The sequence below is a fragment of the Oenanthe melanoleuca genome, chromosome 1A (assembly GCF_029582105.1).
Source record: "Oenanthe melanoleuca isolate GR-GAL-2019-014 chromosome 1A, OMel1.0, whole genome shotgun sequence".
NCBI classification, from domain to species: Eukaryota; Metazoa; Chordata; class Aves; order Passeriformes; family Muscicapidae; genus Oenanthe; species Oenanthe melanoleuca.
The window spans coordinates 5,697,744-5,758,691 of NC_079334.1; the positions used below are offsets into that span (position 1 = coordinate 5,697,744).

The following is a 60,948-nucleotide window of genomic DNA, read 5'->3' on the forward strand; positions in this document are numbered from 1 at the left end:
AGTGAGTAGGTGCCTTGTGAGATCGTAATCAGATTAAAATTACTTGTGATTCAAATTGAAAGTAAAAGGCACTGATGCACTCAGTGCTTGCAAGTTCAGGGGGGTTAGTATTGTTAAGCAAAACAGAAAGTGTGGGAGAATAAACTCCTATTCTCTGGTTGCACATTCTCATTTCTTCACCTACACATGTGCAGGGCTTCCCCTTTGTTGCTGTCACATGTTCAAATGAAAAATGTCATTATTTTTAAACGAACTTTGTTACAGTAAAACATAGTGCAAGGCCCTGGGAAAACGGTTCTGAGAAGAGCCTTGGTTTTATGGTAAAGCACCTGACAGAGACTTCTATAAAAGGGACAGCTCCTGGGCCCTCAAGGTTTCCTGTGTCTGATAAGTCATTCAGTGCTTCTGTGCTTCAGTTCCCAGCAGTTGGGAGGAGGTGATTCCACAGTGATTGATCTCACACTCACCCTCAGGGGACTGTGCCAATTTTGGAGGCTGGGTTTGAGATTTCAGTTCTGCTGGGTCTCTACTCTCTGTGGGTACCCATGAGCCTCATTCAGCACCAGGGGGGGTTCAGGTGGGCACACAAAGCCTCTGCCCTGTGAGAGCCTCTCACACACATTGCAGTTGTTCCTTTTCCTGCACCTCCCTGGAGCACCAGATTCACCACTCACATGCAGAACAAATTCATGGCAAAACTACCATGGCTCTGGCTGCTGGTGCAGAGCCCCACATACCAAAGGAGATTCCCAATTCTGGAACAAGAGCACATGGGAGGAAAAAGCTCAAGAATTAGGGTACACAGCAGGGTAAAGGGTGTGTCATCAGTCATGTGTATTTTTACGTTAAATCATCACAATAAAATACAGAAACAGTTTAGGGAGGTGACACATGCAAAAAACTTTGGATTTTGGTAGCTTGTGATAGCCAAGCAGGTGGAACATGAGGTCAAAATAAGGGGACTTGACCTTTTAAGTGTTGACCTGGATCCTTCTTTGTAAAGTGCTTTCTAGATAGGCTGTATGTGGTCATTTCACAGCTCCTGCTTTTCAGAGTTTGCAACTCTTCCAGCTGAGCTTCCCAGCACACACTTCTGCTTCTGTCTCATTCAGGCCAGGAGAAAGAATCACAGAAAGGCCTGGGTTGGAAGGGACCTTAAAAGATCCTCTCATTCCAACCCCCTGCCATGGGCAGGGACACCTGCCACTATCCCAGGTTGCTCAGAGTCCCACCCAACCTGGCCTTGGACACTTCCAGGGATGGGGCAGCCCACAGCTTCTCTGGGAAACCTGTGCCAGGGCCACACCAGCCTCACAGGAAACAATTTCTTCCCAATATCCAATCTAACCCTGCTCTCTGTCAGTGTGAAGCCATTGCCCCTTGTCCTGTCACTCCAGGCCCTTGTCAAGAGTCTCTCTCTATCTTTCCTGTAGCTCCCTTCAGGCACTGGAAGGCCACAGTGAGGTCACCCCAAAGCTTCTCCTCTCCAGGCTGCACAATCCCAATTCCCTCAACTTTTCCTCCCAGCAGAGCTGCTCCATCCCTCTGATCCCTTGGTGTCCCCTGGCTCCAGCAGCTCCCTGTCCTTCCTGTGCTGATCTCCAGGAGAAGATGGATGCCATGGATCTGCAGAAGAGTTACATCAGGGCACTGTGCCTGATGGGAGCAAACCCAACAGGAAGGATATGATCTTGCAGGATATGTTTGTCACATTACTTGAAGTTCTTAAGATTACAAGGGGAAAGGCAGCTCTTTCACTCAGACTCCAAGCCTGGGGACTTCCCACTGTCTCAGAAGAATAGTACAGGCACAAAAGGGTTTCAGAGCACTTAGAAAAGTGCCACTGATGAGAGATGCAGTGAGTGAGCACAGAGCTCACTCAGTTCATTTAAATGTAAGGTTTACAGCTTAGGAAATGGGAGGTTTGATCCAAACCTATGGAAAACTCCTGTGGAATTTAAGAGAAAAAAAAATCATTACAGATTTTGAAAGCTTATTGGGAATATATGTTCCCCTGAAAATGTTTTGGGGGTTTTCACTCGTTTCCTTGAAATCTGTCCTCACATACTTCTGTGGATCCTCCTGGATTCATACCTATTACATTTCCCTAGACTTTTCCATGCAGACATGCAAACTGAAACCACAGAAAATATTTTCATGCACCCTCCACCCTCCAGAGCAAACCCACCACATTCTCCCTGACTCCAGCAAGGTGTGACGTGGCAGCCTCCTCAGAGGTGCCAGCCAGCTGCAGCAGGCAGAGAGGCAGCACAACCTGGATAGAGGGAAAGAAAGCCAGCTCTTCAGGAAAAATCTGTGTTCATTGCCTCTTCCCTTTTTTCTTTTGCAGAACAGTGCTAAATTGATAGATCCACAAACCTGAGGAAGTTTATAAACCACTCTTAGCAGACACTGGTGACAATCCTAAATCTGAGGTGTCCTCAAGCTGGCAGATTCAGCTCTGGTGAAAGTAAATACATCTCCTATTGGGACCAGAGGAAACTGCTCCCAGTTACATTAATGTTGAATATGGCCCCTTCAGTGACTTATTTTTAATTGTTGGACATTGTTAAAAAAAAAAAAAAAGAAACTGGAAAAATGTGCATTCTATCAAGTGTTGTGAAACTGTGTGGGTTGGAGAAGGCTCAGTTTTTAATAAAGGAAACATTCATTGCATCCCATTTCAAGGACTTCCATTAGATAGAAAGGAGACAGGAAGCTGAAGTTTTGCTCTTGGTAGCTCTCCCTTTGCTACCAAACAGCACTACTATAAATGAAAAATTAAAGAAATAAAAGGAAAATGTGTAACTTGGAGGCCAGAGGTTTCCTTACCTTTGCCAAGGTCAAAGCCTGGCATCACATTGAGTGTAAGAGTGTTAGGTGCTAAGCTGGTGCTGTGGGGATCCTGACTGTGTTCCATTCACAGGAAAATGTGTCAGACTAGCCTTTTCCAGTTGCTCTCAGGTTAATTTTTGACAGGTTCCACCTATGGAATGCAAAAAAAAAAAAAAAAGTATTTTAGAGGCAGATTTAAACAAACCTGAAAACTCAGCCTATGCTCAGGCATACCCACAGACTTCAGTCCTATTACAATCCTATTACATTTCCAAAGGCATTTCCCACCAGGATGGTAAAGGCCTCTTGAGTTTTAGGTGTCATTCATTCTTTTCAGCTCCCCTCTGCTCTACTTCCTCCTCATTGTTTTCATCTGCTGGTCCATCCTGGCCTGATTTGTCATAATTTCATGTTGACATACTGTAGTAAGACAATTGCAGCTGCTCCCTCTGAAGAATGCAAACAGGGATCTGTCATCTCCTCTCCCCTCCTGCCCTCCCCCTCCCAGGGGGGATGGATTTCACCGGGAATGAGGGACCATGGTCACCAAGAAGTGGCTCAGTCTGTCCTAGCAGAGGGCTGGCAGATGATCCCCTGTCCCTGAAATCTTTTGGATATCCCAGTTTCTGCTTAGGCTAAATGCTCCCCCATCCAAGTGTGTGTGTGTTTATGCAGCGAGCTCCGGGATGCAAACGGCATTCCTCTTATCATAGGGAGAGAGGATGTGAGCTCATTCATAAGGAATCCCAGCTCTGGGGTGCCCCACTCACTTAATCCAAGCATCCCTTGCATGCTCCTTCTTCTGAGAGGGTGGAAGAAAAGCAAAGCACAGTGCTATTGGCTTCTAATAAGTGGGATAATATATTTCAGAGAGGAGCTCAGACAGGAGAGGAAATGAACTTGGCTAGACAGTCACTTTATATATAAAAAAAAAGTGGGGGGGGAATTTGCAAAACTCATTCTATTATTTCATGTAAATATACTTGGCTGGGTTAAGACAGGCTGATATAATCATAAGATGCTGAATAAGACAGATTTAGCAGTGCAGCATCATTTATTAGCCTGCTTGATAAAAAACCAAACAGATTCCAGGTCTGGCAGTCAAAATAAGGAAAAGTCTAAAATGTTGTGAGCCTCTAATGCTGGAAAAAGGCCCTGGGAGTGTTACAGCACCCAGATGGGCTCCCTGGGGCTCCACCTGGGTGGAGGATCTGCATGGCGAGCTTTTCACATCTGGGCTCAACACATCAGCAACATCTGTCAGTGTCTGACAGGAAGATGTGGTGCTACTGTTTGGGCTTGTTGCAAGGACATGAAAAACCTAGGAATGGTTCAGAAAGGAGCTGCCATGATCCTGAAAAACTGATGTGACACCAGAGGTGGCTGTCACCATAGGCAAAAGCAGGAAGGTACCACCTGAGAGGGCTGACAGCCCAGGCTCACACTAGAAGCCTGTGGAATGCAAAGCACACAAATCACATCCCAAGTCTGGAATCAGAATCTAACCCAGGACACACACATTTCAATCAGGATTTTTGTCGGAAAACCATGCCTGAAATCATAGAATCACATAATATCCTGGGTTGGAAAAGACCTCCAAGGATCATCAAGTCCTCCTGGCCCTACACAGACACACCAATAAGCCCACCCTGAGCCTGGGAGCAGTGTCCAAACCCTCCTGGAGCTCTGGCAGCTTTGGGGCTGTGACCATTCCCTGGGGAGCCTGTTCAGTGCCCAACACCCTCTGGGGGAAGAACCTTCCCCTGATCTCCACCCTAACCCTGCCCTGACACAGCTCCATGCCTTTCTCCATGTCCCCATCTTGCTCCTGCACAATGCTGTAACCACTGTCAGCAGGAACAGGATCATCTCTGTATAGTACTGAGTTAAATTGTTAAAAGCAGAGACAGGTACACATTGCAGTGAATTAACTTTGCCAATGCATGGGATTTATCATGACTCCATGAAACTCTTCTGTTTAAATTTCCAGCTCCTGGAGAAATGTAGTGACATAGGCAACTCACTCATGTTCTTTCAGTGAATCATCTGGGCTTGCTGCTGATGAGAAAGCTTAGAAATGTAACAGGAGATGAATGAAAACTGAAAAATGTGAACAGAACTTGAACTACTTCCTAAATCTCATTTTTCAGCCACTCCCGTAAATACTTGCAGCCTGAACTTTTGGCACTGGGAATGTTTCTTATGCTTTAAAGTGTGAGGTGCAGATCACAGTTTGACAAAATTAATGCAAATTTCCTGGCACAAATATGCAAAATTTAAGACTTGCAGTTTTGTAAGTGGTTTATAATTTTCAAAAAATAATTTTAAAAACTTTTTTAGAGTCTCATGATTCTACTGAGCTGTTCCCATATATTTTACTACTGTTTTCAGCCACATGACGCCTGAAAAATTATTATAAAAGAATTTGAAGGGATAACATAAATTGGAAATTAGGATGATTGCAGAATTTTTTAATCTTTATTAATATTTCAGTTCAGCTAGTAATTCTGCACACTATTTTCAAAACCTAATCTTGAATTAATTGAAAGGAGTCTCTTTGTCAGAAGAATTTGGTTTCAGCTGTGAATATTCAGCACACAGAAAACCAAGTCCCCGAGGTATCACATTATGAACAGCTGGAAGCAAGGCACAGAAGTTGACCAGGAACTTGAAAAATTCTGGCCCATAATGAATTGTTTTTGCTATACTCTTTAAAGTGCAGATGGTTTAATATATTGATCCTATATTGCTTTTTATCCACACGTAGCTCTTTCCAATTCAAGCCAGGTTTAACCCTAAAAGAACACCACATACCTGGAGACACCTTTGTAACTTTAGCTCTGAGGCAGAAAGTGCCTGCTGTGGTAGATGCCTTTTCCTGGAGGTATTTCCATCAATATTCATGAAGTAATCAAAGGACAGGAATGGTGAGTGTGACAGACAGCCACAGGAAGGTGGCAATTGTCTCTCCTCACAGCAGGGTTCAGGTGTGGATGGTGACATGATACTGGCAAGATGAGCGTTTCTCTTCTTCATTTAAAAAGTAACTTTTAGTGTGCTCATTTTAATTTAAAAAAATTAAAAAGGCTCACTCAAAGAAACATCCCTTCCAGTTTAGAAGCAAAACTCATAAGCTTTCTAGATACAAATGTTGCACCCAACCTTCTACAGAAATAATTAAGCTCTGTCAAATACATAAAAAAAGAAGAAAATCCACTATTTCCTCATCAAGCACTTGTACAGAAAATTTTATGCCTGTTTCTTTCTATTTCTATTCAGTTGACTTGTAAAAGTCTAAAAGGTTTGCAGCCTCTTTTGTGAAGGAGGAGTAAGAGCAGTGCATCCATTTTACAGATGTGCAGCAAGATTAATCAGATTTACTCAAGGACACACAAGAAGTCTGTGCAACAGCTGGGAAGAAAACCCCAAGTCCTAGTCATATGCTCTAGCCACAGAATTATCCTTACTCTTGGAAAAGCAGAGGGGTGCTTTTGTGGAAAACAATGAGTTGTAAAGCCTGAGGAAAATAAACTCTCCCAGGCTTTTTCTTAAGCAAGGGCTGGAGAAAGATTTTGGTGTGGAGGGGCTGCTTGTAGGGACGTTTAAATGCAGGTTTTGGTCCTATTTGTAGCCTGGTTTGCTTTAGTAAATAAATATGTACATGTGTTTAGGTGGGTTTGGATAAACCTCCACCAGTGAAAGAGTCCTTCACAAAACCAGTGGAGCAGAGAAGAGCCCAGCTCCTCCCCCCCCCATGCCTGTGCCACCCCAATGATGTCAGAAATGCTAAATTCTTTCATCGTTGTTTGAAACAAGACCTCCATTATAAGCCCAATTTTGACTCCCTCTCTAGAGGAAAAATAATCAGCCTGAACTTTCACAGGCGTGATATTAACTCAGGGTAGAATGTCCTTTTAGGAAACTTGAGGCTGACTGAACAAATTGTTCAAGAGATTTGGGGTGAGGGAAGCAAGGTGTGGGGAGTGACAAGAAAATACACAAAACTTAGCTGTTTTACTAATTTCCTAGTTTACTGTTTAGGAAAAACAACCTTTTAGTCAGGAACACCCAGGGGGACTAGGCAAATTTTCTTTCCCTCATGATATCATGAGATGAACACACTGACTAAGCAACCCTGGAGCAGCAACACAGGGTGGAAAGGGACTCTGGAGAACCTGGAACAGCCTGCATGAACTTTGAGACTTTAACACTGGTTTGGCTGAATGATTCAGGTGGTGGAGCACCTCTGGAAATCCGTAGTCCAACCCCTCGTTCACAGCAGGGCTAATTCCAAAGCTAGATGAGATCCCACAAGGCCTTATCCAGTCAAGTTTGGATGAGCATCCCTCATCTTCCCTAGGATCCTGTTTCTGTGCTGCACCACTCACACAGAGAAGAATTTTTCCCAATAAAAAAATCAGAATTTTTCTAGTTGCAACATGTGCCACTTGCCTCTGGTCCCTTCTCCATGCACCTCTGAGGAGAATCCAGTTCTGCCTTTTTTTAATTTCCCCTTCAGCCAGAAGTCTGCACTGACCCACTTGAGTCTTGTCCAGGCAGAGCAAACCCAGTGCCCCTAGCCTCCCTTCAGACAGAAACACAGACTGGTTGAGGTTGGAAGGGACCACAGGGAGTCATCTGGTCCCACAGCTCTGCTCAAGCATGGCCATTCCAGAGCACATGGCACAGGATTGCTGGCCAGCAGCTCTGCTGAGAAGAACCTGGGGGTCCTGGTGGACAGCAGGCTCTGCATGAGCTGCAGTGCCCTGAGGGACAAGAAGGCCAATGGTGTCCTGGGGTGCATTGGGAAGAGCAGTGCCAGCAGCTCAGGGAGTGATCCTGCCCCTCTGCCCAGCCCTGGGAGGCACATCTGGAGAGCTGTGTCCAGTCCTGGGCTCCTCAGGACAGGGAGCTCCTGGAGCGGGGCCAGCAGAGGCTGCAGAGATGATTTAGGGCCTGGAGCATCTCTGCCAGGGAAAGGCTGAGGGAGCTGAGTCCAGGCTGGAGAGGAGCCCCAGCTGAGAGGGGCTCTCACCCCTGGGTGTCCCTGTGTGCAGGAGGGTCAGAGCAGGGCCAGGCTCTGCTCCGGGGGCCCAGCAATGGCACCAGAGCCACGGGCAGGGACTGAGCCCAGGGGGTTCCACCTGCACAGGAGGGACAGCTTCTGTCCTGGGCAGTGACTGAGCCCTGGACAGAGACCAGAGAGGGTGTGGAGTCTCCTCACTGGGGATATTCCAGAACCACCTGGACACAATCCTGTGCCCTGTGCCCTGAGATGGACCTGCTGGAGCAGGGAGTTGGGACCAGATGAGCATCTGTGGTCCTTTCTAACCTGACCCATCCTGTGATCCCTGTTTGCTTTCTGGGCCTCTCTCTCCACAGCCACCAGAGATTCCCAGCTTCAGAGGCAGACACTGGTGTTTTGAGCATGTGAAGTATCTGAATCTTTCAAGAATTTTTTCAGGTGGGCACAGTTTCCAGTCCAACTCCCTCATGGTCCAATGAAGAACTCAGCTTTTCCTCAGCATCTGCACAGAAAGTGCAGTGAACAGCCAGGACAGCGCAGCTGAAGTGGGAATTTGCACAGCTCTGAGAAGTGGCTGCTCCACACCAGAGGAGAGGATTGGGGGTTTGGTGGTGAAGTTTTGTCTGACAACAGCCCAGTGATACCACATTATCTACATGAAACAGCCTGGAGGGAGTTCTGGGGAAAAAAGGTGGCCACATACATAGAATTATAGAATCACAGAATATGCTGAGTTGGAAGGATTGTCAAACCCAACTCCTGGCCCTGCACAGACACCCTGTGCCTGAAAGCACTGTCTAAATGCCCCTGGAGCTCTGGCAGCCATGGGGCTGTGACCATTCCCTGGGGAGGCTGTTCAGTGTCCCACCACCCTCTGGGGGAAGAACCTTTTCCTGATATTCACCCTAACTCTCCTCTGAGCTCTCTCATGTTCTTCAGTTCCTCCTCACAGCGGCAGAGTGAAAGGGAAGGGAGGCATGATCAAGATGTCCATTGATGACAGTCAAGCCTTCATGACAGAATGACATTCTGGGGTCATTCATAGCTGGAATAATGACTGACTTCCGAGAAGCTGCCTGGGTCTTAGAAGACAAAGAATTTAATGTCTTTTTTGGTAGCACTTTTTTCCCTCTGTAATAGGCTCTGACTGTAGGTGAGAAATCAAGCTTTGATGTCTTCTAGAATCCTCTCCTTTTCTTAAATAATTCAAGAAAATGCTCTTACCACGAGTTTTTGCAAGGAAATTGAAACCTAAGTATGTCTGGTATGTGGTAGAGATAATCAGAGGAATATTGAAGCATCATATGACAAATTTTGTCTTCCATGCATCTTTGCCTGACTCTCCAGAATTTTTGCTGTCTAATCTGTCCTTCACCGGACCTCTGCCAAATATCTGGGTGGCTTCATGGTGCCACCTTTGAAAAAAACCCAAACTACAAACTTGTCAGGGGAATTTTTTTCCATTTTTTTTCAAAAATAAGATACCCCCTCACCCTAAAAGGCACAGCAGCCAAGTTCTAAGCCCAGTGGCAAACTGAAGACCTGATATACTGAGGCAGATGATGAGGGAAGTCAGATCTTGCTACTGCTGAAAAGAGGAAATTTCCTGACCACCAGCAAAGCTTGTGTAATTTTCTGCCATCTCCAGAATACTCACTGACACCAGGCTTCTAAAAGCATGTTTTAATTCAGGTAGAAAATCTATTTTGCTTTTACTTTCTGACAGACAGCACTGGTAGTATTTTTGTCCTGAGGTTTATCCAATAACTATCCCTGATAATTAAAGAATCTTGGCTTTCCAAGGAATAAGTCCTCTAAAATCTCTGCTGTTTCATAAGCTTTTTAAAAACTCTTTTTGAAACCTTTTCTTTAATAAACAGAAACCTTGCTGACATGACCTTAAAGATGCAGTAGCCCTTGTACAGAGCAAATCTATACATCAGCTGCACTTCAGCATCCATGAGTAATGAGGCATCTCCACCCCACAATAAGAGTTTGATGCCAGACACCACTGTCATGTATTTTCTCCCTCTCAAATATATGCATCTGTGTGTGAGAAAACCCCACCTTCAAATATGGTATGTCTTTTTAGAGACATTTTCACATGAGAGAGGGAGGCTGAGGTAATCTTATTATCACCAAAACATTGTAAAAACAGCAGAGCATTGGAGAACTTTAATCCTTTTCTAAATTATGGACTGAGAACATTACAATCGTGCTGGGCACAAAGGCAGAGCTGTAACTTGACAGGCTTGTATAATTTACAGCCTCCATAGTAAAAGAGGTGTTTTTATTAAATGACTGCCTGAATTTCTACAGCCACTTCAGACTGATGATACTGGGGAGGCTTGCATTCTGCTGCCATCATTCAAATCCTTCCCTTTCACCACAAGAATATGGCTGGGATTCCAGTTCAAACCCCATATCCAGTTATTTATCTATTACTTCTCGTTAATTCAGAGCTGAGGTTATTTGTGCTGGTACTTTGCTTCAAACACCTTAAATAGCTTTTGTTTCTCATTTTATAAAGCTTTCCTTTATCAAATAAGCATAAAACATTAACTGAACAATAGCCAAAATCCATTTATCACCAGGAAAATGCCTCTTGCATAGAAGACCTGTGTTTTATGGTCATGTATTCAAATTTCTGTTTAAACTAAACTAAAATCTGACAAAGAACTGATGTTTTTTTGTTGACTGCAGAAAAGTACCTAACATTATTTTCCCTACCGTACTGTACAGAAAATAAGGGCATTTGTACAGTGAAATACTTTTATCAGACTCCACAAAGGAATATTTTTGCACTGATAAAATAAGAGAAGGCAAATAGGGAAAGTGACTTCAATCTCAACATTACAGTGCAGACTCTAGAAGGATGTTTACACTGCTGGAATGAAAACAATTCATAACCAAGCTTTTAACTTAAAATAAGTAATATAAATATTTATCAGAGTAGTGTTTTAAGGCCTGTATTACTAAACTATTTCTGTATTATATTGGGAGTGACAGCTATTGTTAAAATCGAAATGCTTTCATAGCAGAAAATTAACTGAAATCCATTTAGCCAGCATGGAATTTTGCATTAGTATCCATTTACTGGGCTTAGAAAACTCAGGTCAGAATTTCAGACAGACAGACCTTATCCTGGGAATGTGTTTTGTCTTAGCTTGACCTCTTCTGTGGATCTCACTGATATTTAGTGGAGTGTCTACATCCTTCCCTCTTTTAAAGAAGGTCCTTGAGGATGAATTCTGGATATCATTCCACAGTACATAAGCAGCTGCTGAGCCTGGGAATTCCACCACTGACTCCAGTGCAAACAGATACACAATTAAATTTCCCTAAATGCTCTTTCTTGGGGGGAGGCACAGCCCTCAAACCCTTGCAATGCCAAGGCTTCATGGTCACCCTTGTATATCCATCCTCACTCTCAGGAAGCAGCACATGACTTTTCTTATCCCTCAACAGTCTTTAAAGTTAGTTTTTTAATCTGCCTGCCAAGCCCTTTATTGAGGCAACATGAGGTGGAGCAGAACAGCTCCAGCCCAAATCCACGAGTGAAAATGCATCTTCAGGCTATCAGTTCACACAGACATGCTCTCCTCCCTTCCCACAGCTACCAACATGACACACCTCCCACACACTGCTGGGGGAACCTGAGCCCTGCCCAGAAAGCAAGTGGTGCTCCATGACTTGCTTGAAGCATCAATTAATTCCCTTCCCAGCTCTCCCAAGACAGCCCCACCTGCCTTGCCTAGAGCTACTGCTGCCATCTGCACATCCATGGCAGCTCCTGACGTGTCAACACCAAGGTCCAAAGAACCATTAAAATTGAAAAAAAATCAGAAACGTCATCAAATCCAAACATTAACCCAGAACCCACCATGCTCACTACTAAACCATATCCCCAAGTGCCACTTCCACACATTTTTGAACACTCCCAGGGACAGTGATCCCACCACTTCCCCTGGCAGCCTGTTCCAGTGTCTAACAACCCTTTCAGTAAAGATTTTTTTTTTTTCTAATATCCAATCTAAACCTCCCCTGGTGCAACCTGGGTCATTTATTCTTGTCCTGTCACTGGTTGCCTGGGAGCAGAGCCTGACCCCCACCTGGCTGCACCCTCATGTCAGGGAGTTGTGGAGAGTGGGAAGGTCCCCTTGACCCTTCTTTTCTCCAGGATGAGCACCACCTCAGCTCCTTCTCATAAGATTTGTGCTCCAGATCCTTCATCAGCTGTTTGCCCAGCTGAGAAACATTTAAGCCACATTAGCCTTAATTCTGCCCTATTTGGCATGCCAACCTTTGTTAGGTTGGTTTTCTTCCTCCATCCCTGCTGTGTCTGCTGCAGGAGTAAATTGTACTCAGAAAAGTTGTTTTGGAATCAGGTGATTGAGGAAGAGACATGTAAGAGAAAAAAAAAAAACCCAAAAAAAAAGGAGGCTTTGCCCAAAAAGGTACAGATCTGAATGAAGAGCACACCTCCAAGGAGTTCCAGATCAACGCTTCTGCATCTACAGCACCAGCAGGAAATCACTGCTGTGAAACCCAAAGTTTACCAGTAAAAGATGGGTGCAGTTATGCCTGTCCCAGTCAGCAAGAGCTATGTGCACTCAGCCCCATCAATAACACAAGGGTGGTGTTGCTTACTTACACCATGGATAATGGCTGGAAGTGGAAGGAAATCCAATTTCAGTTTTAAATCAGCTGTTAAACCATAAAAACTCAGGATGATTACCTTTTTTTAATTGACTATGTATTTCTATATGGATGTAGTCCACCAAAAAAAAAAAAAAAATCCATATGTAGATGCATGTATGAATTTAAACCCAGAAGGGGTTTAATTTCACACAGCATCTGATTTCAAAGATTTTCTGTAAGAGCCTTAAGAGAAGAAAGAAAAAAAAAAACTCAAAAAAAATCCAAACTGCAAAACCAATGTCAAAGGGCATTAAAACTAAGCTTACATAAAATCTCACACCAATTGACCACCTAGATTAACCAAGGAATTTATGTTCCATTTTCATGACATAGCTTCAGAGAAATTTCAAGGTGCTGCTTTCATGTACTTGAACAGGGGGAGCTGGATTTGCCCACAGAAAGCCACATTCCTGATTGCTTTTCCAGGTGGCAACTCAGATATTGTGTCCAGCATTTAACTGTGTTCCAACTTTCAGTAGACTTTTAGGACTCCTTCTACATTTGAGAGCTCTGATGTTTAATAAAAGATGACAATTTTGGTTTATTTACTGTTATTATCATACCTGAGCATTTCACAGTGGTTAATGAAGTGAAAAAAAAAAATTAAATATGAAGAACTGTAAAAAACAGGTTGGAAATTCTTTAAAACACACTTTTCAGACAAAGGACTAAGAGCCTGAGGGAAGTCTGGACTCTGCCTTTCAGAAGTCTGGTTAGGCACCCAGAACTATTAATAACAAAAACATCCACATGGTTTTTGGGAATTGGAGAAATCAACTGATTTTGTTCTCTTGTGTCTCACCTATGAAAACCAAGAATTATAATCTTTGTTAGTCTAATTTCATCTTTTTAGTCCTCTTAATGAAGATTTTTCTATCACTACTAGCAATGAAACTAGTAGTTATTATTAATAATGAGAAGATGGTTCTGTAATCACCATGCCCTCAGTAGGAAGAAGGGGTGGCAAATTAAACCAAGCTAGAAACAAGACTGTTACAAGTGCAAGGAAAGATGGCAAAGCTGCAGTGAATGCTGTGGAGCCATTCCCTGCTCTTTGATATCCCAACAGCTGGGGTTCTATGTGGAGATAAGTAATTTTTGAGTCAACCACAACAAACTCTGCTGCACACCTTAGTTCTTTCTGAGTTAAATGTTTGGTTATTCCAAGTAGACTCAACTGCACAGAATATCCTGAGCTGGAAGAGGCCCATGAGGATCATCAAGTCTAACTCCTGACTTCACACAGGACAGCTTAAAAATTAATCTGTTTGTCAAAGAATGTTGTCCAAGTGCTCCTTGCACACCATCAGGCTTGGTGCCACTTCCCTGGGCAGCTTTCACTGCCAGATCACCTTCTCAGGGACGAACATTTCCCTGACATCCAGCCTGAACCTCCCTGATGTAGCTTTAAGCCATTCCCTTGTACCAGAGAGAAAAGATCAGCACCCCCTCTCCTCTCCTCCTCATGAAGAGGGGAAAGAATCAGGCTCATCTGAATTTGCAGCTGTCCAAAGGCAGTTCAGATCTGTTGTAGAGAGGAAGATGTGCACTGCTCAGTTTACATCTTAATACTGGATTTTACCAATTTTTCTGACTCAGACACTGTTTTTTACCATGTTTCTTGAGTCAGCCTATACAGAAACTGAGCAGGTTTGGGATTGCTGATCACAGTGGGAAAAGCCATGTTTAAAAAAAAAAATTAAGAGAGAAATACTAGCTGGCCTACCCTGCTCTGTAAGGTCTTTGTACTTTTACCATTCTTTCACTTCCCCCATCCCCACTATTAAGGTGGTAGAAGTAGAGGTTGGGATAAAGCATTCATAGAAAACATTTCCCAATCAGATTTGATGTCTTAGGCCAGCACAGACACATTTATGTGACACATTTCATGATCAATATCTCTAACCAGAGGAAGGAAATGCACATGTCCTTCCAAACATTTCTGCTTCAGAAAGGAGCAGAAAGAAAAGGTAAGTTCATCCCACCAGGCCACTCCTGATCCCACTGCACCTAGGAGCTGTAGCCACCCAGTGCTCCAGCCAAGGCAAGCTGTCAAAGGTTGACTTTTTAAAGACACCTGCTGCACACAAAGAGCCATGAAAGCTGCCCTGGGCCATCCAGCACACACCAGGTGCCTGTTATCCCTGGGTGCTTGGAAAGGGCAGCAGGACACATCTCTCCTCACAGCCATGGCGCAGTTTCAGTGCCACTCCATCTGCCCCCACAGGCATTTTCCTGGCTGCAACACACTGCATGGTGCATGGGTGCATGATTTTAATGCTAGCAGTATGCTGCCCTCAGGAGCCAAAGTGCAATAGAAGATTAATCCAGGGTTAAGCAGCAAAGAGGATGTGAACAACAGTCCCAAAAGAGCCAGAAGGCAGGGCAGAGCAGGCCTGGCCTGCACTATGGCTGTGCCCCAACTTACCACGTGCAGGCCGCAATCCGTCCTCCCTCTCCTTTCAGCTGCAAGCTCAAGGCAAACACTGACCAGCCAAACGCTTTGGGGTTTTCCACAGGGCACCAGGGCTGTTCAAGGGTTAACTGGGGGTGTTAAAGGCTGGAATTTCTCAGCTCACATGCAGAAGTGCTCCATGAACCTGTCTCAGGAGAGCCCTCAGGAGCGGCCTGAGGTCCTGCCTCAGGAAAGGCCTCGCCCGCCAAGGCCTGTGTGCCACAAGCTCTGGAGCTCAGCTCACCTCCCAGGAACTGATCTGGGGGACAGGGGACACACATGGCCTCAAGTGCTGCCAGAACTGTGCAGCTGCCACAACTGAATAGCTGCCTGCCGGGTCAGGCCTTGGTGCTGGCTCTATTCCTCACACAGGAGTTCCACCGTAGCCACAAGACGTCTCATCAATACATACAAGTATCCCAAATACGGGTTTTGAGATGGTGCCAGCATCTTTTCAGTGGTGCCCAGCAACAGGATGAGGAGCAATGGACATAAACTAAACACCACCTCAAAAGGAGAAAGAATTTCTGCACACTGAGGGTGGCAGAGCCCTGGAACAGCTGCCCAGGGAGTTTCCCTCTCTGGAGACATTCCAACCCCACCTGGACACGCTCCTCTGTCACCTGCTCCAGGTGTCTGTATAATGTCAGGCAGAATCATAAAGTTTCAGATCAATTGTTGTCTTGCTTTGAAATTCCTGCAGGTGCTGGTTGATCACTGAGAAGGAAAGGTTAAAATATATTTATTGATGGCAAAGAGCAGGGGAAAGTCATTCTGGAAATCCAGTGACTTATCCTTGGAGACTCTGCTTTGCTAATACACCAAACTGGAGATGATGAAGAAACCAGTTTTGACAACAGATCTTCTGCAGCAAAAAAAGCTCTTCCTTGGGCAGAGAGCAAATGTTACTGATAGGTAAGGCTTTATAAAGAGAATGTTTTGTAGCATGGCTCTATTACTTAGGCTATTAGAAGGGAGCTAAGGGAGAGTAACTCAGCTGGAACAGGGGTAGAGGGATGTGAGAGACATGAGAGATGAGCTGTGTGACATGCTACAGGTCCACATCGTGCCCACATCATGGTGTATGGTGCTTGTTGTGCCTTAACTGTGTAAACTGACAACCAGCTAACTGCTTTAAAAGACCAGGTTTTTGGCAATAAGGAGTGTTCCTTTGCACCTGCCTGGGGTCCCTGTGTCACCCATTATCACAACAAGCAAACACAAAGCCTAAGCCCAGTCTATTCCCATTCCCTCCTGGAGAAACAGCCAGGCAGCCTCAGGAAGATGAGCAAACCCAAGATTCTTCAAATGAGTCAGATGGATTTAGCCAGGTAGGATTGGATCATGGAGGGATTGTTTTAGGTCTGTATCTAATGTGATTGTGCTGCATAAACACCTTGATTTAGTAAAAGTGTATAGGAAGTGGAGTAAAAATTATAGAAATACATTTTCTACAGAAACCTAGCACTCCTGAGTTCCTAAGTATATAAGAAGTTATGAAGTATATATCCCTAAAATGAGATTGAGAAGTACAGCTCTACTTATAGTCCCCAGAAAATATCTTGTATCTATTGGTTGAGCAGTGTAATCCCCCCATGAATGGCAATTTTAGGCTACAAGGTATTGATTGTGTATCAGCTTTCACAGAGCAGCCAACAGTGTATCTGTCCAGGTGCAGGTTTTTAGGGGCTGGTAAGCAAAAAATACCAAGGCATGTTTCATTCTGAGCTGGGTCAGTACCCATCAGCCCTTTTCAGCGGTGCAAGATTGCTGCTTCCTGGGGAGTGGAGGAGTTAACAAACTTGTTCATCACCACAGGCCACCCATCCCTGCTCCCCTGCCACCTTGCTTAAAGAGAAAACTCCACTACATGGCTGGGATTCCCAGTCTGAGAGAAATCCCAGCCTCAGGACTCCTTCCCAGGAGGCAAACATGCTCCACAGTTTCATGTGGAGTCTCTGGCAGTCAAAGCATCCAGGGCCATCTCAAAATCACACTCACCTGAAACACAGCACTGCTGGGAACCCTGCTGGAAAGATTCAGAGTTTTGAAAATCTCAGCAAGATTTTTTTTTTTTTTTTTTTTTTTTTTTGGGTTTGTTTTTTTTGGGTTTTTTTTCCCCCTGGAATAAAAGAAATATTTTGTGGTCACTGAATCTCTCTCAAGTATGCAATGCAAGTAGCTCTGTTGGAGTACCCACACACATGGAGAAAACTCATGGTACAAAATGCCAGATGTATGATCACCCAGTATTGTTTTCTCTCCCAGATGGTTTTATATCACACCCTTGACCCTGATTTGAAAAGCAACAAAAATTTAGCTATTAAAAAAATAAATTTATTATTTTCAAACTCTCATTTTACTGCTTGATTGTTTTTCATTGGGCTAGCTCCTTGTTAAAGTTCATTCTCTCCTTTCATGCAATATTTTCTGTTCCTCAGCACTTGCAGCACTGTACATTCACCCTTTTGATTAAAACACATGTATCTCCATTCTGGGCTCACAAGGATGTCCTTCCTTCCTCCCACTGCTGTAGCCTTTTTCCTTAAAAGCCCTTTTAAGTGAGGGATAACTCAGAGCCTTGTCACTCCAACACACCTACTTCCAAAGAATTATGGAATGACTTGAGTTGGAAGGGACTTTAAAGATCATCAAATTCCAACCACCATGGGCAGGGACACCTTCCCTGTCCCAGGTTGCTCAGAGCCCCATCCAGCCTGGCCTTGGACACTTGCAGGGATGGGGCAGCCACAGCTGCTCTGGGCAACCTGTGCCAGGGTCTCACCATCCTCATAAGGAACAATTTTTTCCTAATATCTAATCTAAACCTCTTCTCCATCAGTGTTAAAGTTCCTGTCACTGTTGTTCCTGATGAAGAGGTCTCTTCAGACATCAGAAGATATCTATGAGGTCTCCAGACAACTTTCTCTTCTCCAGGCTGAACTTTCTCCTCCTGTTTCTATAGGGAAAATGCTCCAGTGCCCTTATCAACTTTGTGGCCTCCTCTGGACTGACTCCAGCAGCTCCCTGTCCTTCCTGTGCTGTCCCAGGGCTGGGTGCAGCCCTGCAGGGGGATCTCAGCAGAGCAGGGCAGAGGAGCAGAATCCCCCCTCACCTGCTGCACTGGAGCCTTGGATGAGATATCCAGGGTTTTCCAAGGTATTTTTAGGTGTAAGAGTTTGAACAGCACACTGTCAGCCTATCCAACACTCATGGCTGGGTCATTTCAGACCATCAGTGAGACATCCAAATGTCCAACAAATCTGTGATTTTGTTTGCTTTCCTCTGACTGCTTAAGAATTGGTGCCTACTCTTCTCAAAGTGCCCTTTGGACCAGAGACTAAGGATGACACCATGTGAAAGCACTCCCAGTCACTGCTCCTTTGGCAGGGAACTGTTTTATCTGGTTGTGCATCATGGAACACACCCTTCCCAGCAGCATTCCTTCCTCCCACGACAGCCCAGCATAACACAGGGTGTCGCCCCACATGCCAGAAGTCCAGCTTCTTTCCAAAATAATGGAAGCAATGATGGTGTGGCACAATGGGGGTGGTACATCTTTAGATATCTCCAGGGTAAGTGAATCATGAGGAATAGGCAGTAAGAGGGTAAAATTGGGTTTTGCCAGATAAATTTGATTAATCTGAGGATGGATTACACAATTAGGGAGTGAAGGGGATACAAGAGGCTATAATGTGCTTGGATTTTACTAAAATATTTGATCCTGTTTCCTATGAAACCAACAGCGGAGAAATTAGTCCAAATTGGCTTGAGAAAAAAACAAACCAAAACAACTAACATGTGGGCAGCAAAGAGGCTGGAAGAACAGAAACAAAGGGAAATGACAAAAAACAATTAATCATTTTGGAAAGGCTTTGTTTGTTTCATTCCCGAGGTGTGAAAATGATCAGTGTTAGTTCCAGTGTTATTAAATTGCATTCAAGAATGGATGAATGACCTGTGGATGAATGAAAGTTACAGCTGATAATAAATTGGGAAAAAATACAAGCACAAGTAGAATTGCAAAAAAAAAAAAAAAAAAAAGAAGATACAAAAAGGAAGAGATTTTTGGGAATTTCTGGCAGGATCTGGAAATAAGAAGTGGGAGAGGAATCAACTGGGGATCTGGACTAGAGCAGCAAAACTGAGGAGGACAAGTCTTGAAGGGGTGAGTTAGAAGCAGACATCCCAGGGGTGCAACTCTGAAAGCAGGTGCTTAACTTCAGGCATGTAAATTGTTACTGAGTCACTGAGAATGAAAAACTAAGCCCATTAAAAGCTGTGCTGAACTGAGACCAGATTGCTCAGCACCTTGACTGAGCCCTTCTATTCCCCACATCTCTCCACAACTTTTCCCTACAACTCATCCTTGATGTGCTTTGGACTCATGGATGCTCCAAGGACTCTTAAGGAAACATATCCAGCAGCTGTGTGTGGGTTCCACTCACACAAAAGTATTTTGGAAGCCCAAATTCAGCTCAGCTTCAAGCAGAAAGGAGACAGAAAATTCCACACTTTTCCACAGATGAAAATTATATCAGCAATGTAAAGTTCTTCAGAACAGTCCTGAGCACTTAGTTTCTGCTCAGATTTTCTTTGAAAGATGGGTCACACAAACTTACCATAAAATCTCACTGAAAGAGTTTTTTCAAAGAGAAAAGTGACACTGTTTTATTTAAAAAATGAGACTGGGATTTTTCCTGAGTTTCCCTATACAGGATTTCAGAGACTGAAACCAGCTTACAAAAGAACTCAATGTTTTAAAGATTGCTATTTTCTAATGAAAACTGTCTGATCTGTCCTTCTCTCCTTGTATTCACACTTTTATCTTTGTGATAACAAATACTGATATGATATTACTGATATGATTGTCTGCATGCCTGGTACAAGAAAGTCTCATTTTTTATTCTTACCAGTGATTCCCATGCTACCTTGTGGGACTTTGATGATTCTTGTGGGTCCTTTTTTGCTCAGAATATTCTGATACTCAGTGCATACTGTTCCTACTGCTCTCCAAGAGACTCACAAACAGCCTTTCCCTTTCTACCTAATCAGAAAGTTACCCCCCAGCTCTGCTTGGCAGAGAAAACTCTTTATTCATCACCTTTTTCTGAATATTTCTGCTGGGTCAATTCTTTGGGGGAAAAAATAAACGGAAAACACCACAAAACAACAAACATAACAAAACAAACAAACAAAACCAACAAACCAGAAAGTTGGGAAGTTGTTGACAAAGAACCACTTTTAAGGAGCAACAATGAAGCAAAACTTCCTGTTAGGTCAGCAGGAGCTGACCACCTCAGCAAAGTCCTTGATCTATCCTCTTTCCATGACACAGTTCTCCCATGCCTCATTAGGGGGGTTTTCATGAAGGATTTTCTTATGGGGTGCTGAAAAATCTTCTGAGCTCTGATGGGTTGCTGGAAATAAATGGTGGATGAACCCCTTTGAGCTCAGTACCTTTGCTCAGTGATCTGTGACTTGCAGAGAACTTGCCTTGGGGATGAGGGTGATCCCTTCTAATCCCATGCTAGTTTTTACAACAAAATTTTTGTTTCTATTGTTTACCAAGTACTGTCCCCATTAATAAGTTTTATAGATAGTAATAATTCCTCGGTGCAAAATATTAAGCCACTGTATGAGCAATCCCTCCAAGACACATTGTGTTCTTTCAGTCTTTAGCTAAAAGCCTTTATAGCAGTTGGGCTGTCTCTGATACTGTGTTCCTTCACCTCAGCTCCTGGGTTTGCTCAGATTACTGCCAGATTTCTTAATTCCCCCTTGTGCCAGCTGAGGTGGTGCAGTATCTCTGGGCCAGTACCACGCTGCAGCCTGTCAAAATGTGATGGGAGATGGCCCTGAAGCCTCCCTGACTTAAACTGCAGCTGTCATTTTCCATCAGTCCCCACTGCTGGAGCTTAGCTCCTGCTGGCACAGCACCCTAGGCACAGTTTAAGCCCTGCTTTTCCCTGCAGGTCTCCACTTTTCACACAACTGACACATTTTATTCTCTCCCCCTTCTCCCCCCTGCAAAATGCTTCCTCTTGTTCCTCTGACTTTTCTTCTCTGGCCCTGTTCCTTCTGTGCCTTAAGTCCCATATGCTTCCTTCCCTTCACTCACACCCCATCCATGCTTCCACCACAGTATTAAGCCCCAATTAGCAGGAATAGAAAACAAAAAGCTTCTAAGGAACCCCTTCCTCCATTCTCAGTGTCAGATGAAGCATATTTGTAATAAGGTAGGGTGACACTTCATCCACACTGCCTGGAGAGCTCTGTCCCTGTGGGGCTGGAAACCACAGCCAGGCTCCCACTGTGTGCCTGGCCACACAGGCAGCAGGACAATGAGGGGCAGCAGGTGGGGCTGCAGAGGAGGGCAGGAAGCCCAGGGAAGAAATGAACTGGGACCATCCAACATGCTGAGCAGCAATCCCAGGACACTGGGGACATCGCCACTGCCAAGTCTCTGGAAGGGCCAAGGAGACAAGAACAGCATGGAAAGGTTTGTGGGATGGTGAAGAGGCTGAGCACCTTCCTGTGCAAAGATCAGTACAGGGAAAAGTGCACATTTGTTGGAAAGTGCCAAAAGTGGCTGTATCCCAAACACCACTTACCCCTTCACGTTTCTTTTCCTCAACCCACTCAGTTACAGGTGCTGAACTTGCTGATGGGATGACGATAGGGAATAACTTTTCCAGAGCAGAAGCTGGCACTCTGGGTTTGGTGCAGTTAATACAAGAGCTAACTCAGCCAGACTATTGCATTTTTTATCAGCTGACCACAGGATAAGCCTTCCACAGGTCTGACTCTTCTCCACCATAGTGCCACAGGTCTGTCCCAACAGAGCAGTGAGTCTGGGCAGGCTGACATTTACCCAGGGCAGGCTGTGCTGTCTAAAGCTCTAAAAATCATCTCATGCTTTCACTATGCCCTTCTACCACCTGTAACAGGCTGGAAGCCTTCACATATTTCACCACAGGTGTGTAACACTGGGGCTGCCCTAAGAGAAGTGCAGATGAGCCTGGGTCTCCTTGCTGGCACATGGACAGTGTGTCTGACTGTGCCCAAACACAAATTAATGGCCCAAACTTTCAACCTTGAAGTGCTGCACCTCACACAAGAGACAAGTGAGCAAAGTGGGAAAACAAATGGGCACAGCTGAGCCAGTTCAGCCTAAGGATACACCTAACCCTGTATTTTGTCTCTTTTACTCCTTTCTTTTTGTGTCCCAGTGTCAGGCCTGGGTTTGGTGCTTCCCTGCCTCTCCCCATGTTCACCCCAGAGCCCACCCCTGGCAGTGTCCCAAGCAGCTGTGACACAGGGAGGCTGAGCAGAGCTGGCCATAACCCTTCTATCCTCCCTTGTCCATCTGTCTGTATTTGCCTCCCCCATCCTGAGCCCACACTCCACACACAAATGTCCATGCTGGCAAAGCCCCTTGGCAGAGGGGGCAAAGGGTGGCCAGCTCTGTGCCAAAGCCATTGTCCAACACCCTGGTCTCTCCTTTTCCTCCTCAAAAAACCCTCCTGTACTTTGCTGGGAGTGAGCTGGCCAGAGAAGTCTGTGGTGCCCCTTCCCATTGCACCAGGATCTCTCTGTCATTGTCACTCTGTGCAGGGTGGTGGCAGCCAAATGGGTCAGTCTCTGCTGAGTTGCAAATGGTTTTTTTCATATAAGTGGAACAATTACTTCAAGAATGGAAAAAGAAGCTAAGGACACAGGAAAAACAAACAAATAAAGCTGCTGTCCCCAGGGTCCTCGAGCAGAACCCAAAGGAAACGTGAGAGAGCTGCAGGAATGGGACAAATGTACATTCAGCTTCCCCACACACGCTCCCATTCCCATCCCCTCGGGACACAATGGCAGCCACTGTGCCTGGCTGGGCCCAGCAGCTGAACAGCTGGCAAAGTGCACAGAGTCCAGCCTCAGAGCAGGGCTGAGATGGACATCCATCCAGAGGAGTGTATCTGCTTCCCTTGGAGGCACAGGGAAGCTCTGAGATTTGCACTGCCCCATCTGGAACTCCTGGGAAAGGTCTGATCCTCCCGAAGTTCCAAAAACAGGGACTCGCCTCCACGTCCAAGTCAAATGGCAAACAGAAAGGCAAGCATTAGGCTGGGAGATAGCACTTCCCTTTCTGTCACATGAAAGATGAGTCCATTAGGGAATATCCTCTCTGGAGCCTGCAGGGAAAAGCTTGGAGGCTCACAGATAAAACAGCTTGAGTTATGTCTTCCTTGGCTTTCAGTGAGGACAAGTACAAGGATTTCCATTGTCCGCACCGTTAGCAACATTGCATCGTCCAAAAGACCTTGTTCATTTATCAGCTTCCTTTAAAATCTTTTGTTCACAAGCCTGCTTGTGTGTGAACACAGAAAAAAAAAATCCAGCTCTATCTAGTATCAGCCTGCAGCTGTTCACTGACAGAAGGACTCAAAAGCTACAGATATGAACATGGGAAAATCCACCCAAAGCAGAAGGAAGACACAGTAAGCAACAGCTGCATGACAAGAATATGCTGTTTCTGTAGTGTGAGGGGGGAAAAAAAAAGCTACAGTTACACTAAGCATCAGAAAGTTGTCTGCAAACATTATAATTACTATTCAGCTTGGAAGATAAACCAAATTACCTCTGCTTCTAACTTTCTCTGGGTATCTGATGCTCTTCTGGACATATGCTCTGATTGTCAGCAGGGTTTGGAAATTCCAAGCCAACTTTGAACCATCTTCTAAGTGCTGGAGTCAGCAGATTTCAATTTGTCCCTGACTTTCACAGGAAAAAAGGACAAAATGAAAAAAAAAACCCCAAACCTCTGTCACCCAGACCTGCTGAGTCCTCTCAAAACCCCACATACAACATTTTGATTATTCATAACAGGGTTGTGTGTGGGACATAGCAGATGGTTTTTATGCTGCTTTAAACCAAACAGATCCCAGGAGCAGGAGTTTTCTAAGTGTGTTCTCAGGACATAGCTCCTCCCTTGAGTCCTCCTTCCTGAGACCCCACAGCCAGAAACAGAGATTAATACCGGCTTTCTCAGCTCTCCAGGAGTTCCAATTTACATTTCTGCTTGCATCCTACCCTTGCAGGCTCTCTACTTTATAATTTACCACCTCAGGGATAAATAGCTATTAAAATACATAGCAAAGCGATTGTGTAATGTTTGTAAAAATAATCACGCTTCACTTGAGATGTGCAAGAAAATCTATAGAGTCAAATAATGCAACAGCAGAGCCTATCTGCAATTCTCTGCTTCTGGTTCTTCACTGTTCTTTGTCAGTCCTTTCCAATTTCTCTTAGGAGGACCTTCTTTCACTCCTGGACAGAGTGCTGCCACATCAAATTGAAGCATTTCTTCCATAGCTCCCCTCCACAGGTACTTGACTCATTAGAAAGGATTCTTTTCTGCAGAGGTGTGTTTTCTTCTTGATTATTTACCTCTCCAAGCTTTCTTTGTAAATGGCTTCTTAGCCCTGCTTCTAAGGGAATGCTTGCTCCTCAATTCCCAGAGAATCTGCATAACCTGACCTTCTCCAGGATGGAGCAATTCCTTTGTTATCTGAAGATAACAAAGCCCATTCAGGTGCCAACAATCTCTAATAGTCCATCTATTCATAGACAGAGAAACCAGTTCCCCTCCCTCCTTTCCAGTGCAACATTTGTGAGATAGGGGCACAAAAGAAGGTGGTGCTAGAACACAAGTGTGGAAACCATCTGTGAAAGGACCCTTCCTCTCTGATCAGGGAGGTGTTTCTGTCCAGAACTGTTGGGATACTGGAAAGGCAGATGTGCCATAGAGCTCATGTAAGGTGCTGCTCTACAGCACAGAGCCTCAGATATTTGTAAAACAGAAATGGTGCTTTCCTGACCCGTGGGAAGCTTCTCTTCTGAGGATGGTGATTGGCATCAATGAGCCTTATAAATAAAAATTTGAAACCCAAAAAAGAAACAGTTCATATCTGGGCATGAGAACCCACTCAGGCAAAAGGGCTCTCAGCCAGCAGACAGCACCTCGGGAAGAGCTGATGGACAGGATGAGGAGCTACCAACATCACTCCAGAACCTGCTCCAAGGGTTATTGCAATGTCAGGATGAGGTGAAAGCCCAGCTGAGAGTTTCAGCACACAGAAAAATGAGACAACAGAGTTTAACTTGGGGTACAGATTTGCACCATGTGGGATGAAGAAGGACCAAGAAAGGAGCCAAGGGAGGAGACAGTGGATGAGATCTGGAGGTTTCAGTGAAAGAGAGCAGTGTGGGACATATGTTAGTGATTTTTTTAGTTACTGAGGCAGTTTAGTTCCATTCACCAATAAAAGCCACACTACAGATCCTGCATGCTACACCCTGAGCTATGTGTGTGGAGTAATGCCAGTGGCCAGCAAGCACCCACCACTGCTTCCTTCAGCTTTTCAGATACCCAGGAGACTTCAAGAGGATGGACAAGAATTACAGCCAGGAAAACTCTGACCAGGCACAAGGATTCTTAACAAAGAAACAGAAGTTAAGTTCTTAACCTTTCTAAACAAAGGTTTTTTTACGAGATTCTTCCACCTGATGCTGCTGCAGCACTGAGGCATTACCCAAAGAGACTGTGGGATTTCCATCCTTGGGTATTTTTGGCTGCACAAGGCCCTGAGGAACCCAGTGCTGGCCCTGCTGTGAGCAGTGGACTGGGCTAGATGACTTCCAATCTAACCCTTTATAAGAGCAATGTTTCCCTCAGAGCTGTGTATATTTACATGCAGTAAAACATCTGGAAGGCAGCACAAGGTCGTGCATAGGAAGTTGTGTCTGCCTGTTCACCCCAGCTCCAGATTCAGGGAAAACAGCAGTGGAGCAAAGCACTCTTTAGCTGAGGGTAAAAAGCCAAATGCTGCTGGGATGAGGTAGCAGAGCTGCAGAGAGGGGAGGACATTTCCTCAGACACCCCTGGGGAGATGCAGCCCTTGAGAAATCGCTCACCACTGCCCAGCTGCTGCTGAAGAGTTCTGCCCCTGTGGAGTGATGGAGGAGCTTTGGGAGCTCTCCAGGGCAGCAGCAGTGGATTTCACAGAGACCTGTGAAAATTTCTCTCTACTTCACCAGGAGGGCAGTTATCACCAGCCTTCCTGTCTCTGCCCAAGGGACCTTCTCACCCACATCAGGAGCTTTGCCCAGACCAAACAAGAACCTCCCAGGCTTTGGATGGAGCTCAGACAAAGCAGACATGACTTTGACCATGCCCACCAAGACACCTCAGTCAGCCAAACCTGACTGTGTGAAAATGCTGGGAGCTGAGATCTGAAATAGATGAAGGCTGAGCTTAAAACAAAGATGTTTGTCACCCCCTTGCACAGAGGGACAGTCCCTGAGCTCATGTTTGCCCATCACTCACTCCAACACCCAGCAAAGCCTCACAAGGGGCAGCACTGCTGAGCAGAAGGATTTGGGGAAGCCAGGGATGCTGAGAAGCTCATGGGTGATAGGGTGTTCTCACTGCCCACACTGCTTTAATTCTCAATAAAGCCATTTATTCAAAAGCCATGTGGCTCCTGGTCAGTGACTGAACTGCCACTGTGAAAAGGGGCAGCACCTTTCAAAACGTTTCAGTTTGATCACTATAAAATCCATAGTTTTGGAGCATACTGGTGCTGGAGCACTCCATTATAGGATTAAAATGCTGCATTCCCAAAAGAGAAGGAGAGAAAAAAGAAGCAAATGATAGCACTGTATTCAGGTGGTCATTAATATTATATGCAATGTAGTATTTTAGGCTATTAATATATTAAAAAGAATTAATTTTCCCAGGTGCAAGCGTAATTGACACAGATAATTAAAATATCCTGACTATTCATCTGTGGGAATAGCTTTTAATTCAGCAGTTTTGGAGGAGGAAATTACAAGTAAAATAGTTTACCTCAGTCAAGAGAATTTATTGACACCATTTTATTTTGTGATACTATTGTTTTGAGAGTTTTATGTGTTTGTCTCTTTGTCAGGCAATAAAAGTTTTATTTTTTCTGTTTGTTTTGTCTGATCATGTTAAGAAGACAAAAATCAACAGATCTAGAGAGTATTTCATTGTCCCTGGAATGCAAAGGGGACATCCAAAATACTGGTTGAGAGCCTTGTATTTCTTCATGGACAATTTTTGATGTTTTCACAGAGATAACAAGACAAGCTGTTCTTTCCTTTAAAAATCCACCTGTTTTCAGAATTTGGATGTGCTCTACACATCTGCACACAATGAGAGGTCCAGCTTATCCCCATCCCACAGTCATTCATGTGGCTTCCAAACCAAAATCCCACCCTGATGAAGCTCCATATAAAATATCTCACTCTTTGGCAGACAGCATATGCCACATGTGTTTCAGCAAACTATTCAGTGTGGGAGCCTGTGTTAGGATAATTCCCTCACTGCAGATTAACAGAATCTTTGCACTTACCTTTCAAATACAGCTGCTCTCCTGGGAGTAAATACCGTGATTATTTAGCAGTTCACAGCACTGTTAGGACAACTCAGATATGCCCTTCCCAAATCCCCATAGAAGCAGCAATTTCCTCTTAACATCTTCCTTTCCTATTCCCCGTTTGTATAGACCTGGGTATGTTACACATGTGTATGAAATGTAAAATCTTTGCCTCAGTGTCGACAGAAAGCAAATAAAATGGAATTGAAGCTCCACATTTGTTTCAGTAAGAGCAGAACCACCTGAGAGACCACAGAGAAAAGACTGAGCATTGCTTTTGAAGGAAGGAAGCTATGTCACAGCAAAGTGCTCTAAAAACTGGAAATCAGCTGAAGGTTTGGGGACAGAAAGTCTTTTATTGATATCTGTCAGCAGCCTGAAAAGAAAAAAAAAACAAAACCTGTACATTTAATGTTGAAGCCATTCTTGAACTAAGGACTGGTACAAACATGCCATCAGGTAGGGAATGCAAGAGGTTAACAGCAAAACCATCCTAAGAAGAAAAGGAAGCTGATTCATAGGCAGTGAGGAGAAAAGGAAAAAAAAAAAAAGGAGGGAGGTGGATTGTCACCTTCAGATTCTATCATATGGTGAAAGAGATATCAGTGGTTCATACCTGCAATTGATCAGAACCGTGCTTGCTCTTTCAAATATCTGCGCCAAAAGAAAAAAAAAAAAAAAAAAAAAAAAAAAAAAAAAAAAAAAAAAAGAAAGAAAAAAACCCCAACCCAAACAAACCCAAGAAAAGAATGACGGCGTTTCTGTACAGTTCTGCATGCCAGGGTAAAAAATGTCACTTTCCATTGACTTCCTGGCGCGGGGGAGGCACCTGTTCCCTGCTCCTCGTCCGAGCGAACGAGCGCAGCTTATCGCCCTGCCCCTCCAGGAGAGGAGCGCGGCGGCTGCAGGGGACGCGGCTCCCCTGCCAGATAAGGCAGCAATGTCAGCCTGGGAATTCTTTGGGATAAATGTGATGAGTTTATCGAGTCTTCCAGCATAAAACATCAATCCCAGGTACACGACCATCCTTGCAGCTTTTTTTTTTTTTTTTTTTAATACTCCTTCCGCATCTCACCAAATAAAAAAATCTGTCTGGAGTCGTGCACTCTTTGCACAAACACAGTTTCTAATTACCGCTCTGAAAAAGTTTAAACTAGGGAATGAGAAAGGTTAAAGAAGAAACTTTGCACAAAACAGAAAGGAGCAATTAATTAAAAATATATTAACCAATGACACAGAATCCATTAGTTAATGCTGTTAACCATTGAGCCTGCATAAAATCACCCACTAAAGGTGAGAATAGTTTTATTACAGGGTATGGTTCCCCTGTTCGGTACTTATGTTTTCTGATATGGCTGTTAATCATAAAGCTGCCACCACACAGTTATTTAGAGTTGAAAACAACCTGTATAACTAAAATACTTCTTGAAAATACATGGATGATATGCAGAGGATCCTGTGCTGTTCACATCCTTTCCCAGTCTTTCATCAAAAACCAGAGGAAATAAAAGATAATTTTTATCGTGTTTTTTCTTTTTTTTTTTCCCTGTTGAATGCACAGCATTGAATTATGCAATTTACCTTTGAACGGCTAAAAATCAGATAAATTTTAAAAAACCAAACAATTAAACTATCAACCTTGACTGCTTCCAATGACTGACGCTGGAGTAATTTTATTTCAAATCTATTGCGCATTTTATTATTCATGGTGTTTGTTTGCTTTCGGGGCTTTTCTCAGCTTGGACAGTGGAAACACATTCATCTGTTTCTTTTTTGGCTTCCAGTCGGTTTCACTTTCAGATTCTCATGTTTCACACTCTAGCCTTCAGGTTTCAAGAACTGCAAAGGAATACTTATTCCATTTAAACAAACAAAAACCCCGCGGCGGCCGGGCGCACTCACACCGTGTCTATTGCCCTGCAAGGCTTGAGCCCATCCTGTCCCCTGAAGCACCTTCCTGATGGTTCTCTCAGATTCGCTGGGAAAAGAAATTAAATAAATAGAAGTGATGACGAATTTAGGATTTATTTAAAAAACCCAAGAAGCTTTGCAGCGCTCTCCAACAGAGCCCGATAAAATATCATTACGCATTATCGATTAGACGATAACCGCGCGTCGGGTTCGTGATGAGGAGCCCTTGGTGCCCTGCAGAAGTGTCCCAAACCCTAAATGATGCCGGCGGTGTTGCCACCCGGCGGTGCGGTGGGTTGGGAGCAGCACAGCCCCCTTCCCTCGGGGCTGCGGGGCTGCGAGGGAGGAGCGCACATCCCCGCGATCTTTGATTCAATCATTTATGCTTTTAAATGGGCGAGGCAGCTCAGCAAAAGAAGGGGAGCGAGTGCGAAAAGGGTGGGGTTTGCTGTTGTACTGTAGTATTATTTTTTGTTATTTTTTTTCTCTCTTTTTTGGGGAGGGGGAGTGGTTGGTTTTTCTGATTGTTTTGTTTTTGTTTTGGATGGGTTTTTTTTCTTTTCTTTTTCTTTTTTTTTTTTTTTTTTTTTTTTTTTCCGGAGGAAGGGTGGTATTTAACATATGGCACTCGGTAATCTCTCCACGGAGGCTGTTAAAACATCTGCTGCCTCCGAACGCAGGCGGCAGCGCCCGTGGGCACGGGGGCAAGGCGAAGGGGCAGCTCGGGCACGGTGGCTTCCGCGGCCGCGGGAAAAAGTTTTTCGGTTGTTTTTTTTCCTTTTTTTTTTTTTTTTTTTTTTTGCACGACGTTGCCGCGGATCAGCGGCACCTCCGCGTGCAGAGCTGGCACGCTTCCATTTATTATTGATTTAGGGAGGTTTGTTTGTGTGGTGTTTTTTTTTTTTTTCGCCTAACGGGACATCCCCACCGCACGCCCAGCACCGCGGTGCCCTCGGTTGCTCTCCCCATCGCGGGGCGCGGGGCCCCCGCATCCCTTCCCCGCCGTGCCCCAGACATCACCCCACAATCGGGGCACCCGTTGTCCTCCCCCCCAGAAAAAACCCACATAAATCACAATCGCCGCATTGTGGGGCTACAAAGCCAGACGGGAGCGCTTATGAATTTAAGTTTGGAGAAGGAAAACGTGCGCTGACACAACACGCTCCCTGTTCGCGGGAGCAGCCAGGAAGGGGAAATGAATGGTGGAAGTTAAAGAGCCTTTCATTGCGGAGCGCGCCGCAGCGGGTCCCGCTCGCCGTGCCCCCTCCTCGCCGCCCCCCAAACCGAGCCCGGCCGGGCACGGCTCTGCCCGGCCCCCGTGACCCGGGATCGCCGGCCGGGGCCACACACGATGCCCGGCAGCTCCCCGCAGCCTCCGCGGACGGGACCGGGGGGCGCGGGGATGGGTTTGTGGGGAGATGCGTTTGTGGGGAGATGCTGCTCTCTGCTGTCCCCCGCTCCAGGGGGATGGGGCCGTGTCCCAGCCACCTTTTGGACTCCGGCGAGAGCCGGCAAAGCTGCTCCCACCCCTCCCATCCGCTCCGGTGCAGAAGGGCGAGCGCTGGCCGGGGAGGGGGCGCCGGTGGCCCCTCGCCCGCTTTGCCGCGGTGCCGGCAGAGCCCGAGCGGCTCTGCCTCACCCCAGGTGATGCGGCTCGCTCTCCCCCATCCCGCCGGGCTTGCTCTCGATGCCCGGGCATCATGCGCCCTTAAAATATAATCTGCCCGGTAACAATCAGCGCGCAGCGGCGAGAGCCCCAGAGCTATTGGCTATGCAAATAGCGGGAGGGGAAGCGGCGCCCCAAAGTCCCCGCTCGCACTTTTAAGGCGGTATTTCCGTGCCCGCCGCCCCCGGCCCACCCTCCGCGCCGGGGGGATGAATGAGGGGCGGCCGCTGCGGGGACCCCGCGGGGCTGCAGCAGCGCCTTCCCCTTCGGGAGCCTCTGCTCTGCCGCAGCCGGCAGAGAGTTCGCAAAGTTGTCACATTTCGCAGGCGGGGAGCGGCTGCCGGCGAAGTGCGAGCAGGGTGGAAGTCACCCTGTGTGGGACATAGCTCCTCTTACCTCCCCCCTCCTCCCCAGCCAACCTTTCTCGCTCGTCCCTCCCCTCCCTCCCTTCCTCCCTCCGCCCTCCCTCCTCCCTCCTTCCTCCGCTGCGTTTCCTAGAAAGTTGTATCGGTGTGGCCGGGCAGCTCTAACACGGTTCGCCCGCTCGAACCGCGGGTGTGTGCCGGACGTGGTGGTTGTGGCGGAGATTTCAGCCCGGAGACGCCGCGGAGCCCCCACCCCTCAAGGGTTTTTTTGGGGAGTTTGCTGTTAGCGGGGAGTTGTGTCCCCCTCCGGCTGCAGGGTTAAGGGGGTGCCGGAGCAGGGAGAGCGAGAGACATGGATCTGGCAGCCTGCTGTGCCAGGACATTTCATACTTCGCCCCCATCGTCTGGGTGGGCACCGAGGGGAGCCCGCAGTTCCTTGCAGTAAGAAAAGGAGAGGGGAAATTGATCGGGACGGGCTCCCTCAGAAGGCAAGTGTGGAGCGGTTTTAATTTGGTTGCTGGAAGGAAGCAAAAGAGAAGCTGTCATTTGTGTCTGTGTGTCCCTATACGAGGGCCTCCTGGTTCCTTGTTAGCTTATAGAGAGGGGAAAAAAAAAAAAAAAAAGCGTTTGATGTTACGTCTGACCAGCTGCTGTTCTCCATAATAACAAGAGAGAGAACTGCCTGCCCTGCCGAGTTGCGTCACTTCGCTTCAACTTTAGGCTAGAAATCAAGAGAGGGAGAGACAAGTTTCAAGGGAGGCAGGAGCGAGCTGGAAAGCCCTGTCGTCTTCCTCCCACCCACCTACCCCTCCTCCTTTACCCCTCTCCTTTCTCCACCCCCTTCCCCCCCTCCCAAAAAGAAAAAAAAAAAAAAAAAAAGGAAAAAAAAAAAAAGGAAAAACCTTTCCCATCAGAGAAAGAGGGAGATCTCTTTGGAAACATGGAGCTGCTGTGCTGCGAGGTGGATCCCATGAGGAGAGCTCTGCCTGACCCCAACTTGCTCTACGACGACCGCGTTTTGCACAACTTACTAACCATAGAGGAAAGGTATCTGCCCCAATGCTCCTACTTCAAGTGCGTCCAGAAGGACATCCAGCCCTTCATGAGGAGGATGGTGGCCACTTGGATGCTGGAGGTTCGTACACCCCGGCCCCTCTGCCCCTGATCACCGGGTCCTTGTCGCTGCCCCTCGGGTGCGGGCAGGGGCGCGGGGGACACGGGCAGCCCGCGGGGGAATCGCCCTTTCCGGGGGGCTCGGGGTGCGGGAGGGGGGGAAGCGCGGCGTGTCGGATGGGGGGGAAGAGAGAGAGAGTTGTAAAAGTCATTGCAATTAAAAGCGAAGAAAATCCGCCTCCGGGAGCGCCTGCGATCGAGGCATTCCTGGGAAAAGGCAGCAGCGCCCGGGGCAGGGCGAGGATCGGGGGGCGCCCGGTGCGCCCCGCGTTCTGCCCGGCCGGGGTTCCGCGGTTCCGTGCCCACGTATGCATTGGGGAGGACGTGCCTCTCCTCGCCATGTTGCGCTGCATGCGGGCTCTGCTCGCAGCCGCCCAGCCCGGCTGCCCCCGCTGCTCGCCGGGGGGCTCGGCGTGCCCCCCGCCCCCGCCGAGCGGGACCCCCGGTGTGCCGGGGCCGTGGGGCGAGCGCCGAGCCCCCCGTTCGCCCCGGGGCTCCCGGCGCGGCGGCAGCGGGCCCGCAGCCCCGCAGGCTCGCCTGCCTTGCGCTGGCCCCCACCGGCCATCCTTTGCCCCTTCGCATCTCCTTTGGGGGGGACCTTTCCCGAGCCAAACCCCGCGGGTTGGAAAGCCCAGACTCCCCGCTTGGTTTTCATGTGCGATTTGTGCTTTTTCTCCGCGGCTCCGATTTTTGGTAAATTTTTAAAAAGAATTTTGCTGCTCGCTGCCTGCTAAAAGGATCCAGGCGGCTCGGGCTCTCTCTCCACCCCACCTCGCCCTCGCTATGTCTCCCGTCCTTCCCCCCCAGCGCGGGATTGGGGGCGCAGGGCCGGGGGACACCCGGCGGGGGAATTTTTACAATTGTCGGAAACGATAGGGGATCGTCCCGGGATGCCGCCAGCCCCAAAACCGGGACCGCCGGGGTAGTTTTGATATTTTTATCGATTTTTTGAAAATATGACGAAATAAAAAAAAGAAAAATTGGGTCGCAAAAAAAAAAAAAAAAAAGTCTGAGGCTGCTCGCTTGCTGCTGGATGGGGCTTTTCGGCTCTCCCACACAGTGTCTTGAATTCATTTCTTACTGAATGAACTAAAGGAATGTGAAAGCCGATTGACAGCCTTCCCAGCCTCTCCACAGATCTCCCCCTCCCCCAAAATTTAGCTCCCCGGGAAACAAAAATAGGAGCAAAAGCAAGGGAAGTAGTGGTCTGCTTGGTGGGTTCACTCATTTATTTATTTTTTTCCTTGTCTCTTTCTCTCTTCCCATCCCCGTTTTCCCCCCGACGCCCCATCGTTCCCTCCCCACGCTGCTCCCTTGCAGGTCTGCGAAGAGCAGAAGTGCGAAGAAGAAGTTTTCCCTCTGGCCATGAATTACTTGGACAGATTCTTAGCTGTGGTGCCCACTCGGAAGTGCCATCTGCAGCTGCTGGGGGCGGTGTGCATGTTCCTGGCCTCCAAGCTGAAAGAGACAATCCCCCTCACAGCCGAGAAGCTGTGCATATACACGGACAATTCCATCAAACCCCAAGAGCTGCTGGTAAGCAGCCCCAATTCCTCCTTCCTGTGCGGCACAGCACCCAGCGCTTCGCCACCCTTGTAGGAAAACCCACGCTTCCCTGAGCGGCCGCGGAGTCTCGGGGGTCACCGCTGAGGGCGGGGGGGACATCCCTGGCCTCGCCTGGCAGCGCATGGCGCGCCTGTCCGCGGGCACGGGCTCTGCCGGCGGTTCTGGGGCCGGTCCCCGCCGTGTCCCCGCCGTGTCCCGCCGTGTCCCGCCGTGTCCCGCTGTCCCCGCCGTGTCCCGCTGTCCCCACGGGGGGACCTCGCCGGGCGCACGTGCACGGGCGGGCGGCGCGGCGGCGCCACCTGGCGGCAGACACGCGGCGGTGCCGGCACCGGGGGGGAACCCGGGATGTTCGAGGGGAACCCGGGATGTTCGAGGGGGTCCAGGATGATCAGGGGACCCCGGGATGCCCGAGGGGACTCCAGGATGCTCAGCCATGCCTGAACACCAACTGATGCCCAGGGAGCTCCACCTGAACACTTTGAAGGATTTCTTCACTATGCAGTGATCAAGCACTGAATAGATTGTCTGGATTGTGTGGATTCTCCCTCACTAGGGATATTCCAGCATTGTCTGGACACAACCCTGTGGCCTGTGCTCCTTGCTGGAGCAGGGAGGTGGCACCAGGTTGCCCCACTGTGGTCCTTTCCAACCTGACCCATGCTGTGTGGTACAGCTCAGTTAAACCACCTCATGTCTGCTGCTTCTCTCAGTTAAGGTGCAGTGGAAGAAGAAGCAAATTGATAATTACTGAAATAAGTGATGTGCACATCATGATGTGGAGCACTGAACGTGCACCAGGGCCCCTTGGTGACATGGATGCTAGGTCAGAGAGATGGCTGCAGCCATCTGAGTTGCAGGAGAATTTTTCCTATGAATCACTGGGAATTCCCCTTGGGGAGGGGTTGGGGTTGATAGCTCATGCTTCCACTGAATTAAAGAGCCTTGCCCTTAAACTCTGCCTGGCTGTCAGGGCCATGAGGTGTCCTGTTGGTGGCACAGATGGGCAAGGGAAGTGCCGTGGCCTCCACGTGCAAATATGCAGGATGATGTCCCTACCTTCGTGTGCCACGTGGATTTAAGCATGAGTTTAAAGTCCTTCCTTTTATTTGGTCCTCTGGGTTGACTGTCCTCTCTCAAAACCTCTCACATCAGTAATGCTGGGAAGAGCAGGCCTGAGTTCACATAATCTCCCTTATACTCCCAACATTTTACAGGTTTCCTTGAGAAATTAAAAAACCCCATCTGGTTTCTGCAGCCTTTTGCATATATGTGAGATTTTTTTCAGGCCATGGAGGGCTCTGTCATAATCCAGCAGGAATGTCCTGTAGGAAAGTAACTTGCTGTTCAAGTGGGCATCTATTCAGGGAAACGACTGCAGAAATGGCATTGTGGGGTCCATGTTTATGGTTTCTCAGCAACGCTGGTTGATGTCTCTGCGGCTGCAAAATTAAAGGACTTTTTTTTTCTTTTTTTTTTTCCCCTGACTTGCCAGCTCTGTGAGCTCAGCTGGGGCTCCCCACCACGTGGGGCTCCATCAGGCATCATCAGGACTTGGGAACCAGCGCGTGGAATTTAGTTAATGGCTAATAGCTGATGGATGAGACAAATGCGAGTTGGAAGCCTGAGCTCTGCTCGCTCTGTGGGGCACTGTGAGGTGTTCAGGACTCGGTTTAAATGTTGAAGCAGGCAGGCCATGCACCCCATGGCTGGATCTGGTGATCCAGTGCTGTTTGCACATGGAATCCCATTCCAGGGAATGGCCGGTAGTTACGGACACGCCCAAGTTTTCCTTTGATTGCAGTGGGAGTTTTGGGCGTGCAAAGAATCTGGGAATGGCTCCTACATGATTTACTGGCAGATAATTTACACAGGCTACTTCTTGGCTGTGTTGTGTGCGTTTCCTTTCTGCAGAGCCTGTCTTGGAGTAGTTAAAGCACCGTCAGATTTATCTGCAGGACCTTTGGAGTACAGTTTTGGGAGTGAATGCCATCAAGCCAACTTCCCCAGTTGTGAAAAAAGGAATGTATATCTAGGTTATTTTTGTGCATGGCTGTCCCTAGGGCTTTAAATGGCTATAAAGTAAGGACTATAGCCATTTAAAAGAAGTTACTAGGAAAGGACCACAGTGACCTTGGCAATATCTAATTGCAGGCTAAACTTCTGGGTGGGCATTCAGCACTGGATAAAAAAAAAAAAAAAGTAAAACCTTGGCAGGAGCTGCCAGGTCTCATTATTTTCAGTAGAGCCTGACATTTCTGGTGTTCAAAAAAAAAAAAGAATATAAAGTCAACAACTTCAAAGCAGTAGAGGTGTATGGAAAAAAGGGTCTAAGCAAAACAAATTTAGCAGTGATAAATAATAAGAAAAAAGGAGAGGTTTTTCACAGGCTTGCTTATGGCTTTCCTTCTCTTTTGCTCTCCCTGTCCCCCTCTGCAGGAATGGGAGCTGGTGGTGCTGGGGAAGTTGAAGTGGAACCTTGCAGCTGTCACCCCCCACGATTTCATTGAACACATCCTAAGGAAGGTGCCTCTCCCTAAAGACAAGTTGCTTTTGATCCGGAAGCATGCACAGACCTTCATCGCCCTGTGTGCCACAGGTAGGCTCAGCTGCTCTGGCATGGTGTGCTGGGAAGGGCAGATTTCTTCCTTACATGATGTGGAAAGAGGAGCTAAATCCCATGGGGATGTTTGCAGAGGGTGTTGTGAGTCAGGCCCCAATTTTGTAAGGACAGAATTCTTGCACTAGTGACCCGTAGTGCAGCTGAGGTGTGTGGTGCTTTTGAAGTGAAGTCTTGTAAGGCTGGATTAGACCATCCTGGGTTTTACTTTGCTTCTTTTAGAGGGCCATGGGTCATTTGTAGGGACAGCTCAAAATACAGAAGCGGTTATGGCACATTAATCCAAAATGTATTGAGCTAATGCATTGAATGAATGTGTTCATGAACTTTTCATTAACTGGGCTCTGTCCAGATAAAAGGTAAAATTGTGTGTCTTAACATTTATGTGGTACTACCATATCCATGAAGCATAGGGAATGGCAGTTTAGAAAGTAATTACTTTTTAAAAAAATTTTAGATTTTTTTTCCTAGCTTCACCCCAAGAAAGCAATGAAACTACTGTGTTTTGTAGGGAGCCATTACACTCTCTTTTCATACAGCTGAACACAGTTTCTGAAGATTTAGATGAGAATAATTCCCTCTGTGGAAGACAGGCTTTTTAATTTTGACCTGCCTCCAAAACACTGGTTTTTGTTTCTATGTTATTTTGTTTTTTGGGTTTTTCTTCCCTCAGTTACTTTTACAAAATGACCTTACTCTGAATTTTCATCCAAAGGTTCAATGGTAAGGCTACTTTTTAGGAGTTAGACCTGGACTAGATAAACAGCATGCAGTGTTTTCCAGAGTCATTATCAGGTAGTGGATGGCTCAGTGTTTGAATTCACCAGTTGGACATACCTATTCCTTTGTGATTGGAATTGTTCTGCCAGCATGTTTGCAGAGGGGAAAGGAAGGCTGGGTGCAACTTTTGGGTTTGAATGTCTGCTTTTCTTGGTCTTTAAGATGTAGTGACTACTTTTACAAAGTTGGCCAATTCTTCCTACCTCAGTTGATCTGTTTTAGAGATTTGTATATGGGCTGTGTTAGGGTAATTGACTTTTTGGTTGCCATGATGCTCACTTTCCCTTCTTTTCCTACTGCTGCATCTCAAATTCTGGTCCACAGTCCTTTGCCCTTAAAGTTTCCCATATAACCAAACCATTGCAAGACTGTGGGCTGTGAAAGAGTTTCCAAAGTCCATGGCTTCTTTCCACTCCATGAATTCTTTGGTGATTAGCTCCATGCTCCAGAAGTCCTTTCACTGAGATCCAGAGCAGTGCCCCCTTTCCAGCCTCAGCCCAGTCATGCTTTTCCCTCATGTGTGTCCCTCATGTGACCTGCCTCTCATGTTATATGTCTCCAATGCACGAAATGAAGTCCTTTGTGTAGAGTTTAAAGAGGCACCAAGTCAAGATTTTCTTCTCTTAAAGACATAATTGCTGAGTGCAGAGCTTCCCAAAAGTGAGGGCACTGTGGTGCTGGCTGGAGATTTTCTGCTCATCCCATTGTCCACAGAACACTGTGTAGCTTTGAGGAGACCCACAAAACTTTTTCATTTTGACAGCAGAGATCTTACCCAGGCACTCAATACCACATTCCCATGTTACCTGTGAACTGCTGCCTCAATTTCCATTGTGGAAATGTTGTTGTTACTACAGAATTTCCCTTTCACTGCCACTCTTTGAAGAAAAACCCCTTCTCATCACACTTCCTTCCAGATCCAGTTGTCATTTCCTTTTCTTGTCCTGTTTGCTGCAGAGCTCTCATCAGCCTCTCTGTTTCTTCTTTCTCTTTTTCCCTCAGAGCTGCTGCTCCCTGCCAGACTGGGTTAAGCCTGGTGTTTCATTTCCCCATTTGCCTCCTTTCAGCAGTAGGACCTCCTCTGACATGTGGCTCCCTCTTCCCTTGTTCCCCATGTGTGTTTTTTGCCTGGGTTTGACTCTTTACTATTCCCAGACCTGACCTGGCTGCCTGGCTAATAGCTCTGGTCTGGAGCACAGCAGTGAATCTCTTTCTATTTCCTGATTCATCTCAGCACAGCTTTCTCTGCATTCAAGTACTTTTCTTCTTTAAAGTATCATGCAAAATCTGGCATGTTTCGAGCTTTTCTCCCCTAGCCTTAGCTCTTCTTCACCAACTGCTCCATTTAATTTCCCAGGAAAAATGTTTTACCAGAAATTCCCAGGTGTTCCCTGCCTGTACAGAGCTGGCTTTGATGTCAGTCCTGCAGCATTTAGTGTCAGCAAATGAAGAGGGCAGCAGCCATGAACAGTTACTGGGTGTTGTGCTGGGTGTGTAGGATCACTGTGATACTCATCCCTGCTCTCCTTTCCATCTGAATGTTGCCCAAAAGGAGGTGATATTCTGTTCTTCTGCATATTCCATTTAGTCATGTTTGGTCACTTTGGTACTCTCTCTGTTTCTCTGCCTTTTTTTGAGCCCAGTTCCTGAAGCAAGCTGTGTGGATATAAACCCACAGCCTCTCCCCAGCCCTTGCAGTGATTAATGATTCACATGATCATGACTGGAACTGGAATGTCTGCCTCTTTGCCCTTGGTCCCATCAGAACATACAGCTGCTGAGCAGGACAGAAGCTTGTGTGTCCTCTGAATAAAGAGTTTCCTCTTTCACTGCTCTGCACTTACTAAGGTTTCAGGGGTCTCCTTCTCCATTAGGAGGGCATGGAAGTGGCATTTTCCTCCAGCTGCCTGCTCACTGTACAGTAAGAGTCATGGATGGACACTGTGCACTGGCATAGCCTGATCTATCACCATGTCATTGTTTCTTCATCCCACTGGTGGCTTCCTGTGCAAGCCAAAATCTCCTTCAGAAGGTTTCTGAATTTTCAAGGCCCCAAGAGGATGCATTTGGGGCCACCTTTAAGAGGTGCTTATGGCTTCTCTCTTAAGAGGAGAGACTGAGGGAGCTGGGCTTGGTTAGTCTGGAGAAGACTGAGAGAGGATCTATAAATGTGTATCAGTATCTCCAAGAGGGTGTCAGAGGATGGTGCCAGGCTCTTTTCAGTGGTGCCCAGTGACTGGATGAGGAGCACTGGCCATAAACTGAAACACAAGAAGTTCCACCTCAACATGAGGAAGAATTTCTGTACATTCAGGGTGGCAGGGCCCTGGAGCTCTGTTCTCTCAGGGGTTGGTCCTTAGCCTGTGCTGAGCTCCAAGCCAGGGCATCACTTCTGGAAGGAGTGGGAGAGGGCAGTAGTTGGTTACAGAGGTGTGTGCAGAGCCATGCTGCTGCTGCAAAGAGAACTGTGCACTATTTCCTTACACATATTTCAGTGTGCCCATCATTTGTTCCTGCAGCCTCTTCAGAGTCACAGATGCCCAACTGCTTCCTTGTGTTACACTCTCAGAAGCTGTACATGCCACAGGTTTGGTTCAGGATACCCCTTTTTATGTGAGAGCCTGTAAGGGACTGGTTTTTGAGGGAGGGTGGCCTGTCCATGACAGGCTTTCAGAAAGAGGAGCTGTAATGGAGACAGTAATCTCTGTGAGGAGCCTTGCAGGATTTTGGTTGAGTGGCAAGCAAAACCTGGAAGCAAAACTTTGCAGACTTGCAGAGATGGAAGGCAGCTTGTGTAAAACCCTGGACATGATGCTTTCTGTGCCTCAGCTGAGTCCTGTGGCAGGTGGGATGTGCCATGGTGGGTCCAGCATCTCAGACCTCAGAGCACAGAGGCAGAGAAAGAGCAGAAAATGTCAGCTTTAAATCAGTTTCATACGGTGTGCCAAACCTCTGCCCACTGTTTCTGGGACATTAATCATCTACACTTGAAAGCTGAGAAGGCTTTTTTAAACTCCTGGGCCAAATCCTGCATCCTTCTTCAGACAGAACTTCTGTGGAGGTCAATGGGAGTGTTGTCTGAGCAAAGGCTGCAGGATGAGGTCTGCAACCCTGGTAATGGTCTAAGGATGACCACACAGAATGAGGCCTGTTTGCTCCTCAGCATTCCTGCTGGGCAATTCTACTCTGCATCCCCTTTTCATCCAGTGTAAGTTACTGCAGCCTTCAAAGTGTGGTACAAGTTTTATTTGAGACCTCTTCTTTGCACAGGGGAAGAATGAAACCTGCAGAGGCTTCATTATGCAAACGTCTTAAGAAATAAAATGCATGTTGCAAAGTGGCAGCATTTTGCAGGAACTTCTTAAAATAATAATTTGCACTAATTTACTGCTAGACAAAAGAAGGCTCTTGCTTGTTCCAGGGAGAGGCAGCTCATATCAGTATATTGAGCTTTCCAGCCAGTTGGAGCCATTAGAACCAAGGAAGTGCCATCAGCAAATAGTCAGGACCTTGGGAATGTTTCATGACAAGTCTGGCAAGAGGAGGTGGAAAGAAATGGAGAAAGAGAGCATGTGCTGATACAAGCTGGCATCACTCTGGAGCTGCCCTCCTTTCTACCAGCTGCAGGTCTGACATTTTGGTGGTTCAAGCAATGGCATCATCCTAATCCTTGGTTAGGAAGGTGTAAAATAAGTGCTAATAATAACCAGTGCAAAAAGTTGTACAGAAGTAGTATTTGCCATCAGCTAATGAGCCTATTGTTGTGAGTGCTCCTCTGCTTTGCATGGGTTGTTCAGTGTGTTTTCCTGTCTTTCCCTCTCTTGGATGGTTGTGTTGAAGCATTACCATTTAGGATATTTCAGCTGTATAAAGGCCAAATGCTGTTTGCTTTACTGTAGTCCAGGATCAGAGTTAGATGTCTGCCCTCCCACCTACTCAAAAGATGGAAGCACTTCTGCATCCTGGTTTACTTGAATGTTTTGTGTTTGCTTTGAAGGGCTGAAGAGTCATCTGGTTTTGCCTTTAAAAGTAGAAATAGTTAATGTGAGGAAAATTTGCAGTGTCTTGGAGAAATACAAGAGCAAGAGAAAAAATGGCCATTGCAAATACAATCAACTGTATTAGAAAGAAAAAAGAGTACCACACTGACCCTGGAACTGCGTTTGGATCAAAGCAGACAAGAATTAAATTCACTACTTCCATTGTTTATCTTAGACTTCTCTTTTAAACTTAGATAGTTAAATATAGATCCATGCTTGTCTTCTTAGTACAGGCATTGGCTGGCTGAAGTCCAAGGCTGGCTGTGACCATTATCTGTATAATTTTAATGTATCAATACCTGTTTTCCTGATGGAGGTAACATATCTTTTTTCCTCCCCTTTTTTCCCCCCCACCATGGGAAGAATTACCTTCCTTAAGACAACAGTTGCCAACTCTGTAAAGACAGCAGTTTCCAGCTCTGTAAATAAATATCTATCAAATTACAGAGATCAAAACTGGCTGCTGAAAAAATGCCCAACCAGCAGCCAGATCAGTACCATGGGTTGTTTTAGTAGGTAGAGTTCCCCCACCTGACTTTGACACACCGAGCACGTCCAGCCTGGGTATTTGTCAGTGCTCTTCTCCTTCCGACGGTTTTATTTGTTGGCTGCAAGTTAAGGCTTCCCCTTGCAGGACCTCTCTGGGTTCCTTCCTCCAGTTCCCTTCTGCTTTGGACTGACTGTCAGCCTTGCATTTTCCTGGCTTGAAGGTAGTGAAGACCACTGGATTGGGAGGGAGCCAGCAGAACAGCTCAGCCGCAGCGCTTGCAGCCTTGGAGCCTCGGCATGGATTACGTGTGCTCCACTGGCAGAAAAACCCCCTCGTGCCCTGCCTGTGTCAGCTCCAGGCTCAAAGTGGGGGACAGGCTCAGGGTACCCTGAATTGGCTTGATGACTTTGCCTGGCTGTGTTTCAAAGGGTGCTGTTTCTTGCCCTGCCTTTATTTTTTTATTTCCAGAGCTGGAGTCGGGTGGGGTTGTGCAGGGCTGGTCACTTGTTTTTGAGGTTGTTCGGGAAATAGGTGATACTAAAATGGGGATGGGATGGTTTCTAGTGTTTATTGCCTGGGAATAGAAAGTAAAACAAGTTTTGCTTTCTAACAATCTAGTGTCTTCCCTTGACATGTTCATATGCTCAGATTCTCATAGACCACGTGCTGTGGCACTGCTTCTCTCACTTAAAATGAGTCTCTTTTGTACTTTTCCCGTGGAATGGCATAATCACAGAACCTATTAGGTTGGAAAAGACCTCTGAGATCATCAAGCCCAGCTATAAGCCTATAAATCACAACAAAGTTAGAGTCAGAGCCGTGCTTTAGATGCAGGCTCGGGGTGCGTGTTAACCAAGTTTGCACACAGAAGGATTGAGCCCATAGCCTTGCTTCAGGTGTCCAAGGAGAAGAGCTTTTTGTAAAATTCCAGGTGTCCAGAGAGAAGAGCTTTTTATAAAATTCCAAGTGTCCAGTAAGAAGTGCTTTCTATAAAATTTCCCCTTTTATCATCTCCTACAAGAATTTGCATTAAATGCATATGTTTCGGCTCCCATTTTTAGGTTGTCTCTCTGTGCCCCCCACCTTTTTTCTCTGTGCCCCCCCCCCTTTTTTTTTTTTTTTAATCTCAGGGCAAATTTTTGAACCTAATTTGGAGGAGCACAGTTTTACCTGGGTGAAAACTGAGTGAGGATAGCAAGGCTTGTCTTGTTGTCATGGTAGAAGCGGAGATAGAGGTTTATAATTGAAAATAGCATGTAAAAAAGCTTGTTTTGAATTTCTCAATGGAATCTAAGAGACTTGGGGGGGGGGGGTGGTTCTGCATCCCCTCAGATATGGTACTTAATATTTATGCTTTCATTGCACCTTGACAAACATTTCACGTAGTTATTGCTTTGCTTGAATATGGAAATATGTTAATTATGGCCTTTATTGCGCTGCCTGCTCTTTTCCTCAGCCTTTTCTATTCAACCCTCTAGGTGGCCCAGCACAATGTGGCTTCTTTTCTTTCAATGAGCTCTTTCCACACTAATAGGGTCCAGGGTGATGTGGAGAACCATGTGCACAAAATTGGTGCACCACCCCCCATTCCTTTGTGGGCATGTCAGGTTAAATTCATATCAGCAGGAGGGTCACTGCCATGATTTTCAATAGCTCGAGATGAGGTGATGACTTCAGACAATGGTGCCACACTCTCCAGTTGGAGACACTTGCCTCACCAGTTGCAGTAGTTAATTAATATGCTAAAAATAGAAGCCAGTGATACAAATCGCTGCCTGTTGTACAACAAAGACTGGGCATGTGTAGCTTTGATAGCCAAGTTTATGGTGCTTGTTATGGAGGGAAGTTAGTTTAGAGCTAGAGGCAATGTAAGACTTTCTGGATGCTGAGCTTTAGTCACTCTGGGCCTCTGGCCATTCGCTGGCTGTCTCATTTGCATTATGAATGACATTAAGGGAGCTAACAAGGTTATTGGGCATAGAAATGTTCGCATGTGACCCCACGTGGAAGCAGACCTACAGCAGTGCTGGTTGGCAGGGACACTGTGCCTCTTTATTCAGCTTCCTAGGAAGACAGTTTGTGGGAGTGGATCTGAGATCAGCGGCGAGCACACCGGCGTTCGGATAGCGCCGCGGTTGTGATGCCAGACCAGGGATTTCAGGGGGCAGGTGGAGCTCTGTCCTGGGCTCAGCCCTTTCTGCCTGCACCACCTTTTTCCTACATCCTGCCTGAAACTCTGGACAGGGAGGGGAAAGTTATGGAAAGTCAGTTGTTGCCTGTAGTTCCCGTGTATAAGTTGGAGATGGTTGGTACGTCCAAGACCAAACATGGAAGTTGATTCCCAGCTTAGAGGTGTGGTTATCCCTTCTGTGTGTTTATATAAATCCACCTGGGGTAAACATGAAAATTATTTTGATCATAGAATAATTAAGCTAGGTGACGACCTCAAAGTCATGGACTCCAACTCTAACCCAGCACATGACTCTAAGTGCCACATCTGCATGTTTTTTTGAACACTTCCAGGGATGGTGACTCCACCACTTCCTTGGGCAGTTGGTCCAGTTCCTGACCACGCTGAAGAAATTTTTCCTAATATCCAGTTTAAACCTCTTTTGGCATGACTTGGGGCTGTTTCATCTTGTCCTGTCCCTGTTCCCTGGGAGCTGAGCCTGACCCAACCCCGGCTGTCCCCTCCTGTCAGGGAGTTGTGCAGAGCCAGAAGGTCTCTCCTCAGCTTCTTTTCCTCCCTCAGCTCCTCCTCATGGAAGTGTAATTCCCCTTCCCTCCCCATGTGCTGAGATCAGCATACTCAGGGCTGTGTCCTGCACTGAGAATTTGGTAGTCAGGGTTCTCCTGTTGTCTCACTCGTTAGTGATTTCATTTCCAAGAATCAGCTTTCCTGTGTGCAGTGGTTTTTTGCTATTACAATTGTGCATAAATTATTATTATTTTTATAATAATGGCAGTCCGTATTCCTTACTTCAGCCAGTGGGAATTTGCCCTTCAGAAGTGTCTGTCAGAGTGTGATGTCTGGTAGGAGTTGTGCAGTCTTGGGCTTGCAGGTGGGAACCTCCTGGTGGCTTTGTGAGACAGAAAAATCCATGTCAGGGTTTCAACTGCTCCTTTTGTCTCCCCACTTCTAACACCATCCCCCTTCTGGTCCATCTGGGTGAATGTTGTGTCCCAAGTGCCATTCTTACTGGACTGTTTCAATCCCAGGGATGTATTCCAGCCTGGAGAAGAACATGCTGTCTCCACAGCTATTGAAGTACGTGCCAGCTCTGAATTTGGGAGGCTGAGAACAGCTCTCCATGTGTCTAAAACCTCAGTGGTTACACAGACATCAGCAGGGCTACAGAATTTGTGAACAGAGGGGATTTGGGATCTGCAGCTGGGCAGTTTTCTGTAATCTGTTTCTATTGATGGAATGCATTGCTTGTGGTTTATTTCTTATTATGTATTACTTTGGATTACTCTTCCTTCTACTCCAGCTCCTCCAGATGAAAGCTGGTAGAAAAAGGTCTGCTAAATACTGAAAATTGGTAGAGAAAGGTTTGTTAATGAGTTATTGTTGAACCAAAGAACTTGCAAACCAAGTTTCATTTTAGGAATATATCAGGATGTGGGAGATCTGGTACTTAGTGAGATAAACTAGTTGCTGATAAACCAGTGTCTGTGGAAGTATCATAAACCATAAAACTTCCTTATAAATATCACAGGATTTTGTTTTAATTTCTCTTCTGATTTGGCAGATGTGCGAGAAGAAGTTCTGAAGTGTATTTTCAGCTTGTTTATTAAGAAGTAGTAGTAATGACAAGTGTGATCTTTGTTCTTTGATTTCATAGCTATGGGCTGTAAGTGTTCTCACTTCCTAATTGCTAAGGTAGTAAAGATGAACCGTTAATTAAAATCCCTTTCCCGGACAGGTCTTTAAATGCTCGAATTAATTAACTCTTTAAAAATTGACGTGACTAAAAATCTCATTTTGGGCCTTTGTGATACCTTATTCCAGTTAGTTTTCTGGTTATACAGAGAGGCCTAATGTGACCAAGACCCAAATTTCTGACATAAATTACAGAAAGCCTCCTTCTTCTCTTTCCTTTTCTTTAAAACTAAGGAAAGACTATTAAAAATTGTCCAGGTTTACTTTATGCATCAGTGAGAATAAAAGACTGAGCCGCATTTCCATTTTAATTTGCAGGTCTGTTCCCCCTCCTTTGACTGCTTGTGATGAGCAGTGTGACTAATGAGCTCCATGGGACCCAAAAGAGTGGCACTTTTCCCTTTCTTCTACTTCCCCGGGTTTTATTCTTGGGTGTGGTTTTTTTTATGTTGCTTGCCTCTGATGTTTTGCAGCTTTTCTGGTCTGGGCTTGGACTAATTCCCAGATCTGTTCTTGCAGATTTTAACTTTGCCATGTACCCACCATCAATGATAGCAACTGGAAGTGTGGGAGCAGCCATCTGTGGCCTTCAGCTCGATGATGGGGACAGCCTCACGGACCTCCTGGCCAAGATCACAAACACAGATGTGGTGAGTGTCCCACATTCCTCTTCTCCTTTCTCTTCCCAGTGTGTAGTGGGGAGCTGGGTCTGATCCTGAAGCTGAGTGGAGTGAAGGAGGGGGGTGCTTCTGCAGGGAGTGAGTTGCAGGTGTGGATCCAGCACTTTGGTTTGAGTCTCCAAAGCTCCTTGATCTCCTGGAATTCAGTTTTTATTCAGGCTCGGTGAGGAGAGTCTGTTTTGCCTGCCCAGGCTGGTGATCCAGCAGGATGAGTCTGCCCAGGAGCCCTGGGTGATGGAGTGAGCAGGCAGCATTGCCTGGGGCATAAAGCAAACCAGGTGTTGTGCTGCTGTTGGTCCTGTGCTTGCAACCTTGAAACTGCACCTCTGGCCCTCCTTCAGGTATCACCTAACAATTCTTGGCTTGGAGGAAGTGAATAATGAGCTAATTTCAAGGCAGGACATTAGACGGGCACAACTCAAGCTATCCTTAATATGTGCTGATTTATTGTTTTTAATTCACAGAGTAAATATGTGGCATTATTACATCTGTGATAGCATTGCTAAATGAAGATTTGGGTTTGTGATTTCGTTAAAAGAAGTAATTAGTCCATTTTACTTAAAAGGGGAGAATTTTGATATTTCTCTTTTTTTCTTACAATCAGATTGATCCTAATTTTCAAATGCAGTTCTGGAGTTTCCCAGTTATTTTAATTCAAATTGGATTTGCACAGAAAAAGGAATATTTCCAATTCAGAGTGCTTGAAGTCTGAACCAAAGAATCACAGAATGGCCTGGGTTGGAAGAGACCTTAAAGATCATCTCATTCCAATCCCCTGCCATGGGCAGGGACACCTTCCACTATCCCAGGTTGCTCAGAGCCCCATCCAGCCTGGCCTTGGACACTGCCAGGGATGGGGCAGCCACAGCTTCTCTGGGAAACCTGTGCCAGGGCCTCACCACTATCACAAGGAATAATTTCTTCCTCATATCCCATCTAAATCTTCTCTCTGTGTCCCTCTGGAGCCATTCCCCCTTGTCCTGTCACTAATGCATTTTTGGGAGGAATATTTTGCTTGGTGTTTTCTCTCTGAATTTTGCATTGGAAAAATATAAAAGGGCCCAGGACTGGAAGCTTCCATCCCAAATGATAAAACTTGAGAGAGAGAGAAATGGGGTCTCAGAGAAGCATGAGGCAGGCTTAGCAATAGGTAGTAATACCAGCCTCATGTGTAAAATGTATTGTTGGAAAAAATGTACTGTCTGGATTGTGTAAGAGCTGGCCCAAGGCTGTGCTAATAAAGAGTAAAGACTATTGTAATACATTTTACACTGGAACTTAATTAAAGTTGAATGAAGAGCTTCAGTTCTCTCACTTCCGAATTTCTGATGCCTGAGAGCTGTTCCTGCAGTGGCACAATTTAATTCATTGTCACTGTGTGAATGATTTTGTTTTCTAGTGGGGGCTTAGGGAAGAGGGAGAAATGAGAGTTGCTGGGCTCTAGGACCATCATGTGGGAGAAAAGTGGGGAAGTCACAGACATGAACAGTTCTGCAGAGGAAAACCTTCTGGCCCCCTGTGCCTCGTGGTAGCCCACAGGAACCATCAGGCAGCTGGGGAAGAGTCCTTCCCAGCCAGAGGGTGCCAGGGCTTCTGCTTTTTTTTCTTTTTGTTTTGGAGTGTGTGATTGCTTAGCATGGAAACAGATGATAGGACTTTCCCACTGGCTTTTCAAAAAATGTCACTGTCTGAGGTGAAGCATGAAAAATCTCAGCTTCAAAGCTGCAAGCAGATGAAAAGAAAGAATGGTAATGAAACCCTGATGCAACTTAAGTGCAGTGAGCTTTTCTGAACTTTCACTGTTTTATAATGATAATTTAAGGGTGCAGTCTATTTGCTGGGAAATAACAGCATTTAACCAGGAGGCTGAAATCAATGGTGTTATTTTAGATTCACATTAGTGTTACTGAGACTGGAGTTTGGCATTTACAACTAAAATGAATGCTTTTAATGGATGTTTCATTAAGAATTAGACCAAAAATACGTTATTAATAAACAACATGTAATTTAGAGCCCAGCTGTTGGGTAAGCAGACAACCAGCACGAGTGTTTAATTCAAAAACACATTGGTGTTGGATATCCTTGTGTGAATCCAGAGAAGTGCCCCAGACCTGAGATGGGGTTATCCAAGGCATCCTGGCTCTGTCATTTTAGGGATAACCAGTTATTTCTGGTAAATAGCTGGCCTGGGCTGTTTGGTGAGGGCTGAATTTCAGGCTGGAGAAAGTGTGACAACAGGGCCAGGCAAACCCTGGTTTCATTACTCCTTCCACTGACCAAAATGAACAGCAGGGAGCTGCTCTTGGAGAAGCTCAGCAGCCTGAAGGGTAGTGAAAGTAGCTCTGCATGGTGCATCTGAACTGCCTTCTCTGATTGTTACTGTCCCTAAGAGCCACTAAGAGCTAATCCCACACAACTGAGGGACAGGATTCTTCCCTTCTACTCAGAGCAGGTCACAGAATTGATAAAGGGAACTGGTGCAGCTCCCCTGTGGAGACAGGACAGGAGAGTTGGGGCTGTTCCTCTTGGAAAAGAGAAAGTTGTGTGGAGACCTCAGAGCACCTTCCAGCATCTGAGTGGGTTACAGGAAAGCAGGAGAGGGACTTCTCATCAGGAACTGTAGTAACAGGACAAGGGGGAATGGGTTCAAACTGAAAGGGAATAGGTTTAGATTGGATATTGGGAAGAAATTAGGAATTAGAATTAGAGTTAGAATTAGAGTTAGAATTAGAGAGGGTGGTGAGGTCCTGGCACAGGCTTCCCAGAGAAACTGTCTGCCCCATCCTTGGAAATGTTCAAAGCCAGGTTAGATGAGACTCTAAACAACCTGGTCTAGACCAAAGTGTCCCTGCCCATGGCAGAGGGGTAGAAAAAGTTTACTTTCACAGTCTGTTTGAACCCAAACCATTCTGTGCCTCTGATTCTAACTTCACACAGCTCTGCAGGATGGGGAGTGCATGTTCCAGCCTGTGCTCCTGCCAGAGGCTGGGAACATTTCTTTTGTTCCTTGAAGAGGAGAGGCTGGTGAGCGAAGAGTTAACAGACCTACTGGCAGGAAGCTGCAGAGCTCCCTGTGCATCTCTTGGTGGGTCATTGCAAAGGAAAAATAAACAGCTCAGGAAGTCAGGAATTCCCATAGCATCCCAGACCAGCACTCCAGTGTGAGCAGTATCCTGTCCCTGGTGGAGGCAGCTGCTTTGGAGGAGGATACAAGCATCCCTGCTGTGCACAATTACGGGATATGAGGAAGGATAGCTGCATGGGTAGGGCACATTTTAAGACCTTGCAATCAATATTCTGCTTTGCTTGAGGCTTTTTCTGGGGTAAATCTATTCCCTGACTTCCTGGAAGAGCAGCCATCCAGGTTGCATCTGGATGGCACCCAGAGTTGGTCTCCCCAGCATCTGCAGCCAGGGAGAGGTTTTCAGGCAGAGACAATGCTGGTATGTGGGCAGAAGTCATCCCTGAAAGTCTGTTCCCAGATGGTAACTGGTGTGTATTGAGTGGTTTGGAAAATCTAAAGCATATTTAAGGGTCTGAAGTAGAAAAAAAGTAAGGAACCAAGCATTTTTTAAAGGCTTGTCGAAAGAGCTGGCCGTGAGCCCTTAAAAATGTGGAGTGGGGCTGTTCTGAAGACTGGATCCATAATAAATGGCATTTAAAATATCTCCACTTACACGTGCCACATATGTCAGTGCAGGGATTTTTTTTATTTTTTTTATTTCCAAGATCAGAGACATCCCTTCATAAAGATCTGCAGATTTCTGCACAGAAACGGAAGTGAAGACTCCCCATGCTCAAGAACTGAGAGCTGCAATTAAAAAAAAAAAAAGGAAATCTATCTTGAATGGATCACATTTGAACATTGTCCCTACAGCACATACACCATTTATCCCCTCCTTTGTAGTGCCTAGAGCCTGTGGTTTTGGAAGCAAGAAACAGGACTCGCTGTATCTTATCCTGCCTTATTTGTTGCAGACCGCATTTTGTATGCAAGGAAACAACAGGCGAAATAGCCTCCCAGAGAAAGGAAGAATGAGATAGTTTCCTAAGTTGTCTTTGCCTGAGTTGGCAGCTGCTCCATTTCATTCAGCTTTTTGTTCCCCAGTGAGTGCTGTGCGTGTGTAGCAACAATGGGGTGATGCAGTGACACCGCGGGCTCATGGCGGAGTTCCGTCGGGTCCATTGACAGGAGCGGCTCCGGAGCAGCTCCCATGGCTCCAGCAGGGAATCCCTGCTCGGCTCCTGCAGCTCTGTAACGCAGGCAGCTCCTCCCAGCTTTTGGAAAATCTCCTTTTGCACTAAACAGTCAGGGTGGTTGTTACAACAGCATAAATCCTGCACCTTTCCACCTTTCCGCTTTTCCGCCTTTCCACCTTTTCACATCTTCAGAGTATTACCTGGTAGAGATTACCAGAGATCCCAAATCACACTGAGCAAAGAGTATCATGGCATCTGCCCCTGCATACTGCTGGTGTGTTGGCTTTACTCCCTCTTTTCCCAGTTCTGAAAACATTGTTCTCTCCTATTTGCAACGAGAAATACCCGCAGCAGCAACAGGAAACCAGACAAACTGAGGGGTGAAGCAAACAGTGGAACTGAATCTAGAAAAGACACTGTTGAAACTGCTGAAAAGACCAAAAAATTGCAGAGAAGAATGCCGTGCATTTCAGTTTCTTAATGTTAGTCAGCTTATTTATTGCATTATTGCAATAATGAGGCAACAGTAAGTGGAGAAGCTCTGGCATTTTGTTGTTTATTTGTTTTGTTTTTTGAATGAAATGTCCTTGTTAGTCCACATGAAGTGTCCTTTTCAAATTACTATTTTCTGTACTTCCAGATGGAAGAAGAGACATAGACACTTATCTGTGATTGATATTCTTTGTTACAGTAGCAAAAACACACATTCAGGAGGGAAAAGATTTCTGTTTTTTAACTGCATCCATTAGATGTGAGATCACTGTAAATACAGTAAATGGATAAGATATTCCCACAGCAGCTTTCCAGGCTCTTGCTTTGGAGAAGGTCAGTGAGGTAAAGGCCAGTGCTCAGCACACAAAGGCCCCACTTTGGGAAGGAATCCCTGTTTATGTCAACAATGAAGCATGTGCTTTGGAGAGGTCTGAATTGGGGCTTAAATGTGAACCAGTGGAGGAATCCAGCCGGCTTTTGTGTGTAGGAGTACAGATGACATGTTCCACACTGGAATTTATGTAAATCCCAACTCCTTAGTGCATGTCTGATTGCTGCTTTCTTGGATGATCCAAGCAGTGCATACATGAGCAATGAGTTCTGTCATTTTGGGTATCTCCAGCATCCTTTCCATTTATCAACCCAGACCCTGCACCTAAAAAATATCCTTTTCTGATTTCCCTTTTGCAGTTAGTTTTAAAAAAGAGGAAGAGATTGGGGGCCTTAACACTTATTTGTGAAGTAATTAATATATATGTGGAAAGCTAATCACCCTTTAACACAAAAATGCCAGAAGGTTTTTTTAGCATTCCCAGCTTTGGGATTTTAGCATTCCCAGTGCAAAGCAAGAGCCTGTTGGTTGAGTTGAGTTGAGTTGAGTTGAGTTGAGTTGAGTTGAGTTGAGTTGAGTTGATTGGGAGGCCTCCCCTCATAGCTTGCCAATGAGCCATAAATGCCAGTTTAAAACTAGAAACTGGGGGCCAGTATAGGATATATGGATACCACAGAAGTGTTGAAAATTTCAAAAAAGTGAATTATGTGTAATATTCTGCAGGATCTTCCCTAGGGGTTGTGCTTTCTTTCAAGATAGTCATGAGTGGAAGTTGAAATCTTCAATGATTATTGACTTGAATAAGTAGTTTATGCCATAGAGCTGCTGATTCTTCCTTCCAGTTATTTTCTTCCATCACAGCCATGAGGCTGCCCCTCATCAGACACAGGAAAGCTTTTCCTTCAAATTTATTTCAAGTGTGCTAGTAAAATCACCTAAGGATGAAAGAGTTTCAGAATGAACAAAAAAACAAAACAAAAAAAAAAAAAAAAAAAAAACCAAAAAAAAACCAAAAAAAAAAAAAAAAAAAAAAAAAAAAAAAAAAGAAACCCCAAAGTTAATTGCCTTTTTAGTTCTCTACATGCTGAAGTAAAAATAAAACTATGGAATGGAAAGTACCAAAACTATTTTAATCATTAAAACTACTAGACCATATAGAAGAATGGGGAAGTTGTTCCATGTGACACACAGTTTAAAAAGTTTTTTTGTAAAAACAACAAAGGCAAACCCTGCCAGTACTCTGAAGGAATGGCCTAGTCCTTGTATTGCAAAATCTGGGGTCATACTGCAGTGCATTGTTGTGTTCTTTCAAGGAAGATTTGTTGAAAATAATGCAACTCATGGGTTTTTTATTTGGTATGTTCTTAAAACTTAATTCTCTGTTGTCAGAGCCATCTAGAGCTTATAAAATGAAAGTCCACCAGTAAAATATTACACATGCAGTAAATCCCCATGAAACTTGGAGGGGTTAAAAATACTGTGTCATGGGAAGGTTTTTGGAAAACTATTTCACGCTGAATGCAGTGTGCTGATAATTTTTACTGTAGGTTTCTTTGTTTTAAAGAATTTGGTGGTTTTGAGTTCAAAACCTAAGTGTAGACCAGAGAAATAATACACAGTGGCCTGTGTATTCTCATATGAAATAAAATCCATGTGACAATTCCAGTTGAGGCCACTTTATTGATTTTAAGTTCAGAATGAAGACACCAGAAATGACCCCTTTCTCTATGGGGTTACCTGGAGATTTCAGCCTCTTCATACCTGAAATGAATCATCATGCTGCCCATCAGAAGTCTATATAGTGATGGTGTAAATGACCTTACATGAGGGTATTTAGGAACAGACAAAGCTGACTCCAAATGCTGGAGCCTCATGTTCTGCATGTCACCACCCTTCCTTCCCCAAGCCTGCCTGCAAGGAAATTGCCTCATTAAGCTTTTCAGACTGAAGCTGCTTTAAAAAAAAATCTGGCTTGTTTTCATAAGGACACAGTTCTTTCAAACTGTGCTTTAAAAGAAGAGGTTCTTACACCCAAAAAAAGCACATTATGAGTGTCATCTGTTAGAAGAGTCTCCAAACTGAAGCCCCTACAGTTGATAATGCCTTGATCCATACAGTGATTTGTTGTCATTGCCCACTTACACACAGGTGAATGCTTACAATGGACCTAAAGCCCTCCCTAGCTGATAAAGGGGGATTTTCTTTATCTGAGGACAGGATTTTGCAGCCAGCAGCTGCTGGCTGGGAGCCAAGAAAATTGGGTGTTCATTACCTACCTGAGCTAATTGTGCCCATCATGAACGTCAGCATTGCCAGCAGAACAGATCCTCTTCACCAGATGTGTTTTTCCCAGTCAGGCTGGGATAACAAATCAATCCTCCACTCATGAATATTTCAGACTCTTCCCAATAACCAGGTACTGTGTAGAAAAAGGGATGTGCTGTTCAGAGCCCAGCTCCTCAGTGTTGCAGTCACATCCCACAGTGAATAAGGATAAAAACCAATGGTAATATATATATATTTTTCCTATTTTCTCTTAACTAGATTCATGTTTTTAATACCTGAATCTAGTAACACATGACTGTGTTACTATAATCTGGATAATCAGTTAATCTCATGTGCCATTACTTATTATTAAATTCTGGAATGTTCTTTAGAATCCTTATTCAAATAGAATAAAGGCTGCATAGAACATACTGCTTTTTGATGAACTCTTTCCCCATTGACTTGTTCTTCCCCACTGACTTGTCCTGAAGAACATCTATTTCTGTATTTATATTTCATGTTTATTGTGGGACTCCTGATGGACAGGCTCCCATATTTATGTTGCTGTACTGTACCCTGCTTTTTCTCTGAATGTTCTGTAGTTTGTAATGCAGTGGTCTCTGGGAGCTGGTTGTATGTTCAGAAAATGACTGGACATGGCACTCAGTGCTCTGGTTGTCAAGGTGGTGTTTGCTCAAAGGTTGGACTCAATGATCTCAGAGGTATTTTCCAACCTAAATGGTTCTGCAATTCAGTAATGCTGCAGTGTGTTTGGGGCTTGTGTGAATTTTCTCTTGTGTGAATTTTCAGAGATAAACTGACCTTTGTGGCTCTGCCTAGGGGACCCAAATGTGTGACAGTTAAAACTCAGCCTCAGAGCACCATGATTGTTCAGGGACCTGAAAACTTCTCCAATTTCTTATCAGTTTGCTTTGTATGAATTGCATCTGTCTGTATGATCTTGGTACAGCACATGGAGGTTATTTCAGGATAAAATTGCAACTTTTTTTTTGTAGAGAAAACCAATTTAGGTGGCCTAACCCTGCAGAGGAGAATGAAAAACTATTTCTCTGTTATATTTAGGTTCCTGCTTAAGAAGACCACATAAATCACATAATCATAGAGTCATGGAATGGCTTGGGTTGGAAAGGACCTTAAGGTTCATCCAGTTCCATCCCGTTGCTGTAGGCAGGGACATCTGCCACTATCCCAGGTTGCTCAGAGCCCCATCCAGCCTGGCCTTGGACACTGCCAGGGATGGGGCAGCCACAGCTTCTCTGGGAAACCTGTTGATCAAAGACCAGTAAAACACTAAGACTTGGAGCCTAATAAATACAGCATGAACAGTGTTTAACCTAGGGAGTTTGTACACAGTGGTTACCTCCCAGAATTCAAGGTTGATTCATGTCAGAGCAGGAAAAAAAAAAAACAAAACACCTTTATCTTTACTAATAGATAAATTTGCTTTCTTTTTTCTAGGACTGCCTTAAAGCTTGTCAGGAACAGATCGAGGCGGTGCTCGTGAACAGCCTGCAGCAAGTCAGGCAGCAGCAGCAGCAGAGCAATCCCTCCAAGACAGTGGATGAACTGGACCAGGCCAGCACTCCCACAGATGTGAGAGACATCAACCTGTGAGGACATCAGCACGCAAAGTCACGCTTGCTCCCCCAGACCCTTTATTTTTGTTATTATTTTTAGAGTGATTTTTTTTTAATCTGCTCCCACATAGAACATATTTAAAGCTCTTTTAGTTATAAAGAAAAACAAAAAAAAAGTACAAAAACTGAATAATGAAAAAAAAAAAAAGCATTTGGTGCCTGTGATGTTCTACAGAAGGGAATCCCATGATATATTTGGTAATTGCTATTTGATTATGTATCAGTGATATTAAATGCTTATAAAAGCATACAAAGTAGCTAGATCAATGTAAGCCTGCATTTGTGGGAACAAAGTAGAGTATACTTGTCTGTGTATTATGTACTAGTGCATACACCCCTTTTTTAGATTTAAGAAAGGAATCGTGTGTGCGATTTTATGGCTTGACTAGATTGCAAAGCAATAGAATAAGGGGTTTAGGGCAAAGTGGGAAAAGATCCCTGAAGCAATTGAACCATTTTGAATGCAGAAGAGATTTGCTGATCTGTCACCTCTGTTATTAGTCAGAAGTGTTTGTTGGATCTCTGTATGTTAGTTTTGTTTACTCTTGCTGTCTGTGGTAGCTGCTACCTAAGAAAGAAGATGCTTTATTTTACCAGCCAGAAGAGCAGGTGTCTTTTGGGCTTTTTTTTTTTCAGTTGATTTATTTTTCTTTTTTTAGTTTTTTCTTCTTTCCCCCCAACTTCCCCTCTGCCCCTCTTGACTTTTTATCTACTTTTCCTTCTGAAATGGTTCATTCTAAACACAGCAGCATCTTTGGCATGAGGGCAGTTCTGTTCACCCAGCCGTGGGCCGAGCCAAAGTTCCCGAGTGTTCACGGTCAGTGGGGGGAATGCACGCATTAATCCTGACCTGTTGGCTGGGCAGACCACCTCCAGCCTTTGGATTGCAAGATGTGGTGGATCATCCAGGAAAAGCATTATATTCCTTTACAGTGCTAATGCTTCATGTCCATGTTAAGGTCTGGCAGCTTCTTAGCTTGGCCACAAAGACATTTAAATGATGCTCTCTCCATCTTCCCTTGTAATAGCCCCTCACTGTGTTAAAGAAGATGAGGTTTGGTTTGTTCCCTCGTCTCTCTTACCCCCCACTCCCCCCTGCACACTTTTTCAGCATTTCATTAACTTTATTGATCCACAGTGAGCGTTTTTGTAAACCATTTCATTCGAAAAGCACTTTGAAAATTGTTCCTAAGGGATTAAATGAGATGGTTTATGACAATTTTGCCGAGGAAAGAAAAAAAAAAAAATTTAAAAAAAATATTTAAAAAAAAAGGAAAAAATAAAATTAAAAAAAAAAAAAAAAAAAAAAGAAAGAAAGAAGTCACAAAAGCAAGGCTTTGTATAGCTTTTTATAGTCAATATTTTCCAGTATCTGGTGTACTCGGTTAGCTGCGGTGTTGCTGGAAATACCAACACCCGCTTCAGATGACATTCCTGTCATGACATTCCGGATAAAAGCCTGACCATCTGTATTGTTCAGTGTCACAGAAGGATCTTAATACCACCTGCGTGTTTATCTATGGACAAGGAAAGAAAATTGCTGGTGCAACAGCCATGGTGGTAAACATCGAGGTGCATGACTTAAAGTTTTATTACAAAGGTGTATTCAGTGTACTTGAATTTATTTTCCTGCTCCACCTGTAACGAAGAGGCATTTAGATGGCAAAGGAGTTGGAGCAACTTTTGGTTTTTTTGATTTGTTGTTCTGGGGGCTTTTTGTTTTGTTTTTTTGGGTTTGGTTTTTGTTTTGTTTTGTTCTGTTTTGTTTTTTTTTTTTTTTTTTTGCACAATTGTATTAACAGTTTGCAGATATCCAATATGAAGCTGTTGGTTGAAATGTTAATGTTTGCATTTTTAACACAAAAATCCAGAAAGAACATGCTACTTTGAAGAATATTATATGTATGGACTCAGCCTATTTGGCTAGATGAGGGTAGAAAATGGAGTAAGATTCTAAGGTTTTGTTGTTTATTTGGTTTTGGGGGGGTTTTTGGTTTTGTTTTTTTTTTTTTTTTTTTTTTGCGCTGCTAAGAAGCTATGATTTGTTTCATTCTTATTCACATTAACAGTACTTAGCTGTATTGTTTCACTGAGTGTGCTGCTATTTTATAAACATTTTTATAATATATTATTTTACTGCTTAAATTTCAAATCCTGAAGTAGATGGTTAAGTGGAGATATGATGAGTTCTTTGATTTACTGGAAATGCCCTGTACAGGTTTTTTTTTTTTCCTAATAGCGTGTTCATGATTATTTTTTTTATTTTACTTTATTTTTTCCTTCTTCTCCCTTTTTTTTTTTAATCTCCTTCCTTCCTGATCACATCCTGCAAAGATGGTATACTTACCTCAGGTTTGCTGGACAAGAAATGGTTCCCATTTTCACAATACCTCACACAGTGACAGTTTGGTTGCCCCGGGACCCGCTGGGGAGAGGTTGCAAGCAGCCGAGGCGGGGCACTGCCTCCTTTTTGGTCTCTGGTATCTTTTTCATAGTGGAAAAAATGCATTGACTCTCCACTGGTGAGCAGGTCTGTCCTTCCCAAAGCTGTTTCTGGGCACAGCCTTGGCCTCGCCTCCCACCTCGACGTTCTGCATTGGGAGCACCCGGAATTCCGTGGCAGTGTCTCTGTCCTGGAAAGAAAAAGTAGCTGATGTTGTTGAAGCAAGACTGTGGAGCCACACTCAGATCAGATCAGATCAGATCAGGTCAGATCATTCCTGCCCTGTGGCTTCATGGGGAGCTGTGCCAGAGGGTCCTGATGGGGGGGGTGACCTCTCTGAGCGGTGGCACCACGTCCATCACAATGGTGTGGTTTTCTCCGTGCCATGGGCCAGGTGTAGGCAGGACCTGGGTTTAGGGTGCCTGTCCCTGCTCTTTGTCCAACCTCCTGCACACCCTGGTCCCACAGCAGCCATGGGATCACAGGGATGATTCCTGCTGTGGATCACAGGGGTGGTCCTGCTGTGGATCATTGGGGTGATTCCTGCCATGGAAAACAGGGGTGATCCCTGCAGAGGATCACAGGGGTGATTCCTGCCATGGATCACAGGGATGATCCCTCTAGAGGATCACAGGGCTGATCCCACAGTATCTCCCTCTGCAGAACTGAAGGGGCAGGAGCTGGGGGCCACCCCTGTGTTTGGCTCCTCTACAGCAGGATGAGGGCGAGCTGTGCTGGAAGGGGCAGCACCATCCATCGTTCCCAGTCCCCTCCAGGGTCCTGGTGGGTCTGTGTGTGTCCCCACCAGGGTGAGAAGTGTCCCCGGCTGCAGTACCATGCTCAGCAAGTGCCAACCCTCTGGTTACAGTGTACTGTATGTTTGAAGGCTGCAAACCCTACATCTTGAGTGCTTTCACAGTAGCTTTCAGAATAAAATGACTGCCTAGTACTCTCTTTTAACAGATGTTAAAGGAAGTGTGTTGTTACTGCAAATGAGGTGTAAGATTCCCCCCCTGAACTGCAGAAATTGTAAACCTCCCAATTGTTTGATTAAAAAAGAATAGATTCTGCCTTCCCAAGTGCCAAAGGATTGGTACAGTTGCTAAAAGCATTTCTCTTTCAGCTTCCTATTGATGGTACTTAGATGATCTCATCCTTCTCATTCCTGTAGTGTAGGAGCACCTCATAATGTATTTATTTGTATTTCCAACATGCTTGTGAAAGAGAAAAATAACCATTAATCCCATGTCAATGATTTAATGCTTGAGTAATCGGACAGCTCTTAATTACTCAGCAAACCACCTGGCCACTGGATTTTTTCCACTATGTTTATTACCATGTTCTCATGTACCTCAGAAATCACTCTCGGTTGCACAGTTTCTGTTCTCAAACTTTTTTGGGTTTTGTTTTGGTTTTTTTTTGTTTTGTTTTGTTTTATTTTGGTTTTTTTAGTTTGTTTTTTTTTTTTTTTGCTTTATTGAGTGTGATGCCATATCAAGTCAACGTTATTCTCTCACAAATGTGCTCTTTAAGAGGTGTGGATGTTTATGTGGTCAGGGGATGCTAGAAAGTGTGGTAGTAGACATCAGTGTAAACAAAAGTATTTAGAAAGTACACGAGGTTGTTTTTGATGGATAAGACTCTGATACGGTGTAGTCTTGATTGCCTTTTAAAAGGTCTTTGTTCAGTGTTGTCATTTTTATTAATAACCTATTGTTTTGACTAGTTTAAAGATGGTTCTAAGAAAAGTGTTTTGGCGGGATTAGGTATGCTGTATGGACAATAAACTCACCTTGACCTAAATTTACTTGCCTTGCTTTTATTCCTTTAGTGAATTTGGTTGTATTACTCATTCCACAGTGGTGTTTCTTCAGTGGGATGTGATTCTAAAGCCTCTAATCTAGATAGATGGTGTTAGCAGGCATATAAAATAAAGGCTGCAGTCACAGAACAAGCCTGCCTCTAAAATGTAGTTGCCTTCCCACTGGATAGGCAAACTCTGGCATGTAATCCCATGAGATTCAAGGAGAACAAAGTCCTAAAAAGTGGTAAATTGCAGGATCAAAATATTTTGTGGGAATCAAATTGAGCTGGTGAAAAGCCACATGGAGTGCACATTTTTGCAACAAATTGAAATAAGATTTAAATCTCCACTGAGTTATTTGTTTCAGTGGAATGCTACTGCAAAAATCAGATTGTTTTTCTTTCTATAAACCTGGGGAAACCGTGAGTCAAAGGAATGGGATTTGTGGTGAGGCCAGTGGGAAGAAATGAGTCCATTGTCCAGAGTCTGCTTCCTCAGCCTGTGGCCAGGAGGGCAGGATGCTCAACCTCTCCCTCTCCCACATCTGCTTGTGGATGCCTGCTGTGAAGTGACCAAGCTTCTGTGTGATGTGTTTGACCTGACCTCTCCTCCACTGCCATCCAGCAGCAGTTTTCTCCTGAATTTCCAGCCCTTTTTCACCCCTGGGGAGAGCAAAGAGACCCTGAAGAATGAAGAAGAGGCATTTGGGCAGACATACTGGGAAAACATTATCATAAAGCAAATTACACTGCCAAACCAAAAGATAAATAAAAGGGAAAAAAACCAAAAGACAAACTTCAAGATAAAATGAATGGGGAGAAGAAAAAAGACTTTAAAGAAAAAAACAAATGTTGCTAAAATGAAGAAACAGAGGAGCAAAACTAAACAGAAACAAGTAAGCAAAATTGAGGAGTGGAAACTCCTGAGGAGTTACTGAGGAGTGGAAACACCTCTGCCTGCCCAATGAATTTGGATGTTATATTTTGGGTGTTAGCTGGCCATCGGTTGGAGTTGGGCTGGGGATCCAGGGTTTGCTGGCTGTGGTGTGAGGAGGTAAGGGACATGTGGTTGTACAAGGGACAGTCAAGGTAAGAAGATGCTGTGTGAGGGACACA

At 45.3% G+C, this 60,948-nt stretch overlaps 1 protein-coding gene across 1 annotated transcript; it reads left to right on the forward strand.

Moving 5' to 3' along the window:
* Positions 1 to 31,288: 31,288 nt before the first annotated feature.
* CCND2 (cyclin D2) lies at positions 31,289 to 59,832 on the forward strand. The gene is made up of 5 exons (XM_056515624.1): positions 31,289 to 32,546; positions 33,905 to 34,120; positions 36,587 to 36,746; positions 46,480 to 46,610; positions 55,408 to 59,832. Exons 1-5 carry the CDS (start codon positions 32,352 to 32,354, stop codon positions 55,561 to 55,563), a joined length of 858 nt encoding a protein of 285 aa, XP_056371599.1. The 5' UTR covers positions 31,289 to 32,351; the 3' UTR covers positions 55,564 to 59,832.
* Positions 59,833 to 60,948: the final 1,116 nt, after the last annotated feature.

Excerpts from the sequence above, each read along its gene's own strand:
- CCND2 (XM_056515624.1), top strand. The coding sequence starts at position 32,352 with ATGGAGCTGCTGTGCTGCGAGGTGGATCCCATGAGGAGAGCTCTGCCT. Across the intron at positions 32,547-33,904 it reads TGGCCACTTGGATGCTGGAG|GTCTGCGAAGAGCAGAAGTG; the intron begins GTTCGTACACCC and ends GCTCCCTTGCAG. Across the intron at positions 34,121-36,586 it reads TCAAACCCCAAGAGCTGCTG|GAATGGGAGCTGGTGGTGCT; the intron begins GTAAGCAGCCCC and ends CCCCCTCTGCAG.